The following is a 72,089-nucleotide window of genomic DNA, read 5'->3' as shown; positions in this document are numbered from 1 at the left end:
TTGTAGAGCAAATTACTGGGAAATATAATAGACGTAGGATTTAAGCTCCCAGAGGTGTGGCATTTTGTTTTTATAACTAATGTGATGCATTGAAGCAGCCATGATAGTTTTCCACAATTAATGTAATGTACAGTGTACTAAATGTTGGTCTTCTACGGATGTGTAGTAAATAAATACTATATTGTAAATAATGGAAAGAGGAGAGGGAAATGCTGTGATTTTCTTTTCTTTTTAATATATTTATCTTAACTTTGCAGGTATGAACAACTTCATGGCCTTAATGAAGAGAATATTAGTCAGATACTTAGTTATTATACTCTTGCTAAAGAAACAGACGAGTCCTGCTACAAGGCTTGGCATGCATATGCGTACATGAATTTTGAAGCCATTCTTTTCTACAAGAACAAAAGTGATCTTATTAAGTCTGACAGTAGTGGGGAGGACTCTAGCACCCCTAGTAAAAAAAAGGTAAGAGGAAAAGTTCAATTTTTTTATTTATTTTTTATTTTACTTGTTGGAATGCAGTAGTGATGAGGTTTTTCAATCCTTCCTTCAGTTACACTGAAATTATTTTGTCTGATTCTTATACTGTACTTTTCTGACTTTTCCTTTTTCTGTGCTCTAAGTTTGCGTACACACACAGCCATAATTGCTTTCAATTTCATTTCGATGTCCAAAGGGCTTGGCAAAGGATGGGGGGGAGGAAAAAGGATGAGGAATTTAAAGTCTGAAAGAGGATGGGGAATGAGGAAGATGAGGAAGGTCTAAGAGGTAGATGAGCAGCAATAAGAGGAAGGTCTAAGAGGAAGATAAGCAGCAATAAGAAGAGGGTCTAAGGGGTAAATAAGTAGCAATAAAAGGAGGGTCTCGAAGGTAGATAAGCCTCAATAAGAGAGAGGTCTAAGAGGTAAATAAGCAGCAGTAAGTGAAAGGTCTAAGCAGGAAAGACAGTAGGGTTTCATTTGTGTCTGTTTGCAAACTGCATTTCAGTTTTTGATACAGGCATTAATACCATATCCAGAGGGGTTGGGGCAAAGACTAAAAGATAACAGATTTGTTTTGGATATAATGATTTGGCCTCTGGACATTTCACAATGTTCTCTCCACTTCAGAAATCTGCAGGTGACTTTACAGTGGCAGCAGTAAAAGGTTTCATTCGGTCCATATCTCTGAGTGATGGTAACAGTCTTCAGGACACACTTCGACTTCTTACTGTGTGGTTTGAGCACGGTCATCAGCCTGGGGTGTACGAAGCACTGGTTGATGGTCTCAAGACTATTCAGATTGACACTTGGCTACAGGTTAGTCTACTTACTTAGACAAGAGGAGGGATTTGTGTTGTATACAAAGTTATTACTGTTTTGCTATTTGCAGTGAAATGCACAATATTTATTATCAAACCTCATATTACTCACACCCTTACTTTGCTATTAGAAATGTTCTTATTATTGCATGTTGTTTTTCTTGGTGCAGGTTATTCCCCAGCTGATCGCAAGGATTGACACCCCTCGGACACTAGTAGGGAAGCTCATTCATCAGTTGCTCATGGACATTGGCAAGCATCACCCTCAGGTAATATTGGAGATTGGCATTAATCAGATACTATCACTTAATAATTAACAAAGTTTGTGAATATGAATATGTGCATCTTCTTCATTGATTATGACCTCATTTTTTATTGTCTTGAGGAGAGGAGATGCCTGGAGATGGTTATATAATTGTTGAAAAAAAAGTGTGTTCAAGGTTGGCTTTAATTAATGTACTGAATAAACTTCCACTGTTATTTATTACCTGTGCTTTAAAATTCAAAGAATAAAATGGTAATTTTTCTCTTTATTTTGACCACATCTGGTTAACATTTTGTGCATTTCTACATTGACATCAATTGTTTCATTTGTGGAACATCTACATTGAGAAGTTCATTGTGTACTTTGGTGGTGAATATGGATTTTCCTGGTTTAATGATGTGGTACCATACAATTTTCCTCACTTGTGCTTGCTGGGGTTTGTTGAGCACATAAGGAAAACCCCCCCAACCACAGGGGGGGGTGGGTTCCAGGGCCATTGCTCCCTGCAACCTCTCTGAGGGGGCCAGGTTCTGGCTCGTGGTCCCCGGTACGTCGAACTCCATAGACTAATACCCCAGTCTAATATATCACACACTAGCCTGATAGCTCCAGGGAGCCTCCGGGGCTCACCCAGAAAATGGCATTTCATTACATTCAATGCTGGTTTTTTAATATTTTATCCTTCCTGCAGGCCCTCATTTATCCTCTGACTGTGGCAGCAAAGTCATCTGTGGCTGCTCGATCCCAGGCTGCTGAAAAAATCCTGAAGAACATGCGGGAACATTCAGCCAACCTGGTTCAGCAGGCCATGATGGTAAGCCTCTTTGAATTGTTATGACTGTTATAGATCCCAAGGTTATCCATACTTCCTTATTTGATACATCCCAAGCTCCCTATGCTTTGCAACCATACTTCCTCCAGAACCCAAAGACTGGTTTCCCAGAAGCTACCTGCCAGGTCATGGGAATAACATCGGCAGTCATTTATAATTTAATGCCAGAAAACAGGGTAACTTGGAAGACAAATTGTTTTTGTTAAACTGTAAAGTAGATGAAAAGTGAGAATAAAAAAAAAATAGTCCTCTTAGAAATCATGCAACTACAGTTGACAGTAATATACTTGTAAAGAAATATAAAGATTTTCTGTACCATATTGACTGACTTTGTCTTGTACTGTAGGTATCAGAAGAGTTGATAAGAGTAGCCATTTTGTGGCACGAAATCTGGCATGAAGGTCTAGAAGAAGCAAGCCGACTTTATTTTGGAGAGAAGAATGAATCGGGAATGTTTCGGACATTGGAGCCCCTGCATGCTATGATGGAACGAGGTCCACAAACACTCAAAGAGATGTCCTTTAATCAGGCAAGTCTCAAAATCTTTTATTTATTATTAACTGTTTATTAACTTAACAAAAACTTTCAAAAGTTAAGTAGGAAACACTTGAATAATTAGCTGTGGATGATTTAATGTTTCCATACTATATTATATATATCATTTATGCTTTCACTAACTTTGCTTCATAGAACAATTTTATACAACATAAATTGTAAATGCTACATTACATGTAGATATTTGATATCCATTAATTTATTAAATTTACTTTAATTTTGTAATTGAAATTAAATTTATTTGTGTCTTAATCAAGTGAATAAAAAGATTTGCATGTTTTACTTTGCTAGATTAGGTAGTTTATAATTTGGGTTAACATCTCAATTTATAACCAATTGTATCCAGTAGAATCATTATTAAATAATTAAATTTGTGACCTTTTTATATTTATTTTAGGCCTATGGTAGAGATTTGAGTGAAGCACAAGAATGGTGTCGGCGTTACCAGAGAACACATAATGTACGCGAACTAAATCAAGCATGGGACCTTTACTACCACGTGTTCCGTCGTATTTCTCGTCAGCTTCCTCAGCTTACATCTTTGGAGTTACAATCAGTTTCACCAAGGTTGCTTAAATGTAGGGATCTAGATATTGCAGTGCCTGGCTCTTATGCACCCAACACTCCCGTTATATGCATTAGCCAGGTTCAATCATCATTGCAGGTGTTGTCGTCTAAACAACGACCTCGTAAACTTTGCATCAGGGGAAGCAATGGCCGGGACTTCGTCTTCCTATTGAAGGGACATGAAGACCTTCGACAGGATGAAAGAGTTATGCAACTCTTTGGTTTGGTAAACACTCTTCTCATCAGTAATCCTGATACCTTCCGTCGCAACTTGACTATTCAGCGCTTTGCCGTAATCCCACTTTCCACAAACTCGGGCCTTATTGGTTGGGTCCCACATTGTGACACACTTCATGCCCTCATAAGAGACTGGCGGGAGAAGAAGAAAATCCTACTAAATATTGAGCACAGAATAATGATGAGAATGGCCCAAGATCTAGAGCATCTGACCCTAATGCAGAAAGTGGAAGTATTTGAGCATGCCCTGGAGCATACTCAGGGTGATGATCTTGCCCGCCTTCTTTGGTTTAAAAGTCCCTCCTCAGAAGTGTGGTTTGATCGTCGCACAAACTATACACGTTCTCTAGCTGTCATGTCAATGGTGGGGTACGTATTGGGTTTGGGTGACCGCCATCCTTCTAACTTAATGTTGGATCAGTTGTCAGGTAAGATCATCCACATTGATTTTGGTGATTGCTTTGAGGTTGCCATGACTCGTGAGAAGTTCCCAGAGAAAATACCTTTCCGTTTGACTCGGATGCTGATTAATGCAATGGAAGTGACAGGAATAGACGGGACATACCGCATGACCTGTGAATCTGTCATGAGTCTCATTCGTCGAAATAAAGATTCCCTCATGGCCATGCTAGAAGCCTTTGTTCACGATCCACTGCTCAACTGGCGCTTAATGGATCACACACAGCCCAAAAGTAAACGCTCAGTAGTTGGTGACAGTGATAGTTCTGGTAGTGCTGTAAGTGCAACAGATACTAGCCATACACCCATCATGGAGACTACTCCTGTATCATCAGCAATCCATGCAGGTTCTCAGACAAAGAAATTAGAAATAGGACGGGAAGATTCTGGCGCTTCTGAAGCCCTCAATAAGAAAGCAGTTGCCATTGTTAATCGTGTCCGTGACAAGCTAACTGGACGAGATTTTTGTCACGATGAGCCGCTGGATGTGCATAAACAGGTGGAGTTGCTTATTGCACAGGCAACCTCACATGAGAACCTATGTCAGTGTTACATAGGATGGTGTCCTTTCTGGTGATATGGTTTTCAATGACTGCCTAGTAGTTTAAGCCTCGTGCTTAATAATGACCTTTCATTTAGCTACAGTATGTATGTTTTTGCTATACAACATTGTGTTTTTGATAATGTTACTAAATGTCAGTAATACGCCATTCAAGAAACTTAGCCTTTCCATTGCTACACCATTTCTTGTGTCTAATGGTGATTTGATACCTGTTTTTCTAGACAGGAAACAATTGGCTACTCAATTGGTATTAATATTTCTTGCCTACTGTATATTTGATCAGTAGGAGAACTTGAACCCCCTTGCCAGGTCCTAGCCAAGCCCAAGGCATCAGAGCATTAAAATGTCTTTCTACTGAAGTTACTTACGAAGCTCGGTTTTTTAACAAGATGAATAAGTAAATTTGTTAAAAGTTACTCAAATAAACTTTTAATTGTGTTGGATGAGCTGTAGTAAACCTGTTGATTATTTTTTCCTTGTTAGTGACTGTATGAATTTATTTCTGACAATTAAGAATTTGACTCGTTAAAATCTGCAGACTCACATCACATTAAGATGTGATGGGATGATATCAGTGAGTACAATGAACATAATGACTAACTCTGCACAGTATTTGTGTAAGGTGATTGAAAGAATAGTGGTCCATTGGAACTGTGGAAATCATAAATGATTGAAAATCTAGTGAGGAGTTGGTGAGGTTGAGGAGTAAAATGGTAAATGTGATAAATATCAGAAATGTAAATAAGTCAAGTATAGACACGGAGAAAAGATGTTTTAGTAGGATGGAAAATTTCAAGATATATATGATGGGTATATTGAAGTTTTGAAGACTGGATTGAGCACACACATTTTTCATTGCATTTAAGATTACAATTTGTGACAAAACTCTTTGCTGTAGTCCACATTTTTTTTATTTATTTATATATATACAAGAGTTCTTACATTCTTGTAAATCCACTAACACACACAGCATTTCGGGCAGGTCCTTAATCCTAATTATCTCCAGAATACGACCTGCCAAATCATTTAACAACCAGGTACCTATTCACAGCTGGGTGAATAGAGGCTACAATTAAGGATTGGCACCTAGTAAATCCTCCCAGACTAGGATACAAAACCCAGGCCAAAGCACTCGCAAAGCTCTGGGTGAGTGTTTTACCACAGCACCATGGGGACTGCTTATGTTGCAACTTAACCTGAATTTAAAAAAATGTTTTGACGATTCTTTTTCAAATGGCTTCTAACTAAAACCTTTTAGTCTTTTATGCAGATAAATAAATCTGCATAACTTAATTCAAGGATTTTCATTCATTTGTGCATCCCATTATTTTGACAAATTTAGCTTTTGATTACTGTCATGTTGATATGGTCATATCAACTTGACAATTGTTAAATATAACAAAACAGAGGCCTCAAAAGAGTTGGTGAAACTTGCCTGGTTGCTATGAGAATATTCAATTAGCAATGTACAATGTATGGTAGGGCGGTTTCTTCCTTGTGGAGCAGAATGCAGATAATAAGCTCTTGCTGGGCTTGAGGCATAGAAGAATCCCCAAAACCCTATCCAGGTACAGTCCAGGTACACCATTAATTTTCTTTGTCAACAAATTTCAAATTGATGTTTTCAAAGTTGTGTACAGTACAGTACTTGTTTTATGTTCATGAATTTGTAACTATGTACTCCAGGGAATTTGGTTACAAAATTTAAAATTATTAAATAATTTGCTTCAATCACAGTTCATACAAAGCAGAATCTGTACTGATTTAGTGTTCTACATTTTGTTCAGCTTTTTATGTTGTGTAGCTGGGGCGGTGAGTGCCATGGTGTTGATACACGCTAAACCTACAACATAAACAGTAAACCACTTGGATGATGATTGATGCATTATTATCCCACTGGTGTTACTCTGTAGGTGATCTCAAGTTGTCACATTACTCTTTTTACCCCTTACTGCAGATAGGACATACTTTTATTGTTGCTTTATAAATGTTATGTCAAAAAGTGTTTGAAATGTGTCAGTCTCCATCCCATCCTCCAGTTTTGGTAGTACTTATAGTAATGATGAGGACCATAGACATATACTGACTTACAACAAAATTAGAAAGTAGAGTTATTGAGTTGGACAAACCGGAAAACTAATTTTTACTAGTGTTGCTTTGATAAACTAAACTAACCTAACCTTCCTAGGCCTAATATAGTACATATGAGTGCTATACTAGGCCTAGGAATATTTCAGTTTGATTTTAGCTTCATTTATTTTAAAAGAATACCTTACTAGTCAGTATACTACTATCTAAAAGCTATGTACGCAGGAATTCGTGACTATTGATGACCATCACTCAAGATAACTCAAGATCACAATAGATACTATCTAAACAGGTGGATGGGTTGCAGTCTTCATTATTTTATATTAGGTCTTTGTTATAAGAAAATGTTTATGTAAGTACTATACTGGAATTTATATTTTTGGCATATAGTACGAGGTTTGGGTTAATAACTTAATAGTTGTATATAAAACATGTAAATTATTGAACATAAATGAAAATATATACAGTATATTCTTTATTTAATTTTCCTTTCATGCTTCCTAATAATCATTATGAATTACTTCCACTTTAATATTTTCTGCCCCATCTGGGCACTACCTTATTTCTGGACTGTATAGGGTGATTTCTGCTTCCTTTTCCAGCTTGCTGAGGCAGCAAGCAACAAGGATGCCCACAGTTCTAGAAAATGGTTACTGAATTTCAACTCAGGAAGGTGTAAAGTAATGAAATTAGGCAAAGGGAGCAGAAGGCTGAGCACATGGTACCATCTGGGAGGTGAAAAAAATAGCAATAGTCAAATAGCGAGAAAGATCTGGGGGTTGATATTACACCGAACCTGTCCCCAGAAGCCCACATCACAAGAATATCATCAGCGGCATATGCTAGATTGGCTAACATAAGAACTGCCTTTAGAAACTTATGTAAGGAATCGTTCAGGACCTTGTATACCACTTGTGTCAGACCAATCCTGGAATATGCAGCTCCAGCCTGGAGTCCATACCTAGTTGAACACAAGACAAAGTTAGAGAAGATTCAGAGGTATGCGATAGACTAGTCCCAGAACTGAGAGTTATGAACTATGAGAAAAGGCTAAGGGAGCTAAACCTCACGTCCCTGGAAAACAGAAAAGTAAGGGGAGACATGATAACCACCTACAAAATTCTCGGGGAAATTGACAGGGTGGACAAAGACAAACTCTAGCACGGGTGGAACAAACAAAGGAACACAGGTGGAACTTTGTACCCAAATGAGCCACAGAAGAATTAGAATTTTTTTTCAGTGTCAGAGTAGTTATCAAATGGAATACATTAGTAGTGATGTGGTGGAGGCAGACTCCATACACAATTTCAAATATAGATTTGATAGAGCCTAGTAGGCTTTAGAATATCTTCACCAGTTGATAGACAGTTGAGAGGCAGGACCAAAGCGTCAAAGCTCAACCCCTGCAAGCAAAACTAGGCGAGTACAGTCTGGGAGGGAACTATCAGGGGAAAGTGCCAAGCCATTATGACTATACAGTATAGCACTTGGAAGGTATCAAGAAAAGGTTTTGGGATGGGACAGGGGAAAGGAGTGGTACCCAACCACGTGGACGGCTGGGGATTGAACGCCGACCTGCGTGAAACGAGTCCATTGCTCTACCATCCAGCCCAAGTGGTTGGACCTACAGTCATTGGATTTCCCAGTGCTTTTGACATTGTTTAGCTTGTGTCCTTTTGATTTCTTATTAGCGTCCTCAATGATATGACATTGACTGTTCTGCTCCACAGACATTGTGTCTGCGTTTGATATTTACAGTACAGTGTACTTAGGATTCCTCTTTGGGGGGGGATGTCGGTAGGGGTTGGCCATGATGGGCTGCCTTGTGTGGATGAATATGGGTGTCCAGGCTGTGGCATAAGGGATTCTGACTACCTTAGGCAAACCCTTTACTACTGTTCAGGTCAATGTCTTCCTGTTGAGAATGGGGAATTGCTTTACAGATGAGGTATCCTGCTCATGCCAGATTGCTGCCCTGGTAGGTGGTATTCTATTGTTCGAGGATCCAATCTTATTATTTCCATATCTTATGAATATTTCACACAATGTTTCTCTCTCTCTCTCTCTCTCTCAGGCTGGTGTGGCTGGCAACCAAGCTCATGAATCAGAGCCCATCTGTTTCTCCCATAATGTGGCAGTGGCTACTATTATGTCACTCAGTGTGACCAGCTCTTCATTCCTTACAAATTCCTAGATGACCGTAACGATGACATTGTATGTACCCCTCAATACTCATGGTGGGCCATAGCATCATACTTACCCTTGATTCTTCTCTCATTCATTGCACACTTCCAACCATATTTATCTCACAAGTAAGTTAATGTATTGTGCTAAATAGGAAATAAATTTGAAGTGGCATAAAAAGAAAGTACTGTATATTTAACTTGTTTTTGTACTAATGTTCATAGCCAATTCTGCATCTGCTATCAAACAATACTGAACACTTTTGAGCATATATTTTTTCATTTTAAATATTTAATCAAAAGATATTAAAATGACGATAGCTTTTTTTGTAAATCATCATACAAATTCTCTAGAGTAGCTCTGTTTAGTCATTAATTTATTCTAATACAACTTGTATTTTTTGTAATGTGAATGGTGTTCGGCATCAATGACATTTATTGCAAAGTCGATAGGTGTTAGGGGTTTGAATGCAATCCATCCTTGTATGGTTTTTTTTTTTGTAGAGTACAAACCAAGCCATGAAATCACGTATGTCATCCTTCACTAGCCAGTTCAGTCTTGAAAATAAAAATGTTATGAGTGGTGACCCCCTGTCTCTGTGGTCTTCAAGTCTACCAACACCAGATAAGAGGGATCAATAACAACCAAGGCCACATTCCAAATACCTGTATCCTATTGATCTTGTTACTGCACCTGTTCCCATGTTGGCCTTGTCACTGCACCTGTCTCTGCTTGCACCTGCAACTGCTGTTGACCTTGCAACTGCCCCTGCTGAAGACTTTGCACCTACACCAGCTGTTGACCTTGCAACTGCCCCTGCTGAAGACTTTGCACCTGCTGTTGACCTTGCAACTGCTCCTGCTATTGACCTTGCAACTGCTCCTGCTATTGACCTTGCAAGTGCTCCTGCTATTGACCTTGCAACTGCACCTGCTGTTGACCTTGCACCTGCACCTGCTATTGACCTTGCAACTGCACCTGCTGTTGACCTTGCACCAGCACTTGCTGTTCACCTTGCAACTGCATCTGCCCCTCATTTGCAGGTGTCGACCTCAACACCTGTAATTTAACAAAGAATAGGTAACAAGAAGTATGCACTCATTTATATACATACACACACACACACACACTTTGCATGAGAGAGAGAGAGTGTGTGTGAGTGTGAGTGTGTGAGTGAGTGTGTGTACTCACCTAATTGTGCTTGCGGGGGTTGAGCTCTGGCTCTTTGGTCCCGCGTGTGTGTGTGTGTGTGTGTGTGTGTGTGTGTGTGTGTGTGTGTGTGTGTGTGTGTGTGTGTGTGTGTGAGTGAGTGAGTGAGTGAGTGAGTGAGTGAGTGAGTGAGTGAGTGAGTGAGTGAGTGAGTGAGTGAGTGAGTGAGTGAGTATGTCATTAAGGCATACAAAAAGAAATTTGGGGACATTGACTAAGTAGTAACATGCTATTGACATTTGGGCGAGACTGTCACTAGGGGACCCACATGGGGGTACAACTGTCACTAGGGGACCCACATGGAGTCCAACTGTCACTAGGGGACCCACATGGAGTCCAACTGTCACTAGGGGACCCACATGGAGTTCAACTGTCACTAGGGGACCCACATGGAGTCCAACTGTTACTAGGGGACCCACATGGAGTTCAACTGTCACTAGGGGACCCACATGGAGTTCAACTGTCACTAGGGGACCCACATGGAGTCCAACTGTCACTAGGGGACCCACATGGAGTCCAACTGTCACTAGGGGACCCACATGGAGTCCAACTGTCACTAGGGGACCCACATGGGGTACAACTGTCACTAGGGGACCCACATGGGGTACAACTGTCACTAGGGGACCCACATGGAGTCCAACTGTCACTAGGGGACCCACATGGGGGTACAACTGTCACTAGGGGACCCACATGAGGGTACAACTGTCACTAGGGGACCCACATGGGGTGCAACTGTCACTAGGGGACCCACATGGAGTCCAACTGTCACTAGGGGACCCACATGGAGTCCAACTGTCACTAGGGGACCCACATGGAGTCCAACTGTCACTAGGGGACCCACATGGAGTCCAACTGTCACTAGGGGACCCACATGGAGTCCAACTGTCACTAGGGGACCCACATGGAGTCCAACTGTCACTAGGGGACCCACATGGGAGTCCAACTGTCACTAGGGGACCCACATGGAGTCCAACTGTCACTAGGGGACCCACATGGGGTGCAACTGTCACTAGGGGACCCACATGAGGGTGCAACTGTCACTAGGGGACCCACATGGGGGTACAACTGTCACTAGGGGACCCACATGGGGGTACAACTGTCACTAGGGGACCCACATGGGGGTACAACTGTCACTAGGGGACCCACATGGGATTGTGACATTTTCTTAGTGTTAGGATAGCAAGAGCATGATCTAAAGGAAGCAGCGGAATTAATCTCCATAAATAAATTTAAATGTAAATATGACAAATCCCCATGGTGAAAGCCGGCCCGGATTTAGACCTTGGGGTAAGGCCTGGGACACTTCAAATTCGGGGGCCCGCAACAATATAAATTAAATTACATGACAAATAAAAAACTACAATGGTGATTAACCGCATATATTTGAAAACAAATATGTGTGTTAGGTTCCGAGGGAAACACTTGTCTGATTTTATTTTTGTTTTATTGAATAAGAGTAAGTTTGACTCCTTTTCCAGTTTGTAGTATAGCTAAGGTGATATAAATACTGGTGATCAGATATGTTATGAAGTGTTGTGATGCCTTTATTTCTTCAAATTGTGCATACCCCTACCAAGTTCTTTTTATACTGCTGTTTACGATGTTAATGATTGTATTCACACTAAATAACAGCCGAGTAAAAGAATAATGAAGCTTAGTTTTCACTGATTCTGTTCACGATCAACAACAAAAGTTTACAACGAATTAAAAAATGTCATTATTACTCTTTTTTTAATATATAAGTGAAGTCTAGGGGGCTCGGGACAATTGTCTTCTTATCTTGAGATGATTTCGGGGCTTTAGTGTCCCCGCGGCCCGGTCCTCGACCAGGCCTCCACCCCCAGGAAGCAGCCCGTGACAGCTGACTAACACCCAGGTACCTATTTTACTGCTAGGTAACAGGGGCATAGGGTGAAAGAAACTCTGCCCATTGTTTCTCGCCGGCGCCCGGGATCGAACCCGGGACCACAGGATCACAAGTCCAGTGTGCTGTCCGCTCGGCCGACCGGCTTGTCTTCCTTACAAATCCGGCCCTGGATGTCAGGGCTTCATCTTACCAGGCGATGAATTGAGTACTTACCGAGTTGTGCTTCCGGGGGTTGAGCTCTGGCTCTTTGGTCCCGCCTCTCAACGGTCAATCAACTAATGTACAGGTTCCTGAGCCTATTGGGCTATATCATATATTTGTAAAAACTTTACCAAGTGGTAAGCCCAAGTGCTGAAGCTCTCTCCATAAATGTGAGCGTAGTGAACCATACATCCGCCACCAAGATAATGTTATTAAAACAAGATTAAAGCTAGTGCACTAAAACAAGCGAAAAAGAAGCAGGGTGGAAAAAGAGGAAACCCTACTTCCATTTAAAACTTTGACCCAAATATCAGAGTAACAAGGTTATCGCGAACAACCGAACTCAATTACGGGCTTACCATAGCCCGTGCTACATGGACATTTCGTTCTGAGTAGCTAAATCTAAAACAACAACAACAACAACAGTGAACAAATTATGAGGTAATCTTCACGATGAAGTCACAAGATATCAAGTACGTTTATTGAAACAATAAAATACATCTCAAAGGAATAGAGTAGCTTAGGCTATCATTCGATATCACGAATGTGGAGGTAAAGTTTTAGGTCATAGTCTGTTAAGAGAGCTAAATTTATCAGGATACGCAAGCGTACATGTACCCTGGTACCTAAGGTAATGAAACTAGGCAGAGGAAATAGAAGGCCAGACACTGGATACCGAATGGGAGATGAAGTCCTTCGTGAAACGGACAGAGAGAAAGATCTAGGAGTTGATATCACACCAAACCTGTTTCCTGAAGCCCATATCAAAAGAATAACATCGGCGGCGTATGCGAGGCTGGCTAACATCAGAACTGCCTTCAGGAACCTGTGGAGGGAATCCTTCAGAACCTTGTATACCACATATGTAAGACCAATCCTGGAGTATGCGGCCCCTGCATAGAGCCCGTACCTTGTCAAGCACAAGACGAAGCTGGAAAAAGTTCAGAGGTATGCCATTAGGCTAGTCTCAGAACTAAGAGGCATGAGTTATGAGGAAAGGCTGCGTGAACTGCACCTCACGTCGCTGGAACACAGAAGAGCTCGGGAAGACATGATGGTAGACAAGGATGGACTATTTAACACGGGTGGCACACGCACAAGAGGACACAGGTAGAAGCCGAGTACCCAAATGAGCCACAAAGACATTAGAAAAAACTTTTTCAGTGTCAGAGTAGTTAGTAAATGGAATGCACTAGGAAGTGACGTGGTGGAGGCTGAGTCCATACAGTTTCAAATGTAGACATGATAGAGCTCGAGAAGCTCAGGAATCTGTACACCAGTAGATTGACTATTGAGAGGCGGGACCAAAGAGCCAAAGCTCAACCCCCGCAAGTACAACTAGGCGAGTATATGTGGGGAGGGAAGCCGTGAAAGGCAGTGTTAAGACGAGCCCCAACCTGGGATTTGTGTGCGAGGCTTCTGCCAGACCTAAGGCCATTTTTGGATATTTCGAACATAAAAGAGAGTAAGAATTTAATCCGTTCTCTCTAATACTACATCGCATTTGGAGATATAAATCCCCTAAGGCCTAAAACTCATGTTCTAAAAATCATAGCACCTCACAACATTGGCGCAATGTTCCGTTTTCTATTTGTGGGTCCTCGGGAAGGTTAGGTTCGCAACCCGTCCTCCTTATAGGACGTCGTATTTTGACGTATACTCTATACGTAAGGTAAAAAATCGCCGTACTAGAAAATGGTAGCGGCTTGCGAAAGTGACATACTGTCCCGTTTTCTGTTTTGGTAGGTTAGGATAAGGGCACTTCAGTACGACAGTTTCTTGACATGGGGCAACCTTAAGAGGACAGGCTGAGGTTCGGGTAATTTAATACATCAGTTTAGTGACGTTGTGAACGCTCGAGAGGACGGGGGAGCACCTCATGCATAACAATGTTGGCATGCAAATTCCGTTCATACAAAACTACAAATTCATGCATAGCGTTTCCGACAGGTCTTCAAGCTAACAAACTGGTTGAGATATATATACATTAAGAATATATACATTAAGAATGTATATACAAGTGATTGGATCGTAAGCTAAAATAAGTATAGTTATACTTAAAATAGACCACTGCAAACTGCTGACCGAGGCATACACAACGAATTTATAGCACTGATTTGGAAATAGAGTTATCGATTTAGCGAACGGATTACCGAGTTTAGGCGTGGGATTGATGGATTTAGGTATAAGGCATCTATTTTTCCATGTCCTTGTAAGATTTTTTTTTTTTTTGAGAATTACCAACTGGAAGACGGACAACGTTCAAGAAAAGTTTATATTACACCTGATTAATCTTTGTATGTGCTTCGTCCCCCATTTATCCCCTGTGTATCCTCTTGCCTTTTCCTTTATTGTACTTGTTTTATCACCTGACCCCGTACTGGTATAAATAGCTATCCTTAGGCGAGCATACGTCATCTTATGGATCCTATGGTCTCCTCTCCTCACATGATTCACCAGCTAATGACTGTTATACAGCTGGGGTCACTTAAACGTCCTGCTGCCCAAGTGTTACTACCGTCAAGCATGTTAGTGATTTTCTTACAGGAGGATTTGATGTAAATAATTTAATCCTAAACCTCACATAACTTCGTATATAGTGAGGAGCATAATCACCTCCTCGCGCCTATGAATAATTAGGCTCCTGATTTTATCTATTTAATAGGCACTTAATTGGTTCTAGTCAAGAGCCTTCTCTCAATCAGCAGACATCTAGATGTTACTACTGCTCGGGGGTAGAAATAGCCTAAGCTACTCTATCCCTTTGAGATGTATTTTTTCTTGTCTCAATAAACATACTGGAACTTGAACTACTGCTCGGCTTAGATTCCGTTATAAGTATCTCTGGGAATTCTCCTTATCTACTGATGTAAACCTGACCAAATGTAAACTGTCAACAAAATTATTTGCACACCCTCCGTCACCATCTGATGGATGTGCGGAAAGATACGTGAATTCTGAGGCAATTTTATAACAAATGTTCCAGGATGTCTACATATTTCATTCAAAATTATCTGCTGCCAGAAGTCTTGGCCAAATATCCCAGTTTGCTAACTGTAAGTAGTAACTAAGTGATTGTGATCTATCCACCGCTGCCACGACAAACATCAATTACGTCACTAGCTCTCCACATGTCAATTGCTTAATTTAGAAACTGTACTTGTGGTCGGTCTCGAGCCCATTGTTGATGTGACGATGGGTATTGAATTTTGTAACTAGCTCATCAAGATTTTAACTTGTTTAGCTAAATGAATTGTGGGGTTCAGTCTCTGAGCCCATTATGTGCCTCTGTAACCCTTTCCATTACCGCCCACAAAATGGGTATGGGGTGCATAATAAATGAACTAAACTAACTAAAAAACATAGGTTAATAACAGTATATATATAATATTAATATTTTTCATTAATTATGGGCCGTCATTTTATGGGCCCTGGTTCGGCCGCAACACTGCATCATGGTCTATTGTACATTCGGCACTGAAAAAACTTTAGGCCTCCCCATCTTTATTTGAGGCTCTAAGCGCGTGCTTATTGTGCTTATAAAATGGCTAATGTAGGCCTGAGTGGAGTGTTTAATGCTGAAACACAGTAATTAACACATGTAGGCCTATTCCACTCCATACTTAATTCTGCTTTTGGTGTTATTATGGCTAGAAGTAAGAGGCGAGGAGCACCCAGGATTGCTAGCGTGCATTATGATTCCGGGGTGGCCCTGTGGTCAATACTAGATATGCGTGTGTTGATATGATTCCGGGGTGGCCCTGTGGTCAATACTAGATATGCGTGTGTTGATATGATTCCGGGGTGGTCCTGTGGTCAATACTAGATATGCGTGTGTTGATATGATTCCGGGGTGGCTCTGTGGTCAATACTAGATATGCGTGTGTTGATATGATTCCGGGGTGGCCCTGTGGTCAATACTAGACATGCGTGTGTTGACCATAGGGCTACACGACCACAAAACAACTCTTTCTCTTCCCCATTAAACCCCCCAGTTTTCTTTTTCCTATTAACAACCTTCTCAACTTTTACCTCGCGTTCTCACCTTATATATATATTTATATAGACTTTCTCCACCAGTCTTTATCCCGAGTTGATAATGGCACAGGAAGTACAAAATGTCGTTACTTCCTTTATTTTAAGATGTGTGTGTTAAGTGTCCAGTTTGTAGTCACGTTTGTTGTTGTTATAGATTCAGCTACTCGGAACAAGTTCCGAGTAGCACGGGCTATGGTGAGCCCGTAGCTTACCTGGCACAGGAGCGGGGCAAGTAGCACGGACTATGGTGAGCCCGTAGCTTACCTGGCACAGGAGCGGGGCAAGTAGCACGGACTATGGTGAGCCCGTAGCTTACCTGGCACTGGAGCGGGGCAAGTAGCACGGACTATGGTGAGCCCGTAGCTTACCTGGCACAGGAGCGTGGCAAAATAGCACGGACTATGGCGAGCCCGTAGTGGACTTACCTGGCACAGGAGCGGTGCTGTGTCTGCGTTGTAGTCACGTTATTATGACTGCATTAACAGTGTCCGTAGTGAGGCGTGAGGAAGCCTCATCTTTCATCACCAGTAAGTCACAAACGTTACAAATGTTTCTTATGCAAATATTGAGCGATATACATATGTGAATCATCTGGATGAAATACGAATTAAAATGCCATATTTGGGTCAAAATTGTATATTTTTTGTCTGCTAGAGATTTCATGCTAATGTCATACATACATAGTGTTATGCTAGATTTCATGCTGATCTATGAGTTGATATAGTGTGTAGATAGCTGTCACGTCTTTATATATGTACTGTGATGATAAGATATATGTATATAGTCAATTCCTAGTTAAACGGTGCATATAAAGCCAGCAACGAAATCTTTTACTAAACATTTCCGGGATTAATTGAATAAGGTTGAGAAGTACGGCAGTGTGGCCGGGGAGGAGGAGGGTGATGGTGCCAGTCACTTGCCGGCCGGCCGACGGGTTGCACGGGCTGCTGCGGACCTTCGCCTCCCCCGGCTAACACACCACGCCGCTCCTCAACCACCGCCATGGGTTACAAGTGCGTGTCTCGCTCAGTGTATATACGCTCATGGCCAGAACTGGTACACAATAGTCTTGGCGTGTAGGCCTACGGTTGGGTAATTGGTGTGCGGAGGCCACTGCGGACTTGGCCTGGTGTAGTAGTGGTGTGGTTGACCCGGCGCCCCAACACACCGGGTCGGCCCCCACGATCGATGTCTTCAATATAACTTGTCCTGCTACTCTACGGAAAGTAACTCGCTCATTCGGTAATTCAATTCACCTCGGTCACACCCGAGGTGTGTATAATGAATGGGGTGGCAGGTAATCATTAATATTTATTATAGTTACGACACATTGACGCACGTGATTAACGTTTGTTAATTGAGGGAATGAAGCAACCGGAACAATGTATAAAAGGGGTGGACATGGGTCTACAACAGTGGTGTTTTGCTGAAGGAAATCTTGAAGAGAGGTGCATAGTACATCAATTTGATGTAGTATCGAACTTAAATTAGGGTGATTTGTTCATTTAAATTAGGGTGGGTTGGTGTGTGTGTGTAGAGGTGACAGACGGACTGTCAAGGTGGACAGGGCGGCCGCAGACGGGAAGTGCGAGACAACGTCTTTAGAGATAATACTGACATCCGCAGAAAAGCCTCATGCAGATGTTTTATTAAGCCTTTTCCAGTTATAAGACTAGTGTAGAGGATTTGGTAAAGCACAAAAAAGTTTAAGATTACTAAAACAGCAAAGGCAGTCACGCATGCATGGTGCAGACGCGACAGGATGGGATACTTAATTTTTTTTTATTTACGTGAATGGGCAGTGAGTTGCCCCTTAAAACTACGCAGCAGAACCTTTTAACCTTTATCCACTGATGATATAGAAACCCACAAGGTTCAGTCTTCACTGATAAAAATAAGAGGATAATTTGTCCTGTTGATTGCACGGGAAGCGATGATCAGCATTGATCCTGGCCCTACCATGACCAAGAGTGGCACCTGAGCCATCACTAGCCTCCTGCAGTCCTCTCCTCCAGGCACATTTCTCTGCATAAAAATGATCAGTGTTTTGTGATTGTCATTTGCATATATATATATACTGTAAAATAAGCAGAAGAAATTAAGACTAGCACTTATTTGTAACGCTTCCACCAGCAATTTTATGAGTTGTGAGGTTGCAAGATCGCTATCTTGACAGCGATTTTTTTATAGTCCCCGCGTGCTACCATCATCAACTATCGGATCAATACGTCAACATCAACAGTACACTTGCTAAGCAATAGAATGTCCTTATCACGTCAAAATATAAATATATATATATATATATATATATATATATATATATATATATATATATATATATATATATATATATATATATATATATACATTATATATATATATACATATATATATATATATATATATATATATATATATATATATATATATTATATATATATATATATATATATATATATATATATATATATATATATATATATATATATATATATATATATATATATCTTCTTCGAATCTTCTTCGAGGATGTGGATCCCTTTAATTAAACCAGTGGTGGTACCCCTAAATATATATAATATATATATTAGTATATTTTGGTAGCAGTCTTTCTTGTAAACATATGTTGTTGAATATGACCGAAAGGGTAAGATTAATAATTCTAACACGAATCTTCTCAATATTTCTTACGTTTTTCTTCACTGTCGAGGGTAATTGAAAAATTAACTCTCCAAAATTCATACTTTTATTTTTGGTCTGACGCCTGAACGCGTTTCGTAATGCTTATTACATTTTCAAAGACTAGTTTACACAGATTGATTGATGAAGATTAAGCCACCCAAGAGGTGGCACGGGCATGAATAGCCCGTAAGTGGTGGCCCTTTTGAGCCATTACCAGTATCAAAAGATGATACCAGATCTGTGGAGGCGCAACTGCACCCTGCGTGATGGGAGATGTCTCCCGGATCAAATGGTGAGTTTATATATAACATACATCATACTTATACTCGTTTTGGGTGAGGTGATATGGCTCAAAAGTTTTGGGTGAGGTGACAAAGCTATGCCAGAACACGAATCAATGGGTATGAAAACATAAGAACGGAAGTAACTGCAGAAGGCCTATTGGCCCAGACTTCCTCTTGCTGCTTCTATGTTGGTTCAGGGTCTTGAAGTGGGTAGAATATAGTTGTGCATTAATTGGCTGTTGATTGCTTGTGTTGACTTTCTGATGTGGAGTGCCTCGCTGATGTCGAGTCTCCTGCTATCGCTGTATTTATCGATGATTTCTGTGTTGCTTGTTAAGACTTCTCTGGTGATGGTCTGTATAATATATATATATATATATATATATATATATATATATATATATATATATATATATATATATATATATATATGTATATATATATGTATATATATATGTATATATATATATATATATATATATATATATATATATATATATATATATATATATATATATGACCTACCTTGCGATAATTTCGGGCGGTCCCCGACCAGTCCTGGTTGCTGGACTGGTTAACCAGGCTGTTGGACGCGGCTGCATCAGTAAATAAAAACAGCCTGCCGTTTGAATCACAACCTGGTTGATCAGGTATCCTTTGAAGGTGTTTATCAAAGTTCTCTTTTGGACACTGAGGGGGTCGGCCAGTTATGCCCCTTGTGTGTAGTGGAAGCGTGTTGAACAGTCTCGGGCCTCTGATGTTGATGGAGTTCTCTCTCAGTGTACCTGTTGCACCTTTGCTTTTCAACGGGGGTATTCTGCATATCCTGCCATGCCTTCTGGTCTCATGTGGTGTTATTTCTGTGAGCAGGTTTGGAACCAGCCCCTGTACTATTTTCCACGTGTAAATTATTATGTCTCCCGCTTGCGCTCAAGAGAATACAGATCTAGTAATTTTAGTCGGTCCCAGTAATTTAGATGTTTTACTGAGTGGATTCTAGCAGTAAAGGATCTCTGCACGCTCTCCAGGTCAGCAATTTCTCCAGCTTTGAATATTGTATATTACATCATCGTTTTGCTTGTCTTCCATGGCATCTAAGGCTAATAATTTCATGCACTCTTGTCAAAGTTAACTATGGGTACATATCGTACAATGTTTACCTGTGATTGTTAGTCCCAGGCACCGAAAGTCAGCATATTTCAGAACATCTTTAGCATCATGTATTTAACAGTTATAAATATTCATATAAATAAGAATAGCCAGTGACCAGCAAGCCAACCCCTGTCCATATAGAAAGTTAATAGACTATTAACAGTTCCAGTGACTAATTAAGGTGGCTAACATGTCTGTTTAAAACTATAGTGGTAAACAGATTTATAGATACACTGTATAGTCTGTGAAGATCGACTAAAGCTGTGTATAGTGTATGATACACGGGGTCGATGTCTGCCCCACAATCAGCTCTTCATCACGTGCTCATATAATCTGTGAAGATCGACTAAAGCTGTGTATAGTGTATGATACACGGGGTCGATGTCTGCCCCCACAATCAGCTCTTCATCACGTGCTCATATAATCTGTGAAGATCGACTAAAGCTGTGTATAGTGTATGATACACGGGGTCGATGTCTGGCCCCAACAATCAGCTCTTCATCACGTGCTCAATCCAGTGGCTTCCTGTGCCCGAACCACTGGACGCAGGTCAGGATGTTACCCTTGACTAACATTCATTTCAGGAGTGATCCTTCTCACTTCCCGGCAGATGTTGACCTTGAGCTGCTCCAGACTATGGAGCAAGCAACTCGCCCTCCAAAATTAGAGTACATTTGGCGACTGTGGCACCCGAACACATTTTACGTTTTGTACTATTGGTATCCTAAAGGGCACGGAAAAATTGCAATAATATAAGCTAACCTAAAACGGCAGAGAGAGACCCGGGCACAGCTGGGTACTCCATCTAGTGAAAATATATGAAGTGTATAGTGAAAATGCAAAAATCATCGTCAAAAGTAACCTTTCGTTCCCTCTTATAAATTTTGCATTAGCACTCGTGTGCACTTAGTACCTGGTGCACAATAAACTACTGCTCACAGGATGAGTATGGGTTTACACAATAAACTACCGCTCACAGGATGAGTATGGAGGTACATGACAAACTACCTCTCACAGGATATGTATGGGATGATGCACTATAAATAGCCGCCGCTGACAGCAAGAATCCTACCACTTAGGGCTATCCATGTCCGTGTCACCTCTGGGGTGGATTAATCTTCATCAATCAATCCTCGGCAAGAATCCGTGGTGTTTACGGTGTGGGCCCGCGTGGTGTGCTCTGCTCTACTGTGTGGCCGCGGGAATAATATTCATGTGTATTTTGTGGATATTTCCTCATAAAAATGATTGAGATCCGATTTCTGAACCCAGTATATATAATCCCTTTGGTGGTATTTTATCAAATCACCTCATTCTTTGGGGCACACGTGAGGAACACAAATAAAAATGATTGAGATCCGATTTCTGAACCCTGTATATATAATCCCTTTTCCACCGCCTTCAACATGTGTATATGGGGTTCACAGGAGTCAATAATAAAATATTTGAACTAAACATGAAAGTTTCTGTAGTATATATATCACAATAAATTCTCAAAATAATTTGGGATTAATCTAATGGTTCTTTTCTGTCAATCTTGTACACAATTTTGTTTCAGTATGTGTTAACTGCTCGTGGTTTATGTCGTTTGAAGCATTTTATGCAGATATTGACGAACCGAGATGTGTTGATTAATAATATAATGGCATCACTTGTTTTTCAGTTGGTGAGGTGATAGTACTGATAGCCTCATGCGTGAGAAATGAGAGCGAGGCTTCAGGAGGCGTGAGTGTGTGAGGAGGGGTGAGGGAGCGACCAGAGTGGACAAGAGTGAGTGATCCAGGATGGAATGGCACAGTCTGTACACCGAGTGCCCCAGGATGGCACTCGGTGTCCTCGTCGGCGTGGGCTGCTTCCTCTATTACTTCATAGAGGCCGTCAAGGTCAGTGACGTGTGCGTCCATTCATGGCTTCACACAGACATTCCTGGGGATTAAATATTTACCATTTTATTATTTGTTATTGCCGTTTGACACATTTTACTCTTTAAACTTAACCACTTGGGCTGGACGGTAGAGCGACGGTCTCGCTTCATGCAGGTCGGCGTTCAATCACCGACCGTCCTAGTGGTTGGGCACCATTCCTTTCCCCCGTCCCATCCCAAATCCTTATATCCTGACCCCTTCCCAGTGCTATATAGTCGTAATAACTTGGCGATTTCTCCTCATAACTCCCTCCCTCTTTTTTATATATATACTTATATGCTGATCCATACGATGAACTTTCATAACGCTGAATATACAGTTTATGTTGGGCCAGTAGGCTACCTGAGTATGCAGTATTATCATGCAGCTCCACAATACACCACCCGCCATGCAGCACCACTACCATGAAGCACCCATCGTGAAGCACCTACTGTGAAGCACCCACCATGAAGCACCTACCATGAAGCACCCACCATGAAGCACTCACCGTGAAGCACCTACTGTGAAGCACCCACCATGAAGCACCCATCGTGAAGCACCTACTGTGAAGCACCCACCATGAAGCACCCACCGTGAAGCACCTACTGTGAAGCACCCACCATGAAGCACCCATCGTGAAGCACCTACTGTGAAGCACCCACCATGAAGCACCCACCGTGAAGCACCTACTGTGAAGCACCCACCATGAAGCACCCATCGTGAAGCACCTACTGTGAAGCACCCACCATGAAGCACCTACCATGAAGCACCCACCATGAAGCACCCACCATGAAGCACCCACCGTGAAGCACCCACCATGAAGCACCCACCGTGAAGGACCCACCATGAAGCACCCACCGTGAAGGACCCACAATGCAGCAGCACCACCATGAAGCACCCACAATGCAGCAGCACCACCATGAAGCACCCACAGTGCAGCAGCACCACCGTGCAGCCCACACTGTGCAGCAGCACCACCATGAAGCACCCACAGTGCAGCAGCACCACCATGCAGCCCGCACTGTGCAGCATCCACCTCAAACGACACATAAGGGACATTAGAGAGGTTTTATAGATTTACATCATGAGTACTCAAGGTTGATATTGTTGAGCAAGGCGATCATACTACGTGAGCCGACTATCACATCAATTAAAGAACGGAGAGCTGGAGGGGACATGATTTGTACATAAAAGATACTTTAGTGGTATCAATGTAATTGACAAGGACATTTTGGAAGTTGGACAGATTGTAGAATGACCACATGGATGTAGGGGAGTACGTCTTCACTCAGAAAATAGTAAGTGGAATGAGAAGTAGAAATAGTAAATGGTATAAAAATTGGTATAAAAACATATTTAACAAGAAATGTATGAGTTGTTAATCGTAGCGGTAGATGGAAAGGCGGGGTCTAGAGTCTGAAGTTCAGCCGTGCCTGCTATGTTAGGTAAATATTCTTTGCTTCTCATTGTCTGTCTCTTTCACCTGTCTCTGTCTCGCTACACTTACCGTCTCTGAATGTCTCGCGCTCACTGTCAGTTCCCACACTCAGGTTCCCACTCTCACACACACGACAATTTACCACGTCCATTACTCTCATATTGAAACCACAATTAGGTAATTATGTCATTCAAACCAATTCTGGAATATGCGTCGCCAGCGTGGGGCCCCTATCTTGTTGAACACAACGCGAAGCTAAAGCCTGTAGGCTCAGGAACCTTTATTGAAGGTGAGCAAGTGGAATAGAGTAAAAGAAGTGGTAGAAGCCACTTCCATCCACACCATTGAGGACAGATTCGACAAAAGATCTGAACGTGAGAATAGGTAACTTTTAAAGCAACAGGCACAAGGTAAGCGGGGTATAAAATGCTAGACCTCACTGCCTCGTAGTCAATGATGGGTAAATACTGACGAGTACCTTATAAGCACCAGTTGTTTGACAGTTGAGAGGCAGAACCAGAGAGGTGAAGCTCAACTCCCCACAAGCACAACTAGATGAGTAAAATTAGGTGAATACACAAACACACACACATGAGAAGAGAGGCAGAAAGGAACTTTGAGGAAGGTCTAGCAGACAAATGTAAAACAGATCCAGGCCGTTTCTATAAATTCCTTAAAACCAAGTTGCACGCAAAAGATCAAATCCACAGATTGAGAACGGGGAACAGGACTGCTGAAAATGAAAAAGAAAAACACACACACACACACATGGGGCCTCACAGCTGAGTGGAGAACGCTCTGTGGTCATAGTCTTAAGAGCCCGGGTTTGATCCCCGGCAGGGGTAAAAGCAAATGGACAGAGTTTATTTCACCCTGATGCCGCTGTTCACCTACCAGTAAATAGGTACCTAGGAGTTTTACAGCTGCTTCCTGGGGATGTGTGTGTCTGTGAAAGAAATATATGTTAGAAATATTGGTTAGAAAGGCGGGGTCCAAGAGCTAATAGCTCGATTCTGCATATACAAATAGTAAATACAAATAGTAAATACACACACACACGTGTGTGTGTATTTACCAAAGTGTAGTTACAGGATGAGAGCTACGCTCGTGGTGTCCCGTCTTCCCAGTACTGTTTGTCATATAACGCTATGATACCACTGACGGTTTTGACCTCCACCACCTTCTCACTTAGAAGGTGGTGGAGTGTGTGTGTGTGTGTGTACTCACCTATTTGTGCTTGCGCGGGGTTGAGCTTTGGCTGTTTGGTCCCGCCTCTCAACTGTCAATCAACTGATGTACAGGCGTGTGTGTTTACCTGTTAGGTAAGCACATGTAAGCACACACACACATACATTAACAACTTTAAGGCAAAGTGCAAGAGATTCAGGAGATCGATGCACCAGATGGCCGATAGTTCAGAGGCGGGGCCTGAGAGCTGGAACCTCTTCCCATCAGACATCAGTAAGGACACGCTTCCCTACACGCACACAGCCTACCCCCCCCCCCCCCTACCGGGTCCAGCCGCTCACAAGTATTAGGCCCTTTGTTTACAGTTAGCAGTGATGTCATCCATGTTGCACCGACATCTGCAGTGATGTCATCCATGTTGCACCGACATCTGCAGTGATGTCATCCATGTTGCACCGACATCTGCAGTGATGTCATCCATGTTGCACCGACATCTGCAGTGATGTCATCCATGTTGCACCGACATCTGCAGTGATGTCATCCATGTTGCACCGACATCTGCAGTGATGTCATCCATGTTGCACCAACATCTGCAGTGATGTCATCCATGTTGCACCAACATCTGCAATGATTTCGCTCAAGTTGCACCAACATCTGCAATGCTTTCATTCATGTTGCGCTAACACCTGCAGTGTATCAGGGTGAGGAAATCTGCCATCAAAAGCACTTATCATCGTCCATTTCCGCTGGGAATAAATAGGGGCCAAGCACTCACAACACACCGTCAAAAATTGCCTCGTCTGCACTTTGCAGCTCGCGGCTCAGAGCTGCACATATCTGAGGGAGGCTCTTCACCGTACAGTTGAAGAATATTAGTTTGGATATATATATAATTGCGTTAGAAAAAGCTAGTATGTGTAATAGAAAATTATGAGATATGATAACTAAGACGAAGACATCATAGGAAGGGTGATATCAAATAAGACCTCCACTAAGCACGCCATATTTACTCCCCTTGCAAGCTAGAAGCACAACTCAAGATAACTTGCACATTTGTGAACAAACACATTTCGTTACTGTTGTAACAGAATGTTTGTGTTTGGCTCACGTAAGCCTCAAGACTAATTTACTCCCTCTTCTCAGAGACCCGTTTTGGCGTGTCGACGGAAGGGCGCCTGGCGAAATTTCCTGGAGACGCATTTGACCATCCTGCAGGAGAGATACTGGCCCACGCCTTGGTGCTTCGAATCCCGCTGCCAGACTGTTCTCGCCTCTATCCTGCGTCTTAGACTCCCGGACATTATCTACAGACGGTAAGACTTAGTGTAGTTCATTTATTAAGTGTCCCAGACCCATCATGTGAGAGGTTACTGAGGCACATAACGGGCTCAGGAACTGAACCTCAATATTCGCTTAGCTAAACAAGTTAATAAACTAGTTACAGAGTTTGTTAACATTTGTATCAGCAGTCTAGTCACAGTTTGGGCTAGTTTAGCTAATTTACATGAAGGTTACAGCTCCATAATGGGTATGGGAACTGAACCCTAATGTTCTTTAAGTTTAACAATTTACATGTGTGGTGTTACCATTTTTAAGTTTTATTGCCATAAATTTTTGGTAAAGTTAGAAAGATAATTTGCAGGTAGTACAAGCTTACAAACACTGTTTACTACTTACAACTAACTTGGAAAACCTGGCTAAGTTTTTGGTTCATATCTTCTGGATAAAGTAGGGTAATATGTCAACCCAGATAAAATACTTATTTATTTATTTATATACAAGAAGGTACATTGGGGGTTAACAGAGAATATAGAAATTAAGTTGAATTTACATTCTTGTAAAGCCACTAGCACGCATAGCGTTTCGGGCAATTTCTTGAACATTCCTTGAGCATTATATACTGTATAGTGATAAGCGTTGCCTCTATATTCTTGATTTGTTCACAGTCAATTACAGTGACGTAATGTTTGCGAATTTTTGTGCCATTTGTTCAGATGTAAGAGAGCAGGTGATGCAAACATCTAGAGTTACTTGTAACAAGCCTAAGTCTAGCAGTAGTAACGTGTAGAAGTCTACTGAAATATTGCATGACCCAGTATAGTCATCTATTAATAATAATAATTAACTTTGTCGGGGGACAGTCAGCCAGTGTATATATACATGATAGGCCTATATCGAAGTCCCCCCCCCCCCCCAGGGTTCAATTACTGATCTCCCAAGGATGTAACTCCACAACAAGCTGACTAAATCTTGGGTATCTATTTACTGCTAGGTGGACAGGAGCATTAGGTGATAGGAAACGTGCTCAACCATTTCTGTTCCGGACGGGATTCGAAGCTGGCATTCCCGATTATGAATCAAGAACGAACCCGACTGTACTACCAGGACTCTAATATGGTGATAGATGGAATAGCTAGCTTAATTTTTGTTTACTCTCATGTCTAGAAAATTGGATTGGAGTTATCGACTTGGCTTTTCATTGGAGACTTTCCGTGCCGTGGAGAGGGGGGACCTGCTGCATGGGTGACAGCTTCTCCCCTGTATCAACCTACCCTGGCTTTGCATCCTGGAGAGGCCATTCTAGACCGACAACCAGAGCGCAACTCCATAATCTCCTGAGACTGATGGATGCCTACTATTGATATTTTACTCAAAACCTAATAATCAAACTCAGTGTACACTGTTTGACAAAACTATATATTTTTTACTTAATGTGTTATAGAATTGTTAGACTTTGAATTCAATAAATTTTTTATATCGTCTCTCAGCCAAAACTATATTGAATTCCAGTTTTGATTATGATGAGTGTTACTGCACTTACGAACTTATCCAAGACATATTTGTTGGCAATTATTCTATTGATCTTAGGACTTTCCAGTATTAATCTATCAAACTATTTACTTACCTGACGGATTATGAAAAGGTTTCTCTATTCTTCATGCAGCCTACTTTAGTTCTCAGATTTTAAAGGAATGTGATTAATTATGCAAAAATTTTTTAATGAACCTGTACGCCGACCATTTCTTGCTCTTTCTCAAACAGTTTTTTTACACCTTTGTTTAACCCGCTATCCTTCCATCCACTAGGGAGGTACTGGAGCTGAAGGACGGGGGGCAAGTAAGCCTTGACTGGCTGGACGGGAGTGGGGAGCCTGACAGCCCCATCGTGCTCATGTTACCGGGCTTGACGGGATCTTCCCAGAGCGAGTACGTGAAGGGTCTGGTGCGGGCGGTGAAGAGTGCCCGAGCTCGGTGCTGCGTCCTCAACAACAGGGGCATTGGTGGCATCAGACTCATGGTAGGTGAAGACTTGCGGTGGGCCTAGACCATATGCTACATTACGTTACGAAATCAACTTCAAATAAACGCAGGCGATGAGTCACAATAACGTGACTAAAGTATGTTGATTTCGTAACGTGAGAATGGTCCAGGACGGACCGAAACGTCGTCGTTCCTTCACCTTGTAGTGTGTAGTCTGGTCAACATCTTCAAATAAACGCTTGTCAAATTGTGAGAAGGTTCAGAAGCGTTCGAAACTCACCTAACCTACTTGATACCTGCTTGACGGGGCTCTGGGGGCTCTTCAGGCATGGAACCGTTCCAAGCCAAAGGCTCTTTTAGTCAGAAGACGTGTCAGTGTTACTGTGTATTTAATTTCAAACAAACACACCGTTATTATGAGGCTGTAGTCAATAGCGTCAAAATAACTGCATTAATTGTGTGAGAACAGTGTGGGTAGGTGGCGCCCCACTACCTTTTCATGGTGGGGTTAATTCAGTTCTCTGACCACGACCTGGAGGGCAGTTATGTATGACTTGGTCCAAAGTTCATGAAACTTCTGATTAAAATTCATCCATCAACACATTATTAGCAGGCAGTGTGTTGCTGGATGACACTAATGACAGTCAGTGTGTCACATGGTAACACTAATGACAGTGTGTCACATGGTAACACTAACGACAGTCAGTGTGTCACATGGTAACACTAATGACAGTCAGTGTGTCACATGGTAACACTAATGACAGTGTGTCACATGGTAAACACTAACGACAGTCAGTGTGTCACATGGTAACACTAATGACAGTCAGTGTGTCACATGGTAACACTAATGACAGTGTGTCACATGGTAACACTAACGACAGTCAGTGTGTCACATGGTAAACACTAATGACAGTCAGTGTCACATGGTAACACTAACGACAGGGACTAAGCTAGGTGCTTAACATTAGTGTAGACCAACAAGGACTCCAGGTGCCGTGTTGTGTTGCAGACGACGAGGACGTACTGTGCAGCCAACAGCGACGACTTGGAGGAGGCGCTGGAACACCTCACTCGAGTACACCAAGGCGTTCCTATCGTCGCTCTTGGCATATCATTAGGAGGGTGAGTCCATCATACTCCACCTTATACTCTACAAAGTACACCTTATACTGTATATATTCCATTCACCTTTGGCACTAGGAGCATCGAACAACCGATCTCCGACCTTTTTATGTTAAAGAGAATATATGTTCGAGATTGCGAGCCAGTCGCCTGGGGCTAGCCTCACTAAACTTTGCAGGGTGACTGATCTTCGAACGAGGGTGAAAAGTAGGTTAGGGGTCGAGCCCTATGCCACCCTTTGCAGGAAATTGTAAATTACTCTACTTTCCAATCTCACTAAATTACAGGCTCCATTCACCCTAAAATTAATCTTGTATATTATTTTCTGCATGTTGATTAAATGTTAGTTAGTAGTTGTGAAGGATAAGAAAGGTGGTGAAGGGTAAGGAAGGATGGTGAAGGGTAGGGAAGGTGAAGGGTAAGGAAGGATAGTGAAGGGTAGGGAAGGTGAAGGGTAGGGAAGGGTGGTGAAGGGTAGGGAAGGTGGTGAAGGGTAGGGAAGGTGAAGGGTAGGGAAGGTGGTGAAGGGTAAGGAAGGTGGTGAAGGGTAAGGAAGGTGGTGAAGGGTAGGGAAGGTGGTGAAGAAGAGCGACGGTTGTAGATGAGGAACCAGCGGTGCCCGGGTAGTGATCATTGTTAGAGACTCTACAGTATAGACTCTACAGAGGCTTTAGACACTGTATTTATCTTACTTAGGAATCTTCCATTATTCATGTATCTGATGTATGTATTTCATCTTGCTTCAATAAACAATAATTATTATTATAAGATGGTTACAGTGAGTAGACTACACACAGTGTTGCAGGGTGTGTAGCTAAGATAGTTACAGTGAAGAAGATGATGTGTTGTGAAGATCTGTTGGCCCAGCAAGGGCGGGTACCCCTTCTTGTGTATATATTAGTTATTGATTGATTCATTTTTTATTTATTGATTCATCTATTTATTTATTTTGCTGTTATCATTTCGCCGTCAGGATGATCACCGGGAACTACCTGACGACGCGGGGGGAGAAGGCGGCGCGGCACCTGAAGGCGGCGGTAGTGATGTCCATTCCCTGGAACATGGTGGTGGGGGTGAGCAGCATGGAGCAGCCCCTCTGTAACCTGCTCCTCAACCGCTACCTCGTCCACTGTCTCTGCCACCTGGCCAGCACCTTGCGGTACCAGCTGGCCGGGAACCACAAGTGGGACCTCGACCAGGTTATGAAGGTCAGTTGTGAGCAGTGGTGCATCCCGTCCATCTTATAACCCCATTATGTGCCTCTGTAACCCTTTCCACTACCGCCCACAAGATGGGTATGGGGTGCATAATAAATGAACTAAACTAAAACTCCCATAACCCGCCCTCGGACCAAGTCCATTCTATCCAGTGGTCGACCCCAAAGATGCATTTAGCAATTTTAACATTCTTTTCATTTAAAACAAAACTTTTCTCAAATAGAAATTAATATTATATATTAGCATATTGTGTATATTTAGGCACTAGTTAGGTTAGGTCATCGCCAACAGAACCTAAATATCTAACCTAACCTATGCCTATATATGCACAATATGCTAATATATTATAATATTAATTTATTTTTTAGAAATTTCCTGTTTTGAATGAACAGCATGTTAAAATTTATGAATGCGTCTGTGGGGTCGACCGCTGGATGTAATGGACTTGAGTCGAGGACGGGTTGTGTGTAAACTGTTTTTCATTCATAAACAGTGGGTTAGGCGGCTGGATTAACAAGCATTTAGCCTTTGTTTACCATCACAACTACCATTTTTGTTAAATTTTGCCCTGAGGGACGAGGGTATTGGGCAACACCACTCATCCTGTGAGTGGACACACCGCCATAACAGCATGTACAACACCCCACAGCAGGAAGAAAACCCGCTTGGTTGTTCATCCTGTCACTTGTACCCACACACATCAAATCAAATCAAAATCAAATGTTTATTTAGGTAAGGTACATACATACAAGAGATTTTACAAAGAGTGATGGATTAATAGATAGGGCTAGTACATACAATGCCTAAAGCCACTATTACGCAAAGCGTTTCGGGCATGAATATATAGCTGATACTTGCTGAAACTTGCTTAACTGTCTCAAGCGAACAGCTTCTCAAACAAGAAGATTAACCCACCATACCCTCCCTCGCCTCCGGCAAATATCTGATTCTTCAGTTCTTTCAGATAAACATTTGCTAGAAGTGTATTAAATAATTAATGTCTCCCGTCCGATTATCGACCTGGTGATATTTGGGCTGCAAGATCAAGTCGTCCTCTTGTTGTTTATGTTATTGGAACGAACGTTACAAACGCAACCTATTAAGAACAGTAACGGCTCACACATATATATAAATATTCTATGCATCGGTCTCGATAGGTTAGGTGGGTTGCTTGGGTGCGTGCGTTTCTGGTTAGGCTAGAAAATTGGATTTTTAACGGAGTGGCTGTAAACAGAGTCCCTTTGTCGCCCCTCACCTGTGTAACACGTCAACATTGCCTGATATCGAAACAATAATCAAGCGTTCTTGTTTATGAAGATAGCGGCCATTGGGAACTATAGATGCGGCAGATTGCAGTGCAGCTGTAGCAGGTGGCAATACGCCTGTGTCAGATGTATATACAGCGGTGGCGGATACACCTGTGTCAGATAGAGATAAAGCTGAGATAGATGGCGATACAGCTGTGCCAAATGGCTTACAGCTGTGGCAGAATGCAATACAAGAGAGGGCCGGATCAATACAGAGGGCCTTGGCTTCCTTGTGGAGAATACCGCACCAACATCACCACAAGATTCTGGTCATTCTTGTTAACACTGACTACTTCTGCTGCGGCTCACTTGTTTCTCTGGCTCCCGCCTCCCCAGGCGTACATGCCTCTACAATAGCTGAAGATATATTAACCCTTACACTGCTACAATCGCTGTCTGCGATGTCCTGTTGGGCTACAATCGCCATCTGCGATTTTTCTCTTGTACTTCAATTACCATATGCGATTTTTATTTTGTTATTTGTTAATTGTATTTGTCATGAACACCTCTATGTAGTACAGTATTTTGAAATAGCTGTGCCGTTTATTAGTTAAATATTGGGCTTTTAGTACCTCATGATAGAGCCTATTGGGCTCTGTCATATCTACATTTGAAACTGTGTATGACGTCTGCCTCCACCACATCACTGCCTAATGCATTTCATCCGTTAACTACTCTGACACAAGAAATTCTTTCTAATGTCTCTTGTGGTTCATTTGAGTACTAAGTTTCCACCTGTGTCCCCTTGTTCGCGTTGCACCCATGCTAAATTGTTTGTCTTTGGCCACCCTGATGGTGATGATGTGATGATAGTAATGATGGTTGTGTACTAAAAATGGTTACAGTTATGAAGATAGTGTATAGTGAGGGAAGATTAAATTTTTTAATTTTGCCCCGAGGGGCGAGTTTATTGGGCAGCGCCACTCATCTTGTGAGTGGACACACCGCCATAGCAGCATGTACAACACTCCCCAATTGGAAGAAAACCCGCTGGGTTGTTCATCCTGTCACTTGTACCCAGACACAGCTGGGACTTGCTTAACTGTCTCAAGTGAACAGGGAAGATGTAGCCGCTGTCACCTGAGCAACACCGAGCCGAGTACCCACTCTAGTATATATATATATATTGATACGTGTATATGTTCCCCAGAGCAAGACGATCCGAGAGTTCGATACACGGTTCACGGCGATGCAGTTCGGGTTCCGGGATGCTGAGGACTACTACGTGTCCTCCTGCCTCCATGACAAGCTTCACCGCATCAAGGTGCCCCTCCTCTGCCTCACCGCTGCCGACGACCCCTTCCAGCCTCTCCACGGTAAACCTGGCTTTTGTTCTCTACTGTTGATATTGATGTTCAGGAGACTACGGCTTGTGTTGGCGAGACTGTGACTGTAGTGCCCTCGAGGAGGACCGGGGCCACTGGCTTGTCGAAGGTCCCCCTCCATTTGTCCTGATGATTTTGTCGAGCTGGATTTCGATATTGAGCAGTTTTGGAATGTTCAGCTTCAGCGGGTAGGCGGCTCCATAAGTTTATAACTCTAAATGGGTTAAGAAGCATCTCCTGTATTCCGTTTTGCCTTATCGTTTGTTGAGGTTAAAACCGTTGCTCCTTCCCCTTGTGTTACATCTGACCTTTTGAAGAAGAGGTTTGGATCAGTGTCCTCCAAATTGTTGAATATTTTAAAAGTTTCGATTAGATCAGCCCTGTTATGTCTGATTTGCAGTGCTTGTTAGCCCTATGGCCTCCAACCGTTCTTGGTATGATAGTCAAATTAGTTCTGGAATGGTTTTAGTTGCCCGGTGTTGAACTTTCTCCAAAGCAGCTGTCTTTCTGAAGGTGAGGTCTCCATGCCTGGATACAATTATTCAAATAATGGCACACCAGAGGTTTATACAGTTGGATAACTACCTTCTTTTCCGGGAATCCAAAATTTCGTGTTGACTATTACTAGTACTTGATTGGCTTTGTTGTGTGATCGCTCAACTGTAAGGTTGCTCTCTGAAAAGGTGTTCCCAAATCTGTGTAGTATCGGGGTGTGTTGTGAACAATAGGAAGAGAAAAAGACGTGTAACGCACCCAGTTGGAAACCTTGCCCAAGTAATCTTGTATGAACGCTTTCGACGTTGATTCAACGTTAAATCAACGTCGTTTGCCCCCCCCCCATGCCCAACCTGCGCCCACTGGGGTAGGTGATCTTGCGGGGTAATTTGTGTTACATATTTAAGTGTGTGACTTCACGTTGATGAAGAATGGCTGGTGTTCCCTGACCTGTAAGTAACTTTTACACCAGTTTAGGATTGTCTTGTTTTTGCCAACAATAAAATGCTGACATTATAGTATTGCATATTATATATAATTTTCAAAATCATTAATTTGCAGAACGCTATTACTACAATTTTCACATTCCTCCATTTTCTGAATTCATACTGGTGTGAAAAAGACAGGATTGTCTCGAGTAACTATATGGTGATAAGAAATAATCAAGTAGTCTTATTATTAGAGAGATAAATTAATTAAAGACTACCATTTTGTAAATTATGTTAATCGTGTATAACCAGCATGAGAGAAACTCATAATGCTAATGAGCTACCTCCTCCCTCTGTGTGTATTTTTACCTCAATAAACTTTTTCAATTTCATAATGATAATATGCTTTGTTTACCCTCAGCCATACCACTGGAGGCGGCGGAAGAGTCTAGTCATGTTGCCATCATCGTCACTGCTCGCGGGGGACACATAGGTTTCATGGAGGGTCTCCTTCCCACCACCTCCTACTACAGTGACCGCCTTATTGGTCAGCTCCTTGGCGCCGTCTTCGCCAATCTTAATGCCATGGAGGAGGTAAAGAAGGAGGCAGATGCCTACGCCATCGCCGGCATGGAAGACGAGTGTGTAAGTGAACTTTTAACCAACTCCAAGAAAGAAGTGAATGGCTATGCGAGTGGATCCTGCAGTAGACATGGCAGCGTGTGGGGGGTGAAAGACGCCGACGGCATTATCAGGGACAAGTTTACCAACCACAGTGAGGTGGGGGACGACACCTTTGTCAACCATTGTGATGTGAAGGACGACACCTTTGCCAACAACTGTGAGGTGAAGGACGACACCTTTGCCAACCACTGTGAGGTGAAGGACAACACCTTTGCCAACCACTGTGAGGTGAAGGACAACACCTTTGCCAACCACTGTGAGGTGAAGGACGACACCTTTGCCAACCACTGTGAGGTGAAGGACGACACCTTTGCCAACCACTGTGAGGTGAAGGACGACACCTTTGCCAACCACTGTGAGGTGAAGGACGACACCTTTGCCAACCACTGTGAGGTGAAGGACAACACCTTTGCCAACCACTGTGAGGTGAAGGACGACACCTTTGCCAACCACTGTGAGGTGAAGGACGACACCTTTGCCAACCACTGTGAGGTGAAGGACGACACTTTTGTCAACCACTGTGAGATGAAGGACGAGACGTGTGCCAACCACTGCGAGGTGGAGGACGATCCATGTGCCAATCACCGCACGGTGCAAGACACGCCTGCCGAGCTCTGTGAGATGGTTGACGTCAAAGAGTTGGTAAACTCCAACTGCGGCGGACTTCACAAAAGGGCGCATGAGGTGTCATAATGAAAAGCCCCTCTAGCTATTCATTGCCGGTATAATGTACATATATCAGTTCTTGAAAAAGGTGCAAGTGCAACTCAGTCACCCCAGGGCATTCAAACCTTTTCGAAATATTCAACACGTGCAAAAAGTAGCCTACTACAGGGCAATGATGAAACATTTTTAAACCGGATATTTCGTTGTTATTTAGTGGCTTCTTTAACCAAGGCAGACTCGTCACGTATGTTGGTGACTTGCCTCAAATTTTGCTTTTACAAAGCTATTGAATTGAAAATAAAAGTAGCCTTCACTTTCAAATTTAGAAAATGAGTTATCAATTGTATTAATTTAAGTGAAACACTTTGAAAAAAATATGGTGGAAGATAATAAGAAAGCAGTTTTATAATTAAATGTAAAGAATGCAAGTCATAGAGAGCAGTAGGTTCCGGTTTAGGCTATCTCAGATATTCCTATGTAAAATAACCCCTCCCCCCACACACGTAAGTCTTGGAAGGCGAGAATTACTCGTGATTACCAAATTTACGACACAGAAGTAAGTATGCAATTGTCAAAAGAAGGCGCCAAGCCTGGAAGACTATATATAGCAATCACCACAATTATTTTTTAAATAGCCTGGAACCTTGGCTGAGACTACCGACAGTGCACGTCCCCTCACCCCAGGCTAGAGAAAGAGCGCGTAAAGTGTTCATCGAGTTGTAAACTGAGAGAAGCCTCATATGAATGGTCAGTTCACACTCGTTAATCTCAAAAAGGTGGAGAACGTCAGATGGTCACAAATTGTAATACTTGTTAGGAGATATGTTCTGAAAAGCGTTGTAACATACTCAACAAGGCCTAATTGGCCTGGGATTTGCATGTTCGTTATAATTTTAATAGCAATACACAACGAAAATATTTACGGTATTGTCCAGGTGCATTTTGACGCCGTTTTTGTTAAAGCTCACTGAAACAGTTGTTTCAAATACTATTGTTAAAAATCAATAATCTTCAGGAATAGTAAGTTCTGTCCGTTATAAGGGAACAGTATTTAAGTGTATAGAAACGGCTTTGCTAAGACCTTTTCTTTGCTCACAAAATGAACATGATACAAGAGTGTTACCTATGTTAGTTTTTATACCCCCCGTGTAAATAGGGGCGAGAGGGCTTGCAACTGGTAAACAATCACTCGCCCACTGATGTACACTTCTACTTCTGGAAAAACTGAGAATGTAGAGAACACTTTTGTCTATGGCACAGTAGTCTGCGCAGTCGGCTTACAACCGAATGGTCCCGGATTCGATTTCCGGTCAGGGTGGAGATATATAGGCACGCTTCCTTACACTTGATGCCTCTGTTCACCTAGCAGTAATTAGATACCCGGGAGTTAGTCAACTGTTAAGGGTTGCATCCAGGTAAAGGTCAGAGTCTTGGTCGAGGGGACACTTCGATAAACCTAACAGGCTTCCTGCCCCCGACCATGGGAAACCATACCAGTGCCCTAGCTGGTTCTAAGCACGCAATAGTAACATCTTGTTGTAGTCCATATAGATCATTTTTTTAAGGTCAAATAATATTATATACAAATCTGCAGAAGACAGCGTTTTGCTGGTAATGCTCACGTATGTTGATATATTATTTGTATTTTCATTTCTCTGTCTCTCATTCCCACAATTGTTTTCCTTGTAACTACCACCAACTGCACTAATCATCCACTGCCAGGACCTTGTCCACCACCATCACGTATACTTCATGTACAGTTCAGTTGTTTTGTTAATGGAGTGTGCCTGCGTGTGACCATGTCCCAGTGTTTTGTGATGCTTGTGACCATGTCCCAGTGTTTTGTGATGCTTCTGACCATGTCCCAGTGTTTTGTGATGCTTCTGACCATGTCCCAGTGTTTTGTGATGCTTCTGACCATGTCCCAGTGTTTTGTGATGCTTCTGACCATGTCCCAGTGTTTTGTGATGCTTCTGACCATGTCCCAGTGTTTTGTGATGCTTCTGACCATGTCCCTGTGTTTTGTGATGCTTCTGACCATGTCCCTGTGTTTTGTGATGCTTCTGACCATGTCCCAGTGTTTTGTGATGCTTGTGACCATGTCCCAGTGTTTTGTGATGCTTGTGACCATGTCCCAGTGTTTTGTGATGCTTGTGACCATGTCCCAGTGTTTTGTGATGCTTCTGACCATGTCCCAGTGTTTTGTGATGCTTGTGACCATGTCCCAGTGTTTTGTGATGCTTCTGACCATGTCCCAGTGTTTTGTGATGCTTCTGACCATGTCCCAGTGTTTTGTGATGCTTCTGACCATGTCCCAGTGTTTTGTGATGCTTCTGACCATGTCCCAGTGTTTTGTGATGCTTCTGACCATGTCCCAGTGTTTTGTGATGCTTCTGACCATGTCCCTGTGTTTTGTGATGCTTCTGACCATGTCCCAGTGTTTTGTGATGCTTCTGACCATGTCCCAGTGTTTTGTGATGCTTGTGACCATGTCCCTGTGTTTTGTGATGCTTGTGACCATGTCCCAGTGTTTTGTGATGCTTGTGACCATGTCCCAGTGTTTTGTGATGCTTGTGACCATGTCCCAGTGTTTTGTGATGCTTGTGATTTATTATCTCACACACACACACAGTTGGAGTTGTAGTTAACAGATGGAATGCATTAGTCAGTGATGTGGTGGAGGCTGACGCCATACACAGTTTCAAGTGTAGATATGATAGAGCCCAATAGGCTCTGGAACCTGTACACCAGTTGATTGACAGTTGAGAGGCGGGACCAAAGAGCCAGAGCTCAACCCCCGCAAGCACAAATAGGTGAGTACACACACACACACACACACACACACACACACACACACACACACACACACACACACACACACACACACACACACGACATGATAGTATAACATTCTTAGTGATATTGACAGCGAAGAAAAGATAAAATATTCACAGTGAATGCCAGGAGGAACGAAAGGGCACGAGTGGAAGCCTGAGACATACATGATCGAGCTGCACAGATACGTTAAAGTATTTTCTACTTGAAAATTCAAAAGAAAATAGAATAAACTATACGAGGTTGTAGAAGCCAACTCCTGTCATAATTTTAAAAGTAGATATGGCGAAATGTAAGATCAGGAACCACTGCATAAGACAACTGCCAAGGCCCTCGGGTTTCAGAATAGTCTAGGCATGAGGTACGAGAGAAGACTGCGAGCTTGATTTCACAATACTATAGAAGCAAGGGCTTAACCCCAACTTGCAGAGTTCTTTAGGGTGTAGAGCGAGTATACAAGAGCAAGACCGACATAAGAGAAACGGCGACTAGCTAAGGAATATATTCACTTGATGCTTGAGGTCAGTAAGTTTTTTTTTTGTCCTACTCAAATGGGTACAGGAACAAGCTACAGCTGACTTCTGGTAGCAGGCTGAGAGCTTTTCCTTCCTATAGCGCATGGTAAGCCTTATCCATTAGCTTCCCTAGAATACGCTCCTCGATTTTCTGTAAACAAAATATTTGCAGTTACAACAATGTGAATTATAAGGATTACAGTGTGAATGATGAGAGTCTAAAACCCGAGAGAAGTATGGAATACTTTACGTCATCAATACTCTTGTAAAAAAAACACCTAACATAAACTAGCCTAACGAAAATTAGAGCTAAAATGTTGAGTTTTATATATGGTATGCACGAAGTGTATGACGTCACAATTTTCATACCGGTACAGGTTTTGGACCCCTACTGAAGTGTTGTGGTTGTGGTTATGGTTGTGGTAGCTGTCAGGATGAAACACGGACTGGTTAGTTAACTCTCCCTTGCACTTATTGTTGTTATTCATTCTCTCTCTCTCTCTCTCTTCCTCTCTCTCTTTCTTCCTCTCTCTCTTCCTCCCCTTGTACACACACACGGATCACATATTTACAAGTCACTATCAAGGATCTTCATATGCAGTATTAATATGTTGTCTACCTAAACAAACAAAACGTTTCATATTCATGCAAAATGTAAATAAGGAAAACCCGTCCCATAGTAAATAAAACCTTTAAAATGTAAACTAACTTTTGTGTAATTTGAATTCTAGGTTTTCCCGACACACAGTCGCAGGGAATTTATATTTTGCTTACTTAAGTGGGCATAGGAGTGGAATCCTTAACTTTGTGAGCAGGCTTAGAGTCACCCACCCACAGCTCAGTGTTTACAAGCTAAGAGTCACCCTCCCACAGTTCAATGTATGCAAGCTAAGAACCTCCATCCCACAGTTTAATATCTGTAGGCTAAGAGTCTCCCTCCCACAGTTCAGTGTTTGCAAGCTAAGAATCTCCCTCCCACAGCTCAGTGTTTGCAGGCTAAGAGTCTCCCTCCCACAGCTCAGTGTTTGCAGGCTAAGAATCTCCCTCCCACAGTTCAATGTTTGCCGGCTAAGTGTCTCCCTCCCACAGTTCAGTGTTTGAAAGCTAAGTCTCCCTCCCCACATCTGTGTTTGCAAGCTAAGAGTCTCCCTCCCACAGTTCAGTGTTTGCAGGCTAAGAGTCTCCTTCCCACAGTTTAGTGTTTGCAGGCCCTCCTATAGTTCATTTGTTAAACCTTTCCTTACATATTTTGTAATTTTTGGCAATTTATCTCATTAGATTGGTTAAATATCAGCAATAAAATGTTATACACTATACAGTACATAGTTTTATTTACCCACAGATCATTATTATGAAGGTGAGTTTGGTGATGGTGAATTTGGAGTACATTGATGAGCGCGGTGTACATATTACACTGAGGATCTATGCTCCATGATGCTTTGAGTACTTGAAGGAGCATTGCGCACATGACAGTGATGAAACTATATTACATGATGCTTGGAAGACTATGATGAGCATGATATATTGAGAAACTATGCTCCATTGTAATAATCTCATTTAATTCAATGTTTTAAAAATTGACTACGGTACAGGGCATAGTCTGAAAAACTACTGGTCTGCGTTACCATTTTATGAAGTATTTATTAAAGAGTTGTTGGAGAGTCGAAAATTATGAGAAACAAATAAAGTATACATATTTATGTATTATAAAAAGTGCTTAATAATGATTGCATCAGCATTGAATTATGCGAATGCAAGCGCTAAATTATGTAACTAGCCTAACCTAACAATCTATCCTAATCTAACCTAGCCTATCATAACCCAACTTAACCTGCTCTATCTTAACCTAAACCAACTTATCCTAACCTACCCATTAGTCAAGCGATCACTAAGTACATTTATTGAATGCTAATTGAAGTCTATAAGGTGCTTAGCAAACTACAATAATTACTGTATGGTAAAATATAGTAAGATAATAGATGAAGTGTAACGTGGCGAATCAGGTGAGGCACCGCAAGTTGGATTTGGCCAGTAAGTGGATGGGTGACCGCGCGGACAGCCTATAACTTGCCCTAACTGGCTTCCTGTACCAGAAACTTGGCTTCCACTGCCAGTGGGATCCAAAACCTGTACTGACATCAACATTATGACGTTACAGTGACGTCACACCGTGCACACCATATATAAAACAATATGTTTTATGTAAATATGATCTTTATAGTGTGTATTAGTAAATAAAGAAGAGATAGATATCAAGCAAAATTATACTTCTCTTATGCTCGTTAGGTTAGCATAGGCTAACTCCCTCAATGGATAGGTTAGACTAGGTTTAGTCAGGTTAGGATAGGCTACGCCAGAAAGTACGCAGGCCGGTACTATGCAAGACAAATAGTTAACCATTTGCTAGTGCAGGCTAGTATATAGCTAGTATGTACATATAAATAAGCCCCTTGTACAGAATAACCGGTACCACCATATATACCATGAACCAATCTTACTATTAAAAAAAAAGGCATATTGGCATATAACCGTACATAATGAACTGTAATTATGTGTAAACTAATTCAATTATACACGTATAAATATTTAAAGAGTTTTTGAATCTACATGACAGACAGAAAACAGGAGATGCTTTTTCCCCAATAGTTTAAACCCATGGAACAGTCTAGCTGCCGAAGCCGTAAATACCAAAACGTTTCTGAATTTCAAAACCCAGCTCGACAAAATTAGGATAAATGGGGGGGGGGAGGGAACCTTCGACAAGCCGCCGGCTGCCTGTTCCCATCGAGGCCACTAGAGAGATATTGGTGCTCAGGTAAATTCAGGTAAATATATGGGCTTAGCGCTTATCACCCTAACATTTAATTACTACATTATGCGCGTTTATTAGAACATGAATTATAATTTTTTGAGAAGTTATAGTTTATTTTGATATCCAGGATATCCTGGATGTTGCTCATACACGGGAATTGGTTATCTTGCTATCATGTTTGATATTTTGTAGGTAATATGCTCATGTGACGTCACAGTCTACACACCACAGTGCGGCAGTCACGTCATGGTAGACACACGTCGCTGATCCTGGTACGACAACGCTGTCGGGCATACGATAAATACTCCAGCTTTGTTATGCCATAAAAATGGTGTATTGTCCATTTCATTTTATATTAATTTTAATACATGATTTTAATTTATAAAAGAAAATGCTTTGTAATACTGTTTTTTATGAGTACCATAGAAGTTTCCGAAATTATATTAAAGACGTTTCCATGACATTTTCCTAAAATTTTGGGGAAAATTTAATATAATATAATATAAACAAATATATATACTATATATGTATGTGGTACGAGTAGTCTGAAGAACAGTGTATCCTAGGGACGGGCAGCAATAGGATAACTAAGGTGTATAGTGACAAAATCAATGGAGGGAGGGAGGTATGTCCGGCGTGGGTGCCGGCAGTCAGTGCTTCAGGTGCCAGGCAGCGGGGAGGGTCACGCGGGAGCCCAGGGTCGCGCCTCACTGTACCATCACTCGCACTAGGTATGAAGTACTCTGCTGCCACAGTGTTATATATCATAGTTCAGCTCATCGTGAACATTTCTGCTAGTGTCTAGTTTGTATTTGGCTCGTTTGTGTCGATGAGATAAACTGTTTAGAGAGTTTGAAGTCCCGGTTATGTGTTAGAAGAGCAAGTTTCCTTTCATCTGATGCCTGGGAGTTAGACAGTTGTTCCTAGTGGGATCTCTAGGAGCTTGTGTATAGGCTTCCTGTCCACTACAACGGCAATTAGCTTCTGCAGTTGTTACTTCCAAAACCGGTGTTGGGACTTAGAGGAGCGGTGCTGTGGGTGGCCAGCTTACAACCCCCCAATATTGATTCCCGGTCCCCAGTACCAAGCTCTGCAGTCACCAGTAGCTGATGTAAGTAGCAGCTGCAGCCAGACACCGTGGTGACCTTGGCCACTAGGCAGCTGTAATAGAACGGCGCCCCTTATAAACATGTAGCAATTGTCGTCGTTTACGTAATAAAGGGCTTCAATAACAAGCACAAATGAAAAGCTGTTTACCCAACTGCGAGTGAGACGAAACCCAGCAACCTTGGTATACAACAGCACTGTCCAACACACTTACGTCACATTGTTACTTTCTTGTGATTTAAATAAAGCAAAATAAGAAATAGTAGCAGTATGTCCTGCTGCAGTTTGAACTGGATCATTGTATTGGCGTTTACGGCTTCGACAGCAGGAATACTGAAGGAGTTGTACCCGGTTGCTATAATAGTCGTGTATCTTTAATAAAAGGCTTGAGTACGCGGCGACATGTGCTTCATAGAGTAACTGGGAAAACGTTCCTGCCTATGCTGCTTTAAAAACATGTTACACAGGCTAAACTGCTACGATGCATTTGACAAACGCTAGGTACAGGCAGGACACGTGATTACTGCCAGGTACAGGTGATGATTGATTGATAAAGATTAAACCACCCAAAAGGTGGCACGGGCATGAATAGCCCGTAAGTGGTGGCCCTTTGGAGCCATTACCAGTATCAAGAGCTAATACTGGAAATCTGTGGATGAGGTACAGGTAACGATGGCGGTTGTAAATAGGCTTGCTCCACGATTCTGCATTCCCGTTTCCAAATGGTCGAGGGAATAGATGTTGTCTCCTTTAAAATGGCTAACTTTAACTCCTTTTTTTATTGTTTGTGGTGATAGTAAACAAATACAACAGGAGTGTGGTAGCTTTGGGTTATTGCAAGAGTTAACTTGGTAGACGAAGCATAACATTCACTCTTGTATTCGTGGTCATGGAATAGAAGAGGTGACGTTCTCATGCTAAGATTATCAATATAATATATTGCTTCCGTAAAAGAAGCCCTAGAGATACTGGTAGAAAATATCAATCACAATCAGTCAGGTATAGCCAGACTTAAAGCAATGATCCCAGATATATTATCTACTGAAGCTTTTTACCCCCATCAGCCCTTTGGTTACCTAAATTCCTTATTGGTATAGTATCTTATTTTCTAGTAAAGACAATCTAGTGGAAGTTTGCTTGTATCTAGTCGTATAAATATCGACTCAAGTAAACTAACATGCAACAGAAAAAGGTGCCTTTCTGATTTAATCCCCCCTCGGAGTCTTAAGTTCACAAATTATACCCAATAATACATTCAGATATATTTACACGATGCAGAGAAATAGGTAGCTCGATCCAAAAGTATTCCGCATTGCGAAACATGATTAGCCCTTTCCAAGCCAGTATATACCCAGGTGTTCTAATATATAATCTTACTAAATTTATATCCATCGTTTCGTGTTCTATTTTGTGTTCATATATTTCATACTTCATAATATCCCCTTATGTCTATTCATTCAGGTGTACACTTCAGTCATGTCACTGGTAGAAAAGATTTAATCACTGACCCTGGACCCTGGGTGTTATCATTGCACCATGATGTAAATAGATTAACGCTATCAAAAGGAACAAAGATATATACACCCCCCCCCCCATCTTGGGGTGTAACCCATTTATCGGTGCGTATCCTGTACGCCTAAGATATACATCCAGATTGGCCATGATCTTAGATTTCTTCCTGCAGTTGATAGGTTTAAAGTCGCACACCAAAATAACCTAGGAATTACCAGAACTAAGCAAGTATGCAGAACTATTAAAGTCGCTGGTAAAATCGAAGTACTTGTGCCTAAATATAGATAACTAAAGATTCAATTCACTTTGGAGTATAAACAACCTAACATCTGATTTTACGGGATTTGAGATTTTTTTTTTTAAGTTTACAGACAATCTGGGGTGTATAGCTGTTTATTAGTATCTAAATAAAATAAATTAACTTTAACGTGTGGATTAATAACGTTGGACTTGAGAATTAATAAATCCACATGTCCAACAGTCTGTGAGAGGTAAAAGTTATTTTGAAAATGTTCAACGTTAGTGGAGATTAGAGTTAAACTCGTATGGACAGCTGTTGTAAGGTCAGATTCTAGTTAATTTTACTGTATTCGGCAATGTTTTATAATGGAGAATAAACCTCGTTGAAAAGGTAACATTAAGTGCACTATCGAAAAATTTAAAGGTGCAACTTCAAAGTTGTGTTCGAATGAATAAGTTTATACCGGTTAATTTTGTCCTGCATGATGTTTATGGCAAAAGTACCCTTGGTCGCAGTCCTCTTGGCGCAGTGGTAAAGCACTCGCCCGGCGCTTCGTGAGCACTTTGGCCTGGGTTTGTATCCTGGCCGGGGAGGATTGACTTGGGCGCCATTCCTAAACTGTAGCCTCTGTTCACCCAGCAGTGAATGTGTTTCTTGTTAATAGTTGGCGGGTTGTATTCCGGGGAAAATTAGGATCAAGGACCTGCCCGAAACGCTATGCGTGCTAGTGGCTTTACAAGAATGTAATAACTCTAGGTATGATTGTTTTATTTTATTTATATATACTAGTATAGTTGCTGGTTAGTGAACTGCTGTGGAGGCCTTGATATCCCACCCTTGGTTGATAAACCTTAATCCCAACACCAATCTCAGAAAGGCGTGTTATTGAAGTTTTTTAAATTACTGCTTCCCTGTGATAGCAACGTCATTATTTCTGAACCCTGACGTACGTTACACCTGCAATGATTTTAGCGTCTCGCTTTCAGGAAGTAATGTTTTGTTGTGTAGTTAGTTTTGTTGGTCCAGAGTTACTATATAAATTAACATAATAAGCAATGGATGGCATTTCTATGGTCCCTTTGCACTGTCACGTGACTACAGATTTGATTTTGTTTACATTAGTTGTTGAAGTCCACGAGTGCAGTGTCGATTGTAGTTTTAAGTATATATATTTTCCAACTTAATATGTTCATTTTCACAAATTTTAATAATAATTCACAAACGCAAAAGCAAATATATATATTATAAACGTGTTTAGGCGGAATTATTCAAGCGACATTGAAATAATCTATTGGTTATCATTAGCTATCAAGGATGTCCTCGTGGACAACGAAATAGTTCTCAAAATATCTTACTCAATAATTACTAGTCATTGGTGTTGCCTGATAACCATATATTTTATATGTACCGTAAATTAACCTTCGATAAAAGGTTATATAATAAAGATGAGTTATATAATTAAAACTTCGAAAATGGAACAACTTGTTCAGATATGCAGAAGACTTAAGTTACTCCCATTTATAGATAAACACTTAAATTGTACCAAACATATTGTGTATGTGAAGCTGTTACCTTTCATGCATTGTGTGTGTGAGGTAGCCGCTAGCATGGTCTGAAAGGGGAGGGGGGGGGGGGGAGAGGTAGCCGCCAGCATGGTCTGAAAGTGGAGGGGGAGAGGTAGCCGCCAGCATGGTCTGAAAGTGGAGGGGGAGAGGTAGCCGCCAGCATGGTCTGAAAGTGGAGGGGGAGAGGTAGCCGCTAGCATGGTCTGAAAGTGGAGGGGGGGGGGAGAGGTAGCCGCTAGCATGGTCTGAAAGGGGAGGGGGAGAGGTAGCCACCAGCATGGTCTGAAAGGGGAGGGGGAGAGGTAGCAGCCAGAATGGTCTGAAAGGGGAGGGGGGAGAGGTACCCGCCAGCATGGTCTAAAAGGGGAGGGGTAGCCGCTAGCATGGTCTGAAAGGGGAGGGGGAGAGGTAGCCGCCAGAATGGTCTGAAAGGAAAGGAGTAGCCACCAGCATGGTCTGAAAGGAGAGAGGGAGAGGTAGCCGCCAACATGGTCTAAAAGGGGAGGGGGAAGCTGCCGCCAGCATGGTCTGAAAGGGGAGAAGTTGCTGCTAGCATGGTCTGCAAGGGGAGAGGTAGCCGCCAGCATGGTCTGAAAGGGGAGGTGGGGGGGGAGGTAGCCGGCATCATGGTGTGAAAAGAGGGAGGGTAGAAGAGGTATCCGCCAGCATGTCCTTACGGGGAATGATATAGTGCCAGAGGGGGAGAGGGTAGCCGCCAACTATTGGAGAAATTGGGGAGTTGCGCAGCAATTGGGTGTCAAAAATGTATCTAGCCACCATTACTTACAATATCTCTACCTCAACCCACCTCCAAGTGGCAAGGGGAGAGAGGGACGAACATAAAGTGCCATGTCCTACTCGTTAATTTTCCAGCTGCCTTACTACACCCTCCTGGGCGCTCTTACGGTACAACATTATTGGACATTAACCAATTTCAGTGATTTAAGATTAAAATTTGACAAGACATAGATTTTAAGTGGGTAAGTTTTCATGCACTCCATACCCATTCAGTGAGCTGTGGTGAAAGGGTTGCATACTCACACAATGGGTTTGGATACCGTACCTCGACATGTTTAGCTAGGCAAATTACAGCTTTGACAAATTACTTGAAGTTGACATGCTCCGCAGGCATGGCAGGAAACTGACTCGCACACTAAGTTTCAGGAACAAAACAAAAGTTCAAGGTTTTGACCTATTTAAACTTGATTCGTATGTATATATCATGCACACCACACCACCCATGCATTGAAGGATGCACTGAATAGGGGTAGGACTTTTGACCCGCTAATTAGGGGGTTTATGAAATATAGCATGTATAGTTTTGTCATTGGTGTATACATAAGAATCTAAAGCAACAGGATTCACATTTTGTATATACAAAAAGGTTTGGTGAATTTATGAATAACTTAAATAGCAAGCTGTAAGCAAATGTAGTAGCCATTATTTGAACCTTTTGTGTAAATATACTTGTATTGTATTCTGAACATGTACAAAAATTCCTAGTCTTTTTATTTAAACTGCAACATGGTCTTCCCGGCTTGGCGCCTTCTTTTTTTATAATTACTTATTTACACGATGCATATCATAATGTACGGTATATGTATATATATATATTTTAACAACCGCAGGAACTAGTGAAGGATACGATGGACTGGTCCAATCTATACAGCGAGAGTCCCAGAATTATCCTCAGCATCACCGTGGGTGTGGGCTGTCTGCTCTATTACTTCATCGAGGTAGTCAAGGTGAGTAAGATTGATACAGATTAAGCCACTCAAGAGGTGGCACGGGCAAGAATAGCCCGTAATCAAGGTCAGTGACACTTATGGTTCCTTCATACCTTTGTTAGCCGGACCCATAGTTGGGTCTTGGGTTTGATTCCCGGGCAGTCTCAGAGGTTTTGGCAAATTTCCTTAAACCTCTGTTCACCTAGCAGTAAATAGGTATCGGGAAGTTTATAGTGTGTTTGTGGGTTGCATCCCCGGGAACCTCGATAAGCTTAACATGCTCTCTCTCTTCCTGACAGTGGAAAGTTTTGTATATTTTCGTATTCATTATTTCGTAACCCATATAAATTCCCACTTGTATTATGTTCTTAAAGAAACAAAATCTGTTGAACTTCATGTATTTCTCATACCGTAGCACAGGATAAACACAGGCTGGTATCTCAGTGTACACAGTTTACTCTGATTATAAACTATAACTGGGATACTCTTGACGGTTGTAAACAATTAATGTATAAATGAAGGCCTTGACCCACAGGCACTGGCAGCCGATGAGATCATAAGTCATTCACTAGTTTGTTCTTCAGTTAATGGGTGCACTGCAAACCAATAAGTTTAAACTCATTAATTAATAATTATTAAGCTTTGTAAATAATTAATAATTGTTGTAACGAACCTTTTTTTTTAAATCTAGCACATACACAATTGTACCTGTATATCCCTTCATGTCTATTATGTTCATCTTGTCTGTCCTGGGGATGAATCAGTAGGGGCATCACGATGACTGGGAGTTCTTTGACAGAAACTGTTTAACTGGCAACACTGCCGCGAAGGTCAGCCAAGTGTACCATCTTGTGTATCAAGTGTACCAAGTGTACCAAGGCTTCAGTGTACCATCTTGCTGTTTTAGTATATTATATACATGTACCCTTGACTGTTTTTGTTTCTCACACTTTTTTATCACTTAAAACGTACCATGAAAAAAAAAATCAGTAGATTGTGCATTATCAGCACTTATTGCTCCTGTTGACATCAGTATGTATTGAATTTTGTTTGTATTTATTGCAACTTTGAGAGAAAAGAAATGTTTGAAAATATTAAGTTTAAAACTTGGCAAGAGTAGAGAATGACGTAACCGGATGGATGACGTAGGTCTTGCTTTGAATACACCTGACTTACACCTGGCTGGCCCGCTTACTCCTGGGTATGTGAAGGGTCCTCCACATTGTCTCCTAAGTTGTTATAGATATACTTTAACGCTGTTCTTCCATCTTTATTATAAAGCTTTCAACGGCTGTTTAAGTTTTTAGTTTTAAGTTGTTGGTACAATAGACAAAGTTTTTGGAGATTTTCATAGTTTTGTGTATTATTAGCAATGCATTCAAGAAGTAATCCATTATAAGATACAAATGCTTTTAGCATGTTTATTATAACGCGTTTGAGTGTCCCGGAGGAAGTCTCTTCAATAGAGCCAACATCTCTGGTAATTACCATAAGCTCATGTTCTATGTCGTCTAAGTTTTACGGCTGTATACCTGTTCAGTTAGGCCACTACTGGAATGGTTTGTATAAATTTTTGTTGCAAATAGAACTTGTAAATCTAATTCAATCTTTATCATGCTGGCCGGGCTATCATCTCTGCTTATAAAACGCCTTTGTGGATTTGTAGATCTACAATCCTGAAATTGTAGATCTACAATCCTGAAATAGTAGATCTGCAATCCTAAAATTGTAGCTCTACAATCCTGAAATTGTCAAATAATATTGATAAATAATTGACTTAAATAATTTGTTAATATTAAACATTACGAAGGAGGGGGGGGGGGGGGATAATCTGGCGGGTGGAGGTGGTTAACAGACGAGCAAAAACAGCTGGCACCAGTCTCGTCTGCGTCAGGCGATTTAGTACATTAGTTTAGTGACGCTGGGAACGCTGGAGAGAACGGACCGCTACGTCACCTGCAGCAGCATGGTGGGGGGGGGGGGGGGGGGGAAACAGACGCGGCACCTCACAAGAGCATTATGTCATAGTGCTCACTATACCTGGTTGATGGGGTTCTGGGAGTTCTTCTACTCCCCAAGCCCGGCCCGAGGCCAGGCTCGACTTGTGAGAGTTTGGTCCACCAGGCTCGACTTGTGAGAGTTTGGTCCACCAGGCTGTTGCTTGGAGCGGCCCGCAGGCCCACATACCCACCACAGCCCGGTTGGTCCGGCACTCCTTGGAGGAATAAATCTAGTTTCCTCTTGAAAATGTCCACGGTTGTTCCGGCAATATTTCTTATGCTTGCTGGGAGGACGTTGAACAACCGCGGACCTCTGATGTTTATACAGTGTTCTCTGATTGTGCCTATGGCACCTCTGCTCTTCATTGGTTCTATTCTACATTTTAATACATTTTATACATCCGAAGCCATTCATTATACGCCACTTTTACTAGAAATAATTTTTTGGCATAGCCTATTTTGATAAAATAAACACTGAAAAATCTGTAACGATGTCAGAAATAATGGTTGCATGTAGGAATTTATAATCGCTGCTATACGTTTCGAGGAGATTGGTTATCTTGAGATGTTTTCGGGGCTTAGCGTCCCCGCGGCCCAGTCCTCGACCAGGCCTCCTTTTTATTACACCCCCCTCCCCCCAGGAAGCAGCCCGTAGCAGCTGTCTAACTCTCGGGTACCTATTTATTGCTAGGTGAATAGGAGCATCAGGGCGAACGAAACTGCCTATTTGTTTCCGCCTCCACCGGGGATCAAACCCGGAACCTGAGGACTACGACTCCTGAGCTCTGTCCTCTCAGCTGTCAGGCCCCTACCACTGACACCCATCCCTAAATATAGAGACCCTCTTTCTGAATCTAAATGTTTAAGTTTCTGTCTGTTGGGGATATTTAATTATATCCAAACTTGCAAATTAAGTGTTGCAGTTCCTATGGAGAACATTGGAGCTTTCAGATACTGTAAGGTGATCTGGCTTATTATTTTTTTTAAAGAGACATGAACGAACAATGTCATATATGAACTGTTAAGAACATATGCACGAGAAGGTTACGAGTCACTGGAGTATGTTGGCATGCTACAGGCAGACCATCACACTCAACGGCCTTGCTCCTAGAGACGCTTCTTGGTGCATCTCTAATTTATCAGGAATCTTTAAGTTTTTAATAGAAAGTTTCAATTTGACGAGTAAAAGTTTACTCTATTTGGGAGTTACTTAAACACGCCGTGCTGTACATCGCACCTTCGGAGCTGCAACAGCAGGGAACCTTCATTCGAGTCCACCCTTTCATAGTGTGAGTCAGCACTCATCAATTCACAGGCCTTTGGTCTGTGAATGGATCAGTTATTGGCCCTCGGAGGCTACACGCGCGTGATTAGTTAGTTGACAATTGGTTGGGTGTATCTATACAAGACAATATTAAATACCCCAGAATGTTAGTGATTGTAGACGTTAAATGACTTTAGTCTCCTGAAAACATGTCCATGGAGGACAAGAAAATGTATATATGCTAGTTAGCATTGTAAATGTGACCACGTCTGTGGTAGAAAATAATAATAATAAAAAAATTGGTCCATTTTGTTCAGCAGACATACAACCAATTGTCTAACATGGTCCGACAGTGCTCACGCCACGACACATCAGCATTAAAAACTGTCTAAATAAGATCTTAGATTTCCTAGGCTTGTAAGTAATATATTTTTTTCCAGCATATTAAATTTGTTAGTGTTCCTTTTACTTTTATATCTAATAGTGTAATGATAAACGGTATTAGCTTGTTAAACCCCATGAAACAAAATTATGCATTTTTGTCAATTCTCCCAAAGCCACACGAAGTTATCTAATATACATTCATAAACCGTTCTTTGATTCGTACTCATAATACTAGGAATATTTAGCTTCAACTATCGCCCCCTTTACCCCCCCCCCCCCCCCAAAAAAAAAAAATAGCTCACTACCCGTTCACTGACGAAATAAATTCTCTAGCTAGTATTAATCTTAACACTTTCCATCTGTGTCCTCCAGTTTCGTTAATTCTTGTGGTCCTAAGAGGCACCTAAGAGTGCTTATGGACGAGTAGTATCATCTTAGGAGGCCTGGTCAGAGACCGGGCCGCGGGGACGTTGACCCTCAGGAATCGACTCGAGATAAGCCTGCCTCTTCGTTAGGGAATCTGATGCAACTCTAATCATAATTTACTCTGATAATTATATTTACTAAGTGGTATTGTTTTAGACCTGATTTACTTGGTAAAGACCATTTATCCTCTGGGACCTCTCATTGTTCCAGCTGATAATTCCTTATGATATCATGTACGTTTGATTCATGATTCGCATAATGGTGATGAAGAGTGATTGATTGATGATTGATGAAGATTAAGCCACTCAAGAGGTGGCAAGCGCATGAGTAGCCCATAAGTGGTAGATTTTTTGGGGAGTGAATGTGATCTTTGGTCGTGAAAGGATGTACTGTGTGTTGAGCTCGCATTTAAATCGTCAGTCCTTACTATGTGGCTGCTACCGTGGGGGAGGATACTGCTTGATAATATTTGCGGGTGTCCATCTACTGGACACTTTTTTTTTTTACCTGAAGAGTGGTAGTGTTGATGGCTTCAGGATGGTTACTGCAAGATTCAGGAACTCTTAAAGCTCTTCTAAGGTAGTTAGTTGCTTCACGTTGCAGGAGATAGTGAAGTAGTGGCTTTTTTGTGATTTGGCAGAAGCAGCATTCCCAATCTCTGGGTTCACAATTTTCCAGTTGCATATGTAATCTATATGAAGTCTATAGAACCGAACTAGTATTTCCTTGTTGATTCCTTTCTGGATATTTAACCTGTCTAACTTGGTGGCCTGAAGATAGGATATTGTAGAGGAGATGAAGTGTGTGTGTGTGTGTGGGTGTGTGGGGGGGGGGGAACCTTTTTGACAGGGGGTTGTGTTGCGGGGGGGGGGGGGGAAGAGGTGACGACCGACAGGACACGGTGAGGGGGAGGTAGAGTCGAAGGAACTTTAGTAGGTAAAGAGTCAAGGAAGCTTAGCTGAGGAAGGAAAAAGTGGTAGCTTGGTTGTGGAGGGGGAAGCTTGATTTTGTAGATAGTGAGGAGCAGCTTAGTTGTTTGTCGACGAGAGGAGCAGTTTAGTTGTTTGTAGATGAGGAAGGGTGGAGAATTTGGTTGTTTAGAGAGGGGGAGGAGGAGGAGGAGGAGGAGGCGGCGGAAGAGGAAGATAAGGAGTGCCGGCGTCAGTCACTTAAGAGCACCGCGGCACCACAAGACGGAAGCAACAAGAACGCTATTAAGCTGGTTAGGCTTCCCCTCCCCCACACCCCACTGCCCGGGTGCAGAGGTGACGGGAAAGCCTGTGTCTCGGGTTCTCTTTAACAGTATTGAAATAAGGTCGCTTGTACCTTTATAACTAAGGCCCTTTCATACTGCTTATGAGTCACAGAACAAGGATAAATAAATCTACCTGAATATTATCTGACGAGAATATATTATATAATTATTATATATTCCAGTCGGATAATATTCAGGTGGATTTATTTATCTTTGTTCTGTGACTCATAAGTAGGATGAAAGGGTCCACTTGGAGCCATGAAAGGTGCAATATAAAGGCGCCCTCTTGACTTCCACACAACCCCGAGAATTATTGGACACTTACGACGATGTGGGCTCTTGACAAGTGGTAGTGGTTCACATCAAGCTGTTATCGTGGGACCCGAAGACAGGGCCCACATAGTCATCACTGACATATTAACGTACCATTGCACGTCTTGTTGGAATGCGTTTTATGTAGTGTGGGAATTTTTGTATTTGCCATAAATAACCAGTTTTCAGGCGTGCACTCATTGGAATCCTTTAGGTTGTTTTCTTTGAAGGATAGTCCTTTACACAGACGTGCAGGGATGGTTGACCTAGTGTGAAGAGGATAGTAGTAGTTTATAAACGATTGTTCTTCCTCGAGATTCTACAAATCGAGGAAATACACACAACTCTACCCTTCTCGATCAGTTTAATTATATCTTTAATATTTTGTACTGGAGGAAAGGAAGATTTAATATTTAGATTTTTTTCCCATACGTTCTTTGAGAAGGACCTCTACTGTATATCACATGCATAATTTTAACGGCTACGGAAGGTGGATGGTTCCATAGGTTTATTGCTGTGTTAAAAAGCCTCGCCTGCATTCAGTCCTACATTGTGGTTTGTTGAGCTTGAAACAGTTGTTTCTTAATGTTTGTTACAACTGGCCTGTTAAAGAAGTGGTCCGGATCAATATCCTCTAAATTTTTGAGTATTGAGTATTTGAGTATATATACTCAAATATTTTGAGTATTTTGAGTAAAAATGAAAATTTTGAGTATTTGAGTATTGAAAATTGTTAAAGACCAGATTTGTTTAACAGTTTAGCGATACTATAAATGAAGTTATCTTGGTTGCCCACAGCGCCCTGTCCTGGCCTGCAGAAACAGTGCCTGGCGAGGATTCCTGGAGACCCACCTGACAATCCTGCAGGAGAAGTACTGGCCCACACCCTGGTGTTATGAATCCCGATGCCAAACTATCCTCGCTTCTGTCCTCCGCTCAAGAATGCCCGATATAACGTACATAAGGTTAGTTGGCTACACAGTATATGGATGATTCATATTAGAGTATTCGTGTTATTTTCCATGATCGTTCTTAATTTGTTAACTCACTTCTCCTTAACACTTTCGCGCTCCGTGGAAACTCGCGGTTGACAGGGGGTAGGTAGCCCCTCCGTGTGGGTAAGCGCGCGGTGACACCCAAATGTGTATACTCGTTCCAGCTTTCTCACCATAATTCTCGTGCTACGTCGCTCGTTTTGGTATCATTGTGTTCGCAATTAAATTCCCTACAGATGTGTGTGAATAAAATGTACAAAAGGCTGGAGTGCCTCCCCGCAGAAAAGCCTAAAGTTACCCGTGAACGAGCACCATTTTGTACATTGCAACCTAATGTTCAACTCGTTCAATTTGATAACATCAAATTTCGTGCTACGTCGCTCATTTTGGTATCAAATTGTTCGCAATAAAAAGGCGATTATTTTAAAACTAGTCCCAGAATAATAGAGCAATAACTAGATTTTTAACAAATATTTTAATTCTGGACGCTCATCATCACAAATTTATTTATATCTTTCCAGTGTTCTGACATAAATATTTGTGTTACATCTTTCATTTTGGTATCAAATTGTTCGCAATAAAAAGGCGCGCATTTTAAAACTAGTCCCAAGATAATAGGACAATAAATAGAATTTTAACAAATATTTTAATATTCGGACCATAGGCCTATTTATAATATTTCAAGTGTTTGGACATCAAGTTTCATGTTATATCTTTGATTTTGGTATCAAATTGTGTGCAATCTAAAGGCGCTTATTTTAAAACCACTACCAGATTGATCTGATAAAATTTAAATTTTTAAAAAATATTGTAATGAGTGACTCAGTACTGCGTCATTGGAACACATTCAGTAGAAAAATGAGTGACTTAATAGTCAGTCTGTGGAACGCGAAAGTGTGGTAATGTGTTTTACCCCCCCCCCCCCTCACATTTTTAGTTAATTTTTTTCTTTTTGTTATGTTTTGCCGAAATGCTTTGTGTAATAAGTGACCTCATTAGTACATGTATGTGTGTATGTGTATATGCAACCTCAATAAAAGCCTAAAATATATACTGTACTGTATATATGCAGGCTTGCTGTCCCCCAACAAAACAAATTATTATACTGTATGTACATTGTAAGAAAATTTGAAGAAAATTAGTAGGTATATTAAAGTAAAATTTGAAGGTTATCAACAGGTACATTGAAGTATAATTTGAGGATTATTTCTAGATACGTTGTAGTAAAATTTATTTTAACATGACAAACATGATAAAAGATGGCAGTTATATATAACGGTGAAGTTATATGACATGGGCACATTTTGTGGATGTACAAGATACAGTGAGAGTTTGAAGCACTAGAAAGAAAACTGAGGATGAAATTAGGTACGTTTTGGTTTTACTTTTGAATAAGGCATAGGTTGGACACCTTTTTAATTTGTTTGGAAGAGAGAGTTCCATAGACTAGGTCCCTTAATTTGAATAGTGTTTACACAAATTTAGTTTGACTGGGGATATCAAATATTGATTTCTGGTGTGGTGACTATGGTTCTATTACATCTGTCAAGAAGGCAGGGAACACCAGTGAAATTCCGTCCATTGTGTACAAGAGAGCCTCCCATGCCCTTGCCCCACCCATAGCACTACTGTTCAACAAATCTATAGAGTGTCACACCTTCCCTGATATCCTCAAAAAAGCAAGAGTAACGCCAGTCCATAAAGGAGGCAATCCGGCGGACATAAACAATTATAGACCAATATCAAATCTACCCATTCTATCAAAAATATTTGAAAAAATTATTTACAAACAGCTCTATTCCTACCTCGTAAAATTCGACATACTCAGCCCCTGCCAGTTTGGCTTCCGGTCCCAAAAGAGTACCAATGATGCAATCATTAGTCTCCTTGACATTATCTACTCAGCCCTTGACAAAAATGAGTTTCCGATTGGACTCTTCATTGACCTAAGAAAAGCCTTTGATACTGTTAATCACAACTACCTCTTATTTAAACTCCAGCATTATGGAATCCGAGGCCTTGCCCTTGACTACATCCGATCCTATCTTAGTGACAGACACCAATATGTAACCATCAATGATACAACTTCTTCCACTCTACCAATTACCGTTGGAGTGCCACAGGGCAGCATCTTAGGACCTCTTCTATTTCTTATATATATAAACGATCTGCCTAATGTCTCTAATATTCTCAAACCTATATTGTTTGCTGACGATACTACCCTTATCTACTCAAACCTCAACCCACATACACTAAATAATGTTGTGAATAATGAATTAAAAAAAGTCCACTTATGGATGTCAACGAACAAACTAACATTAAACATCGAAAAGACTTACTACATCTTATTTGGAAGCAAATCATCAAATGCAATTCAGCTACAGATAGACAACATTAACATCAGTAATAAAAATGATGGCAAGTTTCTTGGCCTATTCCTAGACAAGAGACTCAACTTCAGCACCCACATTCAACACATAACTAAGAAAGTCTCTAAGACAGTTGGTATACTCTCCAAAATCAGATATTATGTTCCTAACTCTGCTCTCCTCTCACTATATTATGCACTAATCTACCCCTATCTTAATTATGGTATCTGTGCATGGGGGTCTACCACTGCAAACCACCTTAAGCCCATCATCACACAGCAAAAATCTGCTATCAGAATAATAACTAACTCTGCTTTCAGACAACACTCAGCTCCCTTGTTTAAATCTCTAAACTTGCTAAATATTAACTCCCTCCACACATTCTCTTGTGTCAACTACATTTACAAAACCCTGTTCTTAAATGCAAACCATGCTCTGAAACTCTCCCTGGACAGATGTAATAGGACCCATTATCACCACACCAGAAATAAATATCTCTTTGATATCCCCAGGGTCAAACTTAATCTGTGTAAACACACTATGCAAATTAAGGGACCTAGTCTATGGAACTCACTCCCTAGTGAATTGAAAAACTGTAAAACTTTTGCCTTATTTAAAAGCAAAACCAAAAAGTACCTAACTTCATCTATTTAGTTTCCTACACTGAGCTTTAAATTTGCTCTGTACCTAGTGGTACCCAATCTCCTAATTTTTATGTAATATCAAACAACCTTATCATTGTGTTCATTGCTGTCTTCTTTTATGTGCTAGCCATATGCTGTATTGTGACTACCAATTTTTGTCAACTACCATTCAAGCTGTCATTGCAATCAATCTTATATTGTTTCTGCTGTATTGTGCCTACCAATTTGTTGTCAACTACCATTTTAAGCTGTCATTGCAATCAATCATAGCTACCTATGTGCTTTAATATACTGTACCTATAATTTTCTCTCATCTTTTTTTTTTTTTTTCATTCCATGTAATCTGTTATCATTTTTTTGTCTATAAATTTTGCAAGTATTTACCTCCTTAAAATTTTCTTAGATTAAGGACCTGCCCGAAACGCTGCGCGTGCTAGTGGCTTTACAAGACTGTAATTACCATAATTGTATCCTCACATTCCTTATGTACATTCTTGTATATGCATAAATAAATAAATAAATAAATAAATAAATAAAAGAAAGAGTTTCAGATCAGGATTTGCTTCTAGGAACAAGGTTTTGAATATGTGAATGGCATAAAAGAATGTGTGGTGTGAGTTTGTTTAGCATGTTTAGGGATTTAAACAGTGGGGGCTGTGTGTTGTCTGAAAACAGTTTGTTATTGTTCTGATAGCAGATTTTTGGTGGGTGGTGATGGGCTTGAGGTAGTGGTTGAACCCCATGCACAGATACCGTATGTAAGACAGGAATAGATTAGCGCATACATAGTATAATGAGAGGAGAGCAGAGTTTGGAACATATCTGATTTTAGAATTTATTCCGACTATTTTTGATACTTTTTAGGTTGTGTGTTGAATGTGGGTGCTGAAGTGTTTTGTTGTCTATGTATAGGCCAAGGAACTTTCCATAATTTTTATTGCTGATGTTAACATTGTCTCTCTGAAGCTGAATTGCATTTGTTGATTTGCTTCCAAATAAAATGTAGGTCTTTTCTTTGTTTAGTGTGAGTTTGTTGATTGCCATCCATGAGTGGACATTATTAAATTCGTTATTTACAAAATTATTTAGTGTGTGGGGGTTGGGGTCTGATTGGATGAAGGTAGTATCATCAGCAAATAGTATAGGTTTAAACATGTTAGACACATTAGGCAGATCATTGATGTATATAAGAAATAGGAGAAGTCCTAGGATGCTGCCCTGTGGCACTCCTACAGTTAATGGGAGAATGGGGGAGGTTATATCATTGATGGCTTCATATTGGTATCTGTCATTAAGATAGGATCAAATGTAGTTCATGGCAAAGCCTCGGATTCCATAATAAAGTTTAAGTAAAAGGTAATTATGATTAACAGTATCAAAGGCCTTTCTCATGTCAATGAAGAGTCCAATTGGGAACTTGCATTTGTCAAGGGATGTGTAAATTATTTCAAGCTGACTAATAATTGCATCGTTGGTAGTCGTTTTGGAGTGGAAGCCAAACTGACAGGGACTTGGTAAGTTGAATTTTACGAGGTAGGAGTACAGCTATTTATAAATAATTTTTTCAAATATTTTTGATAACATAGGTAGATTTGATATTGGTCTGTAATTGTTTGTCTGCTGTATCGCCTCCTAAGTTAATGATAGTTGACATGAGAAAGTTGCTAGAAGGAAAAAAGATGTCAGAGCTGTAGATGTAAAGAGAAATGACTGATTATAGTTTGTTTGATAATGAGGGATATTGCGATACAGGGAGCTACTGGAGATGAAGGACGGAGGGCAGATATGTTTGGACTGGCTTCATGGGGCGGGAGAGGCTGATAAACCTATCGTCATCATCCTACCTGGCCTGACTGGGTCTTCACAGAGTGAGTATGTCAAGAGCCTTGTCCTCGCTGTGCAGGAGGTTGGGGCCCGCTGTGCTGTCTTCAACAACCGGGGCCTAGGGGGCATTAAGCTCAAGGTAAGATGTTCGTGCATGTTAAGTTACTTTTAAAGTAAGGAATATGAATGCAGATAACTTGCCTATGAATAGTGTGAACATTTCATTTACAGTATTACTTTATTCTAAAATGGAGATTTGTGTAAAATGTGTTGCTTCGAAGACTACAATTTGTATTATTTCAAAAGTTGTTTGCCTCTGTTAAAATTATTAAAAAGTTATCAAGTAATTCAAGTATTATTAGCCAATACAATTTTTGCATGAAACAGACTGCCAGGACATATTGTGCAGCCAACAGTGATGATCTGGAAGAAGCCATTGAACACATCAAGGCCAAGTACCCCAAAGCTCCACTCATAGCTTCTGGCATATCTCTAGGAGGGTAATATATATATTGCTTTTGCATTCCATAGTATAGTACAGTAGTAGTATTCATAAAATCGACAAATGGGGAGGAACCTTTGACAAGCACTGGTTTCCTATCCTCGTTGAAGCCACTAGTGTGATAGTGGTCCTTCGGTAAATTCAGGTAAATTGTAATAGTGCTATAATATTGCTAATACAGTACTGTAATTATATAATCATTAAACTGTAGAACTATAATGTATACTATTTTTTTTTAATGTTGCAAGATGATTAATAACAGCAATACATTACTGCAATTGATAAATATGTTATCAGTTTTTAGAAATGTGCTCTTTTTAGTACAGTATACTGTACAGTATATCTGTACTTTTATTTACCTGAATTTTTACCCGAGGGTCACTAATACTAGTGACCTCGATGAAGACAGGAAGCCTGCAGCTTGTCAAAGGTCCCCCAATTTGCCCTGATGTTTTCCAGCCGAATTTTAAAACCCAGCAGAGTTTTGACATTTGCGTCTTCAGCGGGTAGGCTGTTTGTAACTCATTTTGAATGTATGTACTTTTACCTAAATAAACATTATCTTATCAATAGATCAATATTTTATGCTGGAGTGTGTTGCAGTTATATAAATTTTTAGATACTGTATTAACACTGTTAAAATGTTTAAGTGTTGGACAATGTATTTCAGGGAAGTCTCCTTGTAGGTGATGGTCTTGTTTAAAATCTTAATCATGTATAGGGGACCCTTTTTCCCCATATGGGTACTGCACCCAAACACAGGATAGGTACTGCACTTCATCCCCTCCTTCCTGTTCCGTTTGGCTGCCACAATAGTGAAGCACGCCATCCCTGCCTTCCCAGTCTGGTTGCCACATGAGTGATGTTCACCCTTCTCCCCATTTGGCTCCACAACTGAAGATGGCCTTTTGCAAAATCTTGCTAGCAGGTGAAAGAACTGCTCTCCCCACTCAGTATGGCTACTGCAAGAGTGAAGCACTGCCTCTCCCCTTTGCCAGATACCACAAGAGTGAAGCACACTCCCTGTTTCGTTTCTACACAATTGTTCATTTATTACAAAACTATACGAATTGTCTGCTGATATGCACATCTATGACAGCATGATCCTGGGCAATTACCTGGTGACACGAGGCGAGCAGGCTGCTCAGCACCTGGTAGCGGCTATGCTGCTCTCTGTCCCCTGGAACGTATTTGTGGGCACAAAGAGTGTAGAGAAGCCACCCTGGAATCTTCTGCTTAATCGCCACCTAGCTTATTGCCTGTGCGAATCCGTCAAGAGCATGAGGAAGCAGCTGGAGGGAAATTGCAATTGGGACCTTGACCATGTTATGCAGGTACAGTACTTTATACGTTTTTGTACTCTAGGGGTTCCTCTGAACTTAAGTGTACAGTATTCATTGTTATGAAAGTAATGATGTCAGTGGGACAGCTGTACAGTATATGAAGAAAAAAAAATCTCTATAGTGGTCATTTATGAGAGTAGGGACGAGACTTGAGTAACCCTGATACTGTTTTGTGATTTTTCTCTTAAAAAATATTTTTCCTAATGACTAGCAAGGACTACTGCCAAAATACTGTTTACTAGAAAGATAGTGTTCTGGATAACATCCATCAGAATTTATTAAAATACCATATAGGTTCTATTCAGTGTATTTTACTGTGTAGGTATATTTAGCCCATTCATGATCTTTATTTACAAAAGTTGGATAAATGATAGTGGCATCTATTAAATACTGTAATTAAAAGTAAAGCAAATTATTGTTAAAAAAATTTTTTTTCATTACTTGAAGTTCCTTAAGTATTGACTTAATAATTGCACTGAAAAATCTTATTGGTGCCTTAAATTATGGGAACAATTATATTTACAATTTTCTGCATTAATTTTAATTTGCCATGTGATTTTTGCTAAATAATTTTTGATTGTCTTTAGTATAGACTGGTATTCTATTGATACAATATCACCTGTGTTTTTCTCCCCCATGATGCTTGTTTAATATAAATATTTATATATTTTCTAGAGCAAAACTATTAGAGAATTTGATTCAAGATTTACAGCTGTTCAATTTGGGTTCAGAGATGTAGAAGAGTACTACAGAACAGCTAGCCTGCATGATAAACTTGACAACATCAAGGTGCCTCTTATGTGTCTCTCTGCTGCTGATGATCCATTCCAGCCATTGGAAGGTATGTCTTAGTTACATTTTTCCTTTCTCAAGTGTTGTTGCTGTTTGTCAATTAGTTAGTAAAGAAATTATTGTATGTTTATAATGTCCTGGTAGTTATTCGAGGGTCCCAATAGTACAGTCAGGGTCGCTCTCGACTCAGTTGAGAATTCCGTGTTAGAATCCTGTTCTGGACAGAAATAGGTGAGCGTGTTTTCTATCACCTCATGCCTCCTCTCCACCTAGCAATAAATAGGTACCCAGGATAACTTGTGGGGTTGCATCCTGGGAAGGGTCAGTAGGAAGGGAGGGGAGGGATGTCAATATAAGCATAACATGTACAGTACTATGTATGAACTGGCTCCCTGTCCCCCAACACAATAAATTAATTAAAATTGTATACAAAATTGTTTACACTGTTTTAATCTTAATAATATTTAAAGGTCTGTTTCATTTTATTTTGAAATAATCCTTTTTTTCGTTTTCCGAGGTTCAGGGCTTTCTGGGTTAATACTATATCTTTCTTCTGTGGCTCTGGTATCCAAAGGCATTGTATGTTTCCTGTCTGGTCCTTCCTCCTCTGCAGCAGGGAAAGGTCACATGGCATTTGGATTGCTGGAGAGAGTTCGTTGTTGTCCTTTGGTCTTTTTTGGAGATTAGTTTCTTGCCCTCAAGGTATTTTTTTTTCCACAATACTAGACCAATATACATTTTCTTGTCCTCCATGGACTGAGGGTTTGTTGCTCTGTGTTTTAAGGATTTCCTGCTCTGTTCCAGTGTGCAAGGTAGTCAGCTTCTTTGCTCCTGTTTCCCCATAAGTGTTTCTGGGTCCCTGTTCATGGCCTCAATTTGCTTTCCATCTTCCTCCTTGCACAGCCTTCCACCGTTTTGTCTTCTTTAGTATGGCTTGGTAGGACCTCCCATCAGTACCTGCTGCAAAACTGTGACTGCATCTGAATTAGATTAATTTACTTTAAAGTTTTTTAAAATGTACATTTTTTTTAGATTTTTGCCTATACTGCGAGGTCCTGGCTTCATTCTGGTTGGTAGGCATCTTTTTCTTTGGACCGGTGCTAATGTTTGAAGCTGCTTGATTGGGGGGAAGCGCCCTCATTTCTTAATGCATTTTGAGAAGTCCTTCTTTTGTGGCTGCAATAGTGTCCTGTTTGCTCCTGCTCTACAGAGAGGCTTGGCAGCTTCATGTCAGGCATTCCAGTTGCCTTTGGCACTGGTGGCTGTGGCCCACATGACTCTCCTACTTGGCAGAGGTTATTTTTTCTTGTGTGATGCAGGCAGTCTATTCGAGGCAGTTCCTGATGGATTTGTTCCTTTGCTGTATTTTGCTCATCCTCTTCTTTGTCTGCTGTTACCACCTCAGTTGCCATCCCTAGGTAGTTTTTTCTACTTATGCAGTTGCAAATTCTTTATGCCTACTGTCTTGCCCCTTTTTCTCTCCAGGGACTCGCTTGGTACCTGAAAATAGCCTCGTTCCTTTTATCGCGTTTTGGTCCTCGGTGACATTTCCTTACAGACAGTTTGGACATAAGTTTGCTTCCATATGGTCCTGCAAGTTTCAGGTATGAGATACAGTTTCTGGATCATGCAGCATTCACAGAGGGTGGGATTATGTTTCCTCTTTTTTTTTTTTTTTTTTTTTTTTTTTTTTTTTTTTTTTTGTGTGTGTGTGTGTGTGTGTGTGTGTGTGTGTGTGTGTGTGTGTGTGTGTGTGTGTGTGTGTGTGTGTGTGTGTGTGCAGCTGGAAATGGTTATCCTGACAATGGGCGATGTCTTATATTTTGAGTGGGGAGTCCATAAAATAACTGGGCCTCTACCCTTCAGACAGAACTATTTGCTTTGCTTCTTACACTAAAATGTGTGAAAGTCTCCAAACTTGATACATTAATTGTAAGTGACTTTATCTTTAATTGCTCTCAGCTCTTTAAGACATAACTGTAACATGCTCGTGTCTGAAGCTAGACACAAATACAACAAAATTAATAATGATGGTAACAGAATCCATTTCATGTGGACGCCATCTCATGTTGGCCTCCAAATGCATGATAGAGCTGATGAGTTAGCCAAAGAATCTGCCTTTAAAGGAGAAATTTAGTATAACCTTGGATTGTCAATAAGCAGTCTGAGAGCACTAGTACACCAAGAACTTCAACAAAATCTTGTCGATCTGAGGCAAAGTGAAATAGACACCAGTAATTCCATCTATCATCATACTATCATGCAAGAGGAACCACACATCTATGGATCATCCAATAAAATCAGCAGACTTCTAGATGTTACTACTGATCGGCTTGGACTTGGTTACAAGTACTGTATCTGGGAATTCTCATTATCTGCTGATGTAGACCTAACCAAATGCAAACTGTCAACAAAATTATTCGCACACCCTCCGTCACTGTGTTAGTGCGAAAAAATACGTGAATTCGGAGAATTCTATAACAAGTGTTCCAGAGATGTCTAAATATTTCATTCAAAATGATCTGCTACCAGAAATCTTAGCCAAATATCCCCAGTTTAACTGTATGTAGTAACTAAATGATTGTAACCTATCCACCGCTGCCCACTGGAAGGGGGACGGTGTGTAGGAAAAATATATCAGTTGACACTAGCTCTCTACATATGTCAGTTGCTTAATTTAGAAACTACTTGTGGTCGATCTCGAGCCCATTGATGATGTGACTATGTGTATTGAATTTTGTAACTAGCTCAAGATTGTAACTTGCTTAACTAAATGAATTGTGGGGTTCAGTCCCTGAACCCATTGTGTGCCTCTGTAACCCTTTCCACTACCACCCACAGGATGGGTATGGGGTGCATAATAAATGAACTAAACTAAACTCCTTTTTTCCCCTGATCAAGCTGCTGCTTCATGTGTTGCCAGCATTGCAATCCTCTGCCACTTTTTTTTTTTTTTATTGAATGTGTCTACCCCATCCCTAATTCCTGGCCATTTTTCCTTCCTGGGACTCTGCCTTTCCCAGAAGCCCCAGAATTCTCAATGCTTTGTTAATCCACATTGGCACCTTGCTTTATGGGTGTTGTTCTGGGGGCCCCTTCTTCCAAGGGTCGACTAGTCCATCTTTATTGTTTTTTCGGAACAGCTGGCTTCCTTTATCGAGATACCCTGTACTGTCGAGTAAGCTCGGGAAGCCACAGAGGGATATCACTGTTGAATGTACAGTTTTGAAAACTGTTCTTTTGGTGGGTCTCCCTAGTTCCCATCCTTCCTGAGGGGGTGCCGGGATTTTGCAAAGGCAGCTCCAAAGTGAGGAAGCAGGCTGGCTGAGGCCTCAGGTGGCCTGTGGTGCCATCTTGTGTTGCTCAGGTACATCAGTTGGGGTATTTTTATGCAGAAACTAGGGTTTGCCTTGTTGACTGGACAACAAGACTTTGTTCCTTTTCAGGGGGTGCCTAAATCCTTCAAAGTGGTCAATTGTTTTGTTGTGCCTGTGCTTTCTGGTGAGATTTTCCTAATTTTGTGGTTAATCTGTGCACCCCCTCACCTCAGTGGCAGATTTTAATTTGGCTTCTGTAAGGCAGCAGTCTTATGGTATGTTGAGTTAAGGCTTTGTGGAACCAGAGTTAAGCTTTTAAGCTCCCTGGGAGGCCACCAGAAAAGGGCATTAAATTACATTTAAGCTTGATAATTTTTTCCCCTTTTTTATTAAGTGTTCATAATCATATTTTAGCACAATATAAGCTATTTAAATTTTGTATTTGTATAAAATTTGTATAATCTGTTTTTTATAAATAGCATTTAGTTATACCCATTACTAATTATCATCTAAAGTAGTTTAAAGTAAAACTTCTTTAGTAAATGGTGAATACTGAATCTTGAAACGTACAAAAAAAAATCATTCCATTTATAGCCCTTAGATTCTCAGTTTGGACTGATGTATAATAAAGTTGCAATGCCACATAAATCTAGTAATCATGTTCAAATATTAAGACAAATTTCATTTTATCAGGAATCCCAGTTGAAGAAGCCAACAAATCTAGTCACGTTGCCATTGTTGTGACTGCACGTGGTGGGCACATTGGCTTCATGGAAGGGATCTTCCCAACCAACAAGTACTACAGTGACCGTATTTACAAGCAACTAGTCAGAGGGATTTTCTCCAACTTGGGTGATATGAAAGAGGTCAAAAGGGAGGCTGCTGATTATGTAAAGATGATGGCTCACAGCTGTGAGGGAGGTGGATCATAGGACCAGAGAATATTTATATTGATTAATTATTTATGGATGAAGTGCTGTTATTGAAAAGATCTTGTTGAATTTACTTGTATATTTTTGTTTTATTGTTAAAGGTTAATATGATTAAGTAAATCATGCTAGTGTTTACAAGTTAACAATCCTAAAAGTCTATCTTTTATATTGAGCTACTGTACTGGAATACATAAAGGATCATATCACACAATTCCTCTCTCAATCCATTAAGCATTCATCATACTTTATGGATAGGGAGTGGGAGTCTGCTCCATGTATAATATTTGTTTGGGGGAGATATGGGAAAAGAGGCAACACCGTAAGTATCCAAACGAGAGTATACTCATACACACACACACGCATGCACGTACGTGTACGGCATGCACAATGCTTGCTCAGAGCTCTAGTGCTCAATCCTGCAGGTACAAATATGCGAGTACAATTACACTCTTGTACACATGCACTCGCATTTATTCCTCCCTAACGCCCCTATTTCCTCTTTATTTTCTCTATTACAATCTGCTATATGCACACACACTTACATTATGAAATTTTTAAATGGCTAAAAAATGTTAATAGGGAAAACAGGATTTACAGGCAATATATTGTTCAGGACCCTCCCCCTCCTCCCCTTAATGTTATCCTAACATGCACCTGATGTTGGTCATTAGTCCATGCACAGTATCAATATACAGTATATATATATATATAAAATTCACTACAAGATTTATGCGCAAGAAAGTAAAAAAAAGAGGCAAGCTTGGTATTAATTGGCATGCAGAAAGTTGACTATACTGGTCTTGTAAATAAAATCTCTTGTGGTCTAAGGCAAAGATAGCACAACCAAATTATGAATCAAGATTAAAGATACTGTACTGTATAGAAAAGCAGAACATTTTCTTCACATTTTGTATAATTTATATTGTTGTATAAATCTTTCAACGTGTATCACATTAATTTAAAACAAAAATGTTCTCGATTTGCAAGTTTACTGACAGTCTCCATAAGAGAAGACTGTAACTAAATACTGTAGTATGTATTTGCATTGTGCGAGGATTAGGAGGGCGCACGAGGCAAACCTCCTGACTGAAGCGGTGCAATCTTGATAACATGACTAATTCTAGGCAAAGACAATTTTATGCAGTGAAAGTATCATTATTGTTAATTACTCATGTCCTTGACCATTTTACCTGTAAAATGCAAATAGGCCAATATTGTTTACAAATTTTATATTCTAAGTTTTCTAGTACAGTACAAATTTCACCCGAGTTATACTTGCCTGTTCTTTTTTCACCTAGGGAACCAGAAATACAAGACTTAAAAGTGCAGTACTGTAATTAAGACAATATTTGCCAAGTTCGTGTCAATTGTATAAAAAATTCCTGCATTACAAATTTTGATTTATGTTCAGCTAAACTTTCATGACAATGTGCAGGCAGAGAATGGTAGTTCACAAAAGTGCTCATATAATAAGTAGACTTGACATTTCATTGCAGAACTAAATGTACTGGTAGTACAGTATACAAATTACCCAAAATCTTTTTAAGCATCTTGTGGATAAAATGTCTATTTTATTTTTAGTTTGTAATAAATTACAAGGATTTCATAGTTAATGAAGAAGTACAGCAAAGAATTTAAACTATGAGCAACTGGCTCTGTGGCTGCATTTTTTCCATATTAACATTAGCATGATCAGAGGTTTTACAGTTTTATCCAGTGTCATGTATTAAAGATGTATACAGTAGTTTAAATTATTTTATTATATAAATGAGAAAATTTGCTATTTATGTGTTCTACAAAATTCTTGTAAATGTTAGTTTATAGGGATGAAGTCTATATTAATAATCAAAAGGGAAGCATTTTGATCGAAATTAATTCATCATTTCCAGTTCTTGATGGCATACAGCCAGGCTTGGGCATTTAAAATTTAATGTAAAATATCAGTCTTTGCATAAAGATACCTGATGTGCACAGTTATGCATCAGTCATACAGATCCTTAATTCTTGTGTATGTATTACAAGGGAAATGTAGCATTAGGAAATGTTACCGTGTGTTAAGTCAGTGTTGTTAGTCTCCGCACTGGACGTGAGACTTGTCATAACTATAGTACGGGTATAGCATACTTTATTTTCCATTTACTATCTTTTGTAATCTTAAAATTTTATTGGAAATTCCTGTATAGGAAACACTAAGCAGCAATAAGCTGATTTTTAATATTCAGTGTGCAAGGGTGGGTTTGTATTCTCTGTATTTGCAATAAGTTAAATGGCTTTTCCTTAAACATTTTCATTACCATTCATGCACTCTTACTCTGTTCTGTTTATTAATAAGTAGATGTATATCAACACATTAATTAGCTTCTTAGTCATTTTTCCCTTATCAAACTTTTGTACAGTTTCCCAGAACAGTATTTTCATGGGTGGGTTACTGAGTGAACAGCCTCATCCTTGGCTGGGGGACCTTGGTAAACCCAACAGGCTTCGTATGGGACAGTTCGTATGTTCCCAGACAATGGGAACTAAACGTGCAATGGCATTACAATATTTGTACACTTTTGAACATTTCCCGGAACATTTGAATGGAAGACTAAGTACTTTCCTTTATCAAATGGGTAATTATCTAAAAATTGTATTGCTTTTACTTTGTAAGGATGTATATATATATTTTCAAATGATTGCAAATTAATTCACAGCTTGGTTAAAATGCTGAGTATACTTGGGTGAGGCTGTATAAAAACTATAAATTATAATTGAACATGGCAAATATAGGCATGTGCTCAATGCTTCATCACATGTACTCTATAAACAAAAATGTTTGAAAAATGTGGGGTTTGAATTAGGTAAAAATTGTTTAATGAAAGTACACGTTAGTTACAGAGGGAATCTGTTAAAATTAGGTACAAAGTACATCTTGTAGAAAGATGTTTAATTATAGAAAAGTTGCATCCTGAAGAATTTTATCATGCCTTTTTTAATTTTTATCAAGCTTTTTTTTTTTTTTATCATGCAAGCTAATGTATCTTTTTCTTTCTTTTCCATTTTAAATTATAATTTTTGTTTTAGGAACTCTTGATTATATTATGACACAGATGGTGTTAAATAAGTTTTCCTAGCTTGATTCCTTTTTTTTTTAATTACTTGCTTGGTTTTGTTTGAAATTGTGTGTTTTGCTACATCTTGTCGGTTGCTGAAATAAGTTAAGTTTGTGTTACATGCATACAGTACATACTGTATATTACTGTGTGCCTGCAAACATTTTTGGGATCATAGCATCTATATATTTCATTCCAAATGTAATATACAACTATACATTTTTATAATGCATGTTGTTGCTGCTCATCACTGCCAACTTCATCACACGTGTAACTTCACCAGTCATGCACTGCTGTGCTATAGTCGTTCTCCTGTGACCCCACACCCACACCATCCACAACACATCTTTGTCTTGTGTGTGCTAGAACAAAGTGATGTTACCTTGTTCACCTGCAGTTTGAACTTTTGGCCTTTCATCTTTTCAAGAGGAAACATGTCGGAACAAAAGGGCCATCCTTGTTTAATTTGAATATAGAATGAAGTATCAAAATAACCATTGTACATTTAATTTTTATCTTGCTCTTGTATTGTAAAGTTCATTTGCCTATCAGCCATCCACAGCATTATTGCCAGCATATTGTACAAAAAGTAATTTTATTTTGCCAGTGTGATGGTGCAAATTCTAAATGATGCTTCAGTATATGGTGTGGAAAATAAATGATTGTGCATCTTCTTTATCTTAATGTTGCTTAATATACAGTATTGCTATATTCTGGGCTGATGCCTCCTGATTGAGTTATAGCCAAATAGCAAATAATGTCCTCAAATCTAAAACAGCAGTTGCAGTTTTGTCTTTAGTAGGCCTATATTGTCAGGTACAGTAAATGGCAAAGTCCAATGCACCTCAATGCAAATAGTATTAAGTTTAAACAAGAAACTGAACCTGCTACTTTTTTGTGAAATCTTGTTAACTTTTGTTTATAAAAGATGCAATTGAATTGGTTTTTGTTTTAATTCCTGGTAAATTGTCAATGTTGGAATGTGAACAACAAAGGTTATACAGTTGCTCACAATTGTTCATATCATTGGATATGAACAATTTAGTTAATGAAAGGTTTATAGAGCACACAAACCAGCCTGTCCTCCAAACAAAGACCCAAAGTCCATTCCATGCACTAGCAAACCCTGTTTGTTTATGAACGAAAAACAGTTTACACACGACTCGCAACTGATGACATCCGAACACTTCTGGAACAAGTGCTTTGCTGACAATTTTTGTTCGAACTTCAGTGCTGTAAATGCTTCAGACGTACTACAAATAATTGGCAACGGAACTTAAACACCTAACCCAACCAATGCCTAAATATGCACAATATGCTAATATATAATCATATTGATATTTGTGAAAAGTTCTGTTTTGAATGAACAATGTTAAAATTGATGAATGCAGTTTTTGGGGTCAACCGCTGGATAGAATGGATTTTGTCTGAGGTTGTCTAAGGATGGGTTGAATGATATTGAATTAATTGACTGGACTTCCTCGCTGCTCTAGCTGGACAAGCGTTAAGGGTTCAGATGGCCAACTCATTAGTTTATTGGATTTTTAACCTTTGCAACAAAAGTACTGTACTGTGTATTCATTAAATAAATTACAATAAAAGTATCACAACACCATAATTCTATTTACAATAACCCCATAAATAGGGTGTTATGCTAATGTCAGTGTCTATCACTGTCCAAAGTTGGAGGCCAGACACTTGGGGCTAGCCTCACCAAAATTTGCAAAGGGAATGGTAGAGGGTATAGGGCTGACATAGGCTACTCAAGATCAACAGAATTCAAAAGGAAGCAGCATGCCAGTCACATTTATTTATTTATTATACAAGGTACATTGGGTTAATGAGTATATAGCATGGTGCGTATACATTCTTGTAAAGCCACTAGTACGCACAACATTTCGGACATTGGCTCTATGAGAATTTATGGCAATGCCTGCATGGCTAGACAGTTACATATTTTGAAAAGATAAATTTGAGATCGGCTATTTCTTAATCTCAAAAATAAAAAAAGTCCTGCTATCCATACTTCAGCTGTAGTTCCATCAGATGATCCTCCCACAGCAATAAGGTTTCTCAAGCCTTGCCTCTTGCTCAAAGTAAATGAGATAACTATTCTATTTAAATATTTCTCAACGGATTCTCCCACCAGCAGCCCACCCACATGGAAATGTGGAGCCTGGTGTGCGTTGCACATAGTGAGGAGCATGAGAGTGAAGGGGAGCTAGAATGATTGATGAAGATTAAGCCACCCAAGAGGTGGCACGGGCATGAATAGCCCGTAACACAGAGAAGCCAGGCAACATTAAGTACTCCCCCAAGCGAAGGTGAGGGAAGTGACACATGGGTGAGGACAGCAAGGTGAGGCCAGAAGTGACACACACACACGAGTGAGTACAGCAAGGTGAAGGCCAGAAGTGACACACACATGTGTGAGGACAGCAAGGTGAAGGCCAGAAGTGACACACACATGTGTGAGGACAGCAAGGTGAGGCCAGAAGTGATACACACACACACACACGTGTGAGGACAGCACGGTGAAGGCCAGAAGTGACACACACATGTGTGAGGACAGCAAGGTGAAGGCCAGAAGTGACACACACATGTGTGAGGACAGCAAGGTGAGGCCAGAAGTGATAGACACACACACACGTGTGAGGCCAGCAAGGTGAGGCCATAAGTGACACACACACACACATGTGTGAGGACAGCAAGGTGAGGCCAGAAGTGATACACACACACACATGTGTGAGGACAGCAAGGTGAGGCCAGAAGTGACACACACATGTGTGAGGACAGCAAGGTGAA

The 72,089-nt window shown here is 40.8% G+C and overlaps 4 protein-coding genes across 5 annotated transcripts in view; all 4 read left to right on the top strand.

The window, feature by feature from the left end:
- Nucleotides 1-7,339, top strand: part of mTor (serine/threonine-protein kinase Tor) — a 56,656-nt gene extending 49,317 nt beyond the window's left edge. The window contains exons 33-38 of the mRNA XM_045763213.2: nucleotides 258-468; nucleotides 1,113-1,301; nucleotides 1,474-1,572; nucleotides 2,260-2,382; nucleotides 2,747-2,929; nucleotides 3,353-7,339. Coding sequence (XP_045619169.1) covers nucleotides 258-468; nucleotides 1,113-1,301; nucleotides 1,474-1,572; nucleotides 2,260-2,382; nucleotides 2,747-2,929; nucleotides 3,353-4,795 — 2,248 coding nt within the window. The 3' untranslated portion in view covers nucleotides 4,796-7,339. The remainder of the gene's footprint in view (nucleotides 1-257; nucleotides 469-1,112; nucleotides 1,302-1,473; nucleotides 1,573-2,259; nucleotides 2,383-2,746; nucleotides 2,930-3,352) is intronic.
- A 2,414-nt stretch (nucleotides 7,340-9,753) lies between these two features.
- On the top strand, nucleotides 9,754-10,122 carry LOC123771211 (nematocyst expressed protein 3-like). Its single transcript, XM_045763661.2, has one exon. It carries the CDS (start codon nucleotides 9,754-9,756, stop codon nucleotides 10,120-10,122), a length of 369 nt encoding a protein of 122 aa, XP_045619617.2.
- A 7,133-nt stretch (nucleotides 10,123-17,255) lies between these two features.
- Nucleotides 17,256-40,185, top strand: LOC123771013 (phospholipase ABHD3). Its single transcript, XM_069309648.1, has 8 exons — nucleotides 17,256-17,380; nucleotides 22,149-22,368; nucleotides 26,159-26,328; nucleotides 28,102-28,312; nucleotides 29,285-29,397; nucleotides 30,371-30,605; nucleotides 33,072-33,237; nucleotides 34,591-40,185. The coding sequence occupies exons 2-8, from the start codon at nucleotides 22,270-22,272 to the stop codon at nucleotides 35,544-35,546; spliced, it is 1,950 nt and encodes a 649-aa protein (XP_069165749.1). The 5' UTR covers nucleotides 17,256-17,380; nucleotides 22,149-22,269; the 3' UTR covers nucleotides 35,547-40,185.
- Nucleotides 40,186-42,285: 2,100 nt separating this feature from the next.
- On the top strand, nucleotides 42,286-70,223 carry LOC123771014 (phospholipase ABHD3). Of its 2 annotated transcripts, none has more exons than XM_045763217.2 (8): nucleotides 42,286-42,412; nucleotides 47,735-47,851; nucleotides 54,273-54,439; nucleotides 59,235-59,445; nucleotides 59,694-59,806; nucleotides 60,908-61,142; nucleotides 61,827-61,992; nucleotides 65,954-70,223. In XM_045763217.2, the coding sequence occupies exons 2-8, from the start codon at nucleotides 47,753-47,755 to the stop codon at nucleotides 66,190-66,192; spliced, it is 1,230 nt and encodes a 409-aa protein (XP_045619173.1). In that variant the 5' UTR covers nucleotides 42,286-42,412; nucleotides 47,735-47,752; the 3' UTR covers nucleotides 66,193-70,223. The 2 variants fall into 2 exon arrangements, with proteins under 2 accessions (XP_045619173.1, XP_045619174.1); XM_045763218.2 differs by lacking the exon at nucleotides 42,286-42,412 and adding an exon at nucleotides 42,644-42,792 and having other exon boundaries at nucleotides 65,954-66,609.
- The last annotated feature ends 1,866 nt before the right edge of the window (nucleotides 70,224-72,089 follow it).

Source organism: Procambarus clarkii, chromosome 65 (assembly GCF_040958095.1).
Source record: "Procambarus clarkii isolate CNS0578487 chromosome 65, FALCON_Pclarkii_2.0, whole genome shotgun sequence".
Classification (NCBI taxonomy): Eukaryota; Metazoa; Arthropoda; class Malacostraca; order Decapoda; family Cambaridae; genus Procambarus; species Procambarus clarkii.
This window is presented reverse-complemented; position numbering and strand designations above follow the sequence as displayed.

Bases quoted from the DNA above. Each gene is read 5' to 3' on its own strand.
- LOC123771211 (XM_045763661.2), top strand. From the start codon at position 9,754: ATGTTGGCCTTGTCACTGCACCTGTCTCTGCTTGCACCTGCAACTGCT.
- LOC123771013 (XM_069309648.1), top strand. From the start codon at position 22,270: ATGGAATGGCACAGTCTGTACACCGAGTGCCCCAGGATGGCACTCGGT. The intron at 28,313-29,284 runs GTAGGTGAAGAC...GTTGTGTTGCAG, and splicing joins TTGGTGGCATCAGACTCATG to ACGACGAGGACGTACTGTGC. The intron at 33,238-34,590 runs GTAAACCTGGCT...GTTTACCCTCAG, and splicing joins CCCCTTCCAGCCTCTCCACG to CCATACCACTGGAGGCGGCG.
- LOC123771014 (XM_045763217.2), top strand. From the start codon at position 47,753: ATGGACTGGTCCAATCTATACAGCGAGAGTCCCAGAATTATCCTCAGC. The intron at 47,852-54,272 runs GTGAGTAAGATT...GGTTGCCCACAG, and splicing joins ACTTCATCGAGGTAGTCAAG to CGCCCTGTCCTGGCCTGCAG. The intron at 59,446-59,693 runs GTAAGATGTTCG...TGCATGAAACAG, and splicing joins TAGGGGGCATTAAGCTCAAG to ACTGCCAGGACATATTGTGC.